General features: G+C 37.8%; 5 protein-coding genes and 1 non-coding gene across 10 annotated transcripts; 3 read left to right on the plus strand and 3 right to left on the minus strand.

Annotated features, from left to right (window-relative positions):
• Positions 1 to 356: 356 nt before the first annotated feature.
• Positions 357 to 11,611, minus strand: LOC122985859 (ras-related and estrogen-regulated growth inhibitor-like protein). Its single transcript, XM_044356835.1, has 5 exons — positions 10,742 to 11,611; positions 6,902 to 6,958; positions 6,194 to 6,267; positions 3,537 to 3,685; positions 357 to 2,211 (listed from the first exon to the last, which is right to left on the minus strand). The coding sequence occupies exons 1-5, from the start codon at positions 10,791 to 10,793 to the stop codon at positions 1,926 to 1,928; spliced, it is 618 nt and encodes a 205-aa protein (XP_044212770.1). The 5' UTR covers positions 10,794 to 11,611; the 3' UTR covers positions 357 to 1,925.
• Positions 11,612 to 20,401: 8,790 nt separating this feature from the next.
• Positions 20,402 to 31,417, minus strand: LOC122986128 (E3 ubiquitin-protein ligase TRIM33-like). Of its 2 annotated transcripts, none has more exons than XM_044357240.1 (11): positions 31,229 to 31,417; positions 30,869 to 31,072; positions 30,375 to 30,560; positions 30,117 to 30,253; positions 29,032 to 29,212; positions 28,443 to 28,709; positions 27,734 to 28,341; positions 26,105 to 26,228; positions 24,876 to 24,950; positions 23,614 to 23,766; positions 20,402 to 22,606 (listed from the first exon to the last, which is right to left on the minus strand). In XM_044357240.1, exons 3-11 carry the CDS (start codon positions 30,540 to 30,542, stop codon positions 22,403 to 22,405), a joined length of 1,917 nt encoding a protein of 638 aa, XP_044213175.1. In that variant the 5' UTR covers positions 30,543 to 30,560; positions 30,869 to 31,072; positions 31,229 to 31,417; the 3' UTR covers positions 20,402 to 22,402. The 2 variants fall into 2 exon arrangements, with proteins under 2 accessions (XP_044213175.1, XP_044213174.1); XM_044357239.1 differs by having other exon boundaries at positions 28,443 to 28,739.
• Positions 31,418 to 32,944: 1,527 nt separating this feature from the next.
• Positions 32,945 to 37,787, plus strand: rpl27a (ribosomal protein L27a). Of its 2 annotated transcripts, none has more exons than XM_044357241.1 (5): positions 32,945 to 32,987; positions 33,616 to 33,679; positions 33,772 to 33,847; positions 36,099 to 36,273; positions 37,613 to 37,787. In XM_044357241.1, exons 1-5 carry the CDS (start codon positions 32,985 to 32,987, stop codon positions 37,739 to 37,741), a joined length of 447 nt encoding a protein of 148 aa, XP_044213176.1. In that variant the 5' UTR covers positions 32,945 to 32,984; the 3' UTR covers positions 37,742 to 37,787. The 2 variants fall into 2 exon arrangements, with proteins under 2 accessions (XP_044213176.1, XP_044213177.1); XM_044357242.1 differs by lacking the exon at positions 32,945 to 32,987 and adding an exon at positions 33,384 to 33,406.
• Positions 35,228 to 35,357, plus strand: LOC122986579. Its single transcript, XR_006404338.1, has one exon. It is a non-coding gene; the product is annotated as a small nucleolar RNA SNORA3/SNORA45 family (small nucleolar RNA).
• A 1,304-nt stretch (positions 37,788 to 39,091) lies between the features above and the next one.
• Positions 39,092 to 42,958, plus strand: akip1 (A kinase (PRKA) interacting protein 1). 3 transcript variants are annotated; one of them, XM_044357866.1, is made up of 5 exons: positions 39,092 to 39,212; positions 40,567 to 40,755; positions 40,878 to 40,952; positions 41,035 to 41,151; positions 42,496 to 42,958. In XM_044357866.1, the coding sequence occupies exons 2-5, from the start codon at positions 40,597 to 40,599 to the stop codon at positions 42,643 to 42,645; spliced, it is 501 nt and encodes a 166-aa protein (XP_044213801.1). In that variant the 5' UTR covers positions 39,092 to 39,212; positions 40,567 to 40,596; the 3' UTR covers positions 42,646 to 42,958. The 3 variants fall into 3 exon arrangements, with proteins under 3 accessions (XP_044213801.1, XP_044213803.1, XP_044213802.1); XM_044357868.1 differs by lacking the exon at positions 39,092 to 39,212 and adding an exon at positions 39,216 to 39,295; XM_044357867.1 differs by lacking the exon at positions 39,092 to 39,212 and adding an exon at positions 39,364 to 39,453.
• A 67-nt stretch (positions 42,959 to 43,025) lies between these two features.
• Positions 43,026 to 45,281, minus strand: c7h11orf16 (chromosome 7 C11orf16 homolog). The gene is made up of 3 exons (XM_044357864.1): positions 44,939 to 45,281; positions 43,824 to 44,336; positions 43,026 to 43,249 (listed from the first exon to the last, which is right to left on the minus strand). The coding sequence occupies exons 1-3, from the start codon at positions 45,081 to 45,083 to the stop codon at positions 43,026 to 43,028; spliced, it is 882 nt and encodes a 293-aa protein (XP_044213799.1). The 5' UTR covers positions 45,084 to 45,281.
• Between the last annotated feature and the right edge of the window lie 5,457 nt (positions 45,282 to 50,738).

Genomic DNA, 50,738 nt, shown 5'->3' on the forward strand with positions numbered 1-50,738 from the left:
TGTTTAATAGATTAGACCCTCTCAGCAGGAAATCATTAACTGCAGAAAGGGAAACAAAAGAGCAGCCTATCAATTGAAGTCAAGTGGTAAGATCTTTAGATAATGTGCTGCCATCTAGTGGGAACATTGGTAACATGACTCTGTTTTGGAGGCTAAAAAATCTAGTATAACAATGGCCAGTTTCTCACTTTTCCTGCGCAACTGCCTCCAAACCTACTATTTTTAGCAGTTACACACAGGAAATTCCTCTTTCCTGGAGGCTTTAGAGAAATGCCTTCTCTCACGATCATCTAATTAAAGTTAAGCTGAGAGCGAAACGGCAGCCGCTCTCAAGAACTAAAACAGGCATCTTATTAAGCAATGTTTAACTTTAATTTCCTCTGCAGCAGCCAGTGTTTTTACAGTATTTACAAAAAGGAACATTCATCTAAAAAAACACACTGCATGCATGAACTTAATTTTCATGATGTGTGGTACATTCTTTCTTGACAGCATCATGGTGATATAACTGGATATAAGAAGAAGAAGAACAGCACGGAAATCAAATGAGTTCATGCCCGTAATTGGTATGATAGTTTTATAGAGTTTGAAAGTCTTGAGTTCACACTGTCTCTCAATTCCTCTGATTATAAGAAAAATGAAATAAACACCAAAATGAATTAGCCAATAAATATATACAGTACACAACTGTACCAGATGACATGATTACATACATTTCTGCGCTTGTGAATGATGATAAATGATGCCTTTAGTCATGGCTACCTTATATATATGAGATATTACAATCCATATTATATGTCCTTCAACTATTAACAAACACAATGGCTTCCAAAGAGTAGCATTACAGTGAAAAAATAGAAATATGTCTATAAAAAGTTCATTAAAGTGGCAGTAAAATGCATCAAAACTGGCTTTTTTCACCTTGTGTAAGACATTACACTTTCTGCTGAGAAGCATGCTGCACAACAGTGAACTGAAGGGACGTTTTTCCTCACATTACTATGCAGACATTTACACATTTTCAACAGTGATGGTACTGTACAATAGACTGAACCAATCACAGTGCACAACTGCAATGAGATGCTTGAAGTACGGCTTGAATGTGGCATCTTCAAAGATCATATATAATGTTGATATTTTCACTCAGCATGCCGCATATCAGTAGGGATTGTTAGTAAATCTAAGTTCACACTGTGAGCACATCGATGAGGGAGTTTCAGGGGGAACTATGTGAGTGTTCAACACGTGTGTTGATTTAAGAAAGTTGGCTTGAGTTTCAGTGTCACTGGCTAATCGACAGCTAATCAGACTGACATGCCTCTGTGTTGAGTCTTGGAGTTTCTGTCTGAATAGTGCAAGACGGAGGAGAAGCAAATCAAAGCTTCCCAGTTTTATACAGTTTGTAAATGAAAAAAGCAACAAACCTGCAAGAAATTATGTTCAGAAAGCAGCTGCATTTATTCTTGGTGTCATCAGTAGGTTTTGCTATTTTACTTCAATACTTTGTGAATTCCTGCTGCTGTACCAAAAACATGAAGTAATGAAGTCTTATTTTCTTACTGTTTAATCACATATTTTCTGATTTGAATCATAATTTTGATCATTTTAGGCCATATTAATGCTATGACTCACTGATGAAAACACTGAACACTAATGCATTTGAGAAGTTTGGCGTATTTTGCTGAATAACTCATCAAAGCAATTTAACATATGAAGTCAATGTTAAAAGCAGCAAAACTATGAAAAACTAAACTTTCTTCTGTACATTTTGTAGTTGCAGCCTTAGAGACACAACCCCATCCTTTCACATAATTATCCATGTTGCTCACAGTGTGAACACAGCCTTGACGCAGCATGTGACCTCTCGGCCAGTTCCCTTTAATATGGGTCCATTTACACAACCTCCAGTCCCTCTATTGGAACCATCACACTGACTTCCTCCTCTTGCCAAACACATTGTTAATGAGCTTGGCCATAGACTTAGACCCGCTGTAGCGGCGTCGGTCGGCACGATACTTCAGGTGGTCCATGACCTGCCGGATGAGCTGGGTGAAGAGGCCGGCGATGTCCTGGTAGCTCTCGGCTGCTGAGACCTCCTGGAAGTGACAGTGGTTCTCCTGTGCGAGGCAGCGGCCTTCGTCCTCTCGCACCTGCCGGGCGTGACACAGGTCCTGCTTGTTACCCACCAGACAGACAGGAACCCCCACCTCCCTGAAACAGAGACATACTCTTCTGATTAATGTGGACTGCTGAAAAAAACCTAGAATCAACCTGATGTGTGTCTTTCTGTGATGATATACAGTATATTCAATTTTACAGAGAAAAAAACTCTCTGGTACCAAGAAGTTTAAGTATTTTGTTCAGTTTATTTTGGTCACTTTCAACTTATACAACTCAAAAATACACATGTAAATAAATTATAAATAATAATCAGTCATTACTTTTGAAGCAATGACAAACCAAAGCAAGTTTATACTGATTGAAAAGGTGTTAGCTGAAGACTATGATTATTACACCTTTTTACATTCATTATTTTGTACAGATCCCTTTATATTTATACACTGAAAATGAAAGAAAGAAGAGATTATATCGCACTTACATAGAGAGGTAAATAGCACTTCTACTGGACCGTATCTGTTTTAAAAACTTGCTATAAACTTTTTTTTTAATTTTTGCAAATCTGTAATTTTATGCTTCATACTTTAAATGCTCAGACTGTATATTATCCTAGCCTTACTTTACATCTCTCATGTATTCTTCAAGAATAATTATTTTCATTATCAATGAATCTGTCAATTATTTTATCAATTAATCAATTAATTGTTTGGTCTATAAAATGAAAGAAAATTATGAAAAATGTTACTGATTCCTAAAGCCCAGAGTGATTTTCTATACTGTCTTCTTTTGTCCTGACTAGTAACCCACAACCAAAGATGTTCAGTTTAAAGGATCAGTGTGTAAGATTTAGTGCCATCTAGTGGTGAGGTTGCAGATTGCAACCAACTGGACACCCCCCCTTCCCCCTCCCCCTCCTCTTCCAAGCATGTAGGAGAGTCTATGGCGGTCACGAAACACATGAAAGGCCCTCTCACAGCCAGTGTTTGGTTTGTCCGTTTTGGACTACTGTAGAACATGGCGGTGCAACATGGCGGACTCCATGGAAGAGGACCTGCTCCCTATGTAGATATAAAGGGCTCATTCTAAGGTGACAAAAACATAATGATTCTTATTTTCAGTTGATTATACACTGATAAAAACATACTTATGAATATTATATTCCATTTCTGCCAAGTTCATTCCTCTAGAACGCTAGAACATACTGCACCTTTAAGACTAAAGAAACCAGGAAATATGAACTTTTGAAAATTTTATATAAAAATATCACCAGAAACTGACAAAACAGGATCTCTGATTCTCTAATCCACCAATTCTCCACTTTCTAAGACCCAGCAGTGACTTGTAGGATAGCAAGGCTCCCCTCTGTCTACACTCTCATTCACATCGTAATAAAATACCCTCACTGTGATGCTTCTGACCCTTTGCAGTTGTCCGTGCGTGCCTCTCGAATCTGCTGCAGGATGTTCTTGGCGTTGATGAAGGAAGTGCGGTCGCTGATATTGTAGACCACCACAAAACCGTCTGCCCAGTCCACTGGCTCCTCCAGTATACACCTGGCCTCTGAGCTCTGCCAAGGACAACACATGAATTTACTCCTGAATATATTCTGTACAGCTTGTTTTGTTCTTTTAGAAGTTATTAACTAATCAACAAGAGGTTTAGATCGGCTACTTGGCAGTTTGGTACTTTTGGTCACCGTCAGCTTTGGGAATCAAATATATAAATGCTAAATAGGGGGACTTGAACCAGCATTAAAGGACGGGTTGCATTTAAATGTGTGTTTAAAAGTTTATTTTAGGCTAATATAAAGCTCCAGCTGTCCAAATGAGTCAAATCAAGTAGATATCTTTCAGGATTTCAGTCTCTTTAGTGCCAGAGTCCTTCTTTTTGTTACTATACTTCCACCGCAGCTCAACAGGGAAACACTGTCTGAGGAAACACAAAAAGGGTTTACAGTTTACAGTCTTTTTGATGCTAAAAAAACGTGGCAGATGTGGCAGATATCCACTAGATGTGACTAACTCAGACTGCTGAAGCCTCATATAAGCTTCAGATAAACTTTTAAATGTATTTTTTTAAACACAAAATGACTGTGTGAACACACTGTGGATTTTGGCCCTCGTCACTTACATTGAAAGCACATTTCAAGGGGATCTTTTAACAGCCGGTATGAACAGGAGGAATGATTACAGCGACGAAAACCTCTTTCAGTGTTCATATGGGGACCTGTCTGTTGTTTTAAGACAGAATTGAAAAATTGTGAACCTATCCTTTAAGTGGCAAAGCATACGCTGAGAATGATTTTAACTAATATAAGGACAAATTTTAAAATTAACAACACAAAGATTTTTTTTTATTTCCTAAAATATGTGACAATGTGAAATAAATTACTTCTTATTGGCAGGCAGAATACATCATATGGTCGTATGGCCCCCATACAGAGTTTAACCACTCTTCTAAATCAGCGTGGGACATATATTAAACTGCCGGTAACCATAGCAACATTACTTCTGCTTGTTGCTATGTTACCAGATTATTCCAGCTGCTGAAGCGGACTTAACCATGAGTTTAACTGACCACAAACAAACTTTTAAAGATGGCAGTCGTTACAAAACATACCATTTTTTTTTCTTGATGGTCTATATTATAATGCACAGCAACGCGTTCTGATACAGAAAATAACGGACTTGGTCAACAACTAGTGCATTATTTTCTCATGTAGGACACTTTGTTGTGTTCTTTATCTCACTAATCTGCCCGAGCAACATTTCTTATAGTTAATTCTGTTCAAAAAGGTGATTCAGCTTTAATTTATGACATATCAGGAATATATTCAAGCTAGAACCTCACAGTATTCACTACATTACCTTCTGTATGTACTGTGTGGTAAGTATACTGTGTATTACACTTCTTCCAGAGCTGTTTTTACTGCTGTTCTTCCCTGAACAACATGTGCAGAACAAGAATAGGACGAAGTTTTAGTGACCTTGAGGAGAGGTAAACAGTGCAGGAGGGACGAGGAGCCCGAGGACATGTCTGAGCCCTCGACACTGTAAAAACCCACTCATCCTTCTCACTTTATTGACTCCACAGTTTCTTTGTGCACCATAGGTCAGAAGAGCAGGACATCGACAGTGTTACAGTGAGTTTAACCGATAAACACAATGACCAGCTCTTGTTCTGCTGAGCCTGAGGGTATTCCAATAAAACACTAACTTTGTAGTAAAAGTCCTCTTTGGTCTTGTTAAAGGAGAAGTAGGCAGGTTGGTGTGGCTCTTTTCTTCAAAGACACAGCCATTGCCACACATCGCCTCAGGATACTCTCATAAATCCCCTTGGATTCCCGACTTTATGTGCAGGACGAATCGTACACGTGCCGACCCAAGGTAAATATCTGACCACAGTTCATTCCAGGTCATGAGCGTGAACCGCTGTTTTCCCGGCAGCCTGGAGTCGGTCCAGTGTTTTACTGTTGTTATGTGAGACCCTTGTAGCTCCAGAACCAGACATTACTATGTTTTTGCCAAAGAGTTTTATCATATTTGGTGGATTCAGAAAATTCTACCATACTTGGGCTTTAAAAAGTCTTTCAACAACAGTGGATAAACTGAAAGATAACGCTAATTATGGGAGAGCTTCACTTGGCCCTCGACTAGCTGGAGATGGCAGGCTTTTCCTCAACAGTGAGGATTTGTAGACATTTTATATTGGCAATGATGTCATCATAGGGAAAATTAATGTTAATTAATGTGGAGATCTGGCCTCTAACTGTTGACAATCATTCAAACTGTATATTAAATTTACCTTCATAAGGATTACTTTGGTGTACACTAGGTTCTTGGAAAACGTCAGTCAGATACTCGTTGGTTAAACATACTGTACTGTGTTCCTTTTTAGGGTCAACCATGCACGCAAGGCAGGAAGCACTGAGTATATTTCCACCCCCATCTGATGCAATGTAAGAGGAAACAAAGAACTCTGGGCTCTGCTTTTCCAATTAAAAACAAAATATATAGTTAACCTATCCTATAAGTTTAGATAGCTTAGCAATGTTAGGTGTGTTGTGATGTTGTACCTGAGAGCAGGGGTCAAAAACTTCCAGATTCAGCTGCCTGCCATCGATCGACAACCTTTTATGATAAAGGGAATCTGCAAAGAGGATTAGAAATGGTCAAAAATAAATAACCTTGCAATATTGATTAAAAATATTGGGTGATGTACATTAATCTAATCTAATTTTGTGTGTTTTGTACTGTTGTTTTTTGTTAATCATGTATAAATTTATAGATATGCTACATTTATGTTTTGTTTGGAATTTGTGTCAACTTGAGTTTAACTTGGCTTGACAGATACAATGTTAGAAATAGTAAAATAACAGGAGATGTATTCTGATGTATTATATAATTAACAATTTTAGTGAGATTAACAGATTAACATTAACAGAAATTAGACCAGAAATTCATCTGTGTCTTGAAGGAATAGTTTAACATTTTGGGAAACATGTTTATTTATTTTGTCAACAGTTAGATAAGAAGATTGATAACAGCCAGCCAGAGAGAGTGGTATCAATCTTCTCATCTAACTCTCAGCAAAAAAGCAATTAAGCTTAATTCCCAAAATGTCAAACTATTATCTTTAAACCCATGGATGCTCAGATAAAATGTATGCACCTCTAAGTGACTGAAGCAGCAACATCGGTGATGTCTGCTGATAAACTCTGTGCTCCGGGATCAAAACCAAATCCTCACCAAAGTTTCATTTCATCAAATCTGGAAACACTTACTGGCGTTTGAGGCATATTCGCCGATGAAGCGTCTGGTCAGGAACCGCACAAGGACAGCTGGAGGAAACAGACGAAATTGAAAACAACTAAGTGAATCATGGCATCATTACACTCATCCCTCACAGGTGGCAGCAGTGGGGAGAAAATGACTCTCATTCACTCCTGCAGGCTCAACACCGTGCCAACAGTCTCTAGGACTGGAGGGGTGAAACTGTAGCCTCACATTAAAGAGGCTGCATGGCTTTACTGGAAGGTCTGTGTGCATATTTGGCAAGAGGAATGGTTATATTTCCCCTCTGTTTCGCCTCCAGAATGCGAGCAATACATAAAACTGACTGTGTGAGCCAGTTTTGGTCCCACAGACAATCAGTTTCAATTAAAGGCTGAAGTTTCAAGTGCTGAACCCTGGAGCACTGTTGCTGATGGTGGTCATGGGCCTCTGGAGGGGTTATACTTAGGCTATAGAGACACATAAATATGGACACAGAGTAAAACAGGTGCAAGGAATTCACACACGCCTTCTTAAAAAAGCAAAGGCAATGAAACATGCAAGACATTAAGACCCATTAGCAAATATTTTTGGGACATTTCTTCATGCTAGAATTGATTTATTTGGAGAGCAGTGAGCAAAACAGCATAGCAATAGCAATAAGTAAAAGCAGCAAAAGGCAGAAAAAAACATACAGGACGCACACGTGCACACACAGCATCTCCACAGTAACAACTCTGCTTCACTGCCACGCAGCGAGACTGGGGATGTCCCATTGTTTTATGAAGCTCTTACACAGCAAGGAGCCAGTCAGTCTTAACCACCACCACAGAGATTGAATACTGATACATGCAACAAGACGCCAGGCAGTAACAAAGGTCCTATAACTTCCACCTCTGCGTGCCTCGACAGCATTTTTCACTACAAGTTTAAAAATACAACGTGGAATGTGCTTGACCTTGCAGATTTCAGGTACGGTCACATTAACTGTTGAAAGTCCTGGAAACATTTTACTTGAAGTCCCCATTTTTTGCACTTACAGTCTGTGTATAAACTGTTAATAAATGACATATAACACACTATAATGTAGTTGTAATCAGATATAAGTGTTTAATTAATTAAACATTTATTTAACTTAATTAAATTATTTGTCAGCAACTATAACTCCTCCTCTGGGCATCCATAACTTGATGCTGGTGTATAATGAATGACATTTGTAATAATATAAAATATGTCTTCATAAGAGAAGTTATAATGGTTAACACTAAGTGGTTACTTAAAAATGTCATTATATCTGTTAATGGTTACTTTATATGTTAGAGACCATTTATTAAATGTTTTTATTGCTTATAAACACTAAATATGGGGACTTAAAAGGCTGATCTATTTAGTCACAACATAAACTAAACCAGTGGTGGGGTATTTTAGATCGCCTACAGAAAAGAGTGCCGACTCTGATGGATAAAACCTTAATACATCGTAATTTCCTTTCTCCGGTCTAAATCAGCTCTGTGACAGATGAGTTTTAATTTTACAAAGGTCTTCCAAAGGCAGAGATTTCCTGCAATTTCATTATTTCAGTTAAACCTCAACGACTGAAGCCAATAAATCATTTTTTCTTGTCATGTAACATGAAACTGAAATCCATGGTGAAAAGGGAAGTTTAACTTACATGAAAACATGCAGCTAGTTAGCTTAGCTTAACATCCTCAAACTAGCTAAATCAGCCTTTAAAGATGTCTGTAAGATTTTTTAATTTTTTTATTTTTTCACTTTTTTCACTTTAGGACCAGTTTTTCTTAGACTGCTGTTTTTAAGGTCAAGAACAACCCAGAACAAAACATTGGCATTGAACATTTCTGCAAACCACGGATACGTTGAATGTCTATGTTTCAATGTTGGCCATAATAATGATGTTTTATGATGTGGCAACGCTGTGGTTAAGGTCTGGTTAGCTTTAGGCACAAAGACCACTTGGTTAGGGTTAGGGAAAAATCATGGTTTGGGTTAAAATAAAATAAAAAACAAAATAAAAACAGCTGCAAATGTCCCGACATCTTGCTACAAACACCTGGTTTTGTCGGTTGAAACAGGAAGCGGGCATTGTTTTCGAGGTGGTCTCGATCCGTGCTCTCTGCTGATTTCCAACTTTCTGCCAAGAAACTTCCTAACCATCCACCGACCCCTCCTCCTCCTAATAAGAAAGTCAGCTCATATAGATCTCATGTGAACTACGTCACTTTAGAAATGTTGATATGATACATACTGATGAAATGTTAATATGCTATGTATTACATGTGTTGAAGCGTAGATATTCAACGTTTCTGTGGTTTGCAGAAACGTACAATGCCAATGTTTTATTCTGGAGACCAGGCTGTCAAGAATGAACTTTGAACAATGAACATTGTTAACAGTTAATTAGTTGGCTATAGTAACTATATATTCGGCCACCTGAAAACACTGTAACATGTTCATCTAAGGATATATCCATAAGCCTCAGGTTTCCTTTGAGAGAATGATAGAGGAAGAAATAGAAACCTATGCCATCACTCAGATAGACCTGTACAGGTTATGATGTGTTACAGTTACTATATGAGCAGTATCAACAGGTTTTTTGACCAGAAAGTTACAAATCTCTGGAGCTTCTGGGAAAATGTGGAGCACTTTGTTTTGTCTCAAAAAACATTCACACAGATTTCCTGGATAAATTAAATCTTAAAATCACCCAGACAGAGCAGATCATGTTACATTATTATGTCATTCTGGACATTAAGTAAAACATCAAAACAACCGCAAACAGCATTAAGCACTGCACCTCACCCTTTGGTCTATCTTTAATTCAATGTCCTCAATGCTGTTCAACACACATTTGGAAAGTTTTGTCTTAAATATTTATACACACTCACTCAGACATTGAGCTCAAACTGATTTTTACTCCCTTTATTACATCTGTGGTCGACACACAGTACAGAACAGTCACTGCTTGTTGAAGGAGACTCTGATAAGACTAAATCCTCCCAAAATATGCAGGACAGGATCATACACAGATCTGTGAGATGGATTCATGTTTGCAAGTGCTCGCATCTCATATTTTCTAGCCCACCTCAGATGAGTGTGTTATTACATCTAAACAAATCACCAACCTACAGTCCCACAATTGTAATGAAACTCATTTATCTGGAGGAGAAACCAAGCGTGTTAACTCAGGTATAGCTAAAGTAATTTGTCAGTTAATTGCTTAATCGACTGGTGGAAGGTTAATCAGACAAATCTAATAATCAATTGATATCCATTTGATTTAACTTTTTTTTTTTCTTTTCTGTTTTATATTCTTGTAACAAATGAATATCTTTGAGCTCTGGACCATTGGTTGGACAAAACAACTTGTTTTTTTCACATCACCTTGAAATCTGAAAACTTTTGGAATATTTTCAGACATTTTGTTGACTAAATGACTAAGCGAGAAAATAATCTGCTAAAATCTGTTAGCTGCAGCAAAAAAAATTAGGTGTGATGCCTTTCAGCTTCCTTTCTACTTTTCAGGAAGCTCGCTACACTTATAAGCTCCCTGCACGTAATTTTTACTCAAATAAATGTAAACAAGTCTAACACTACTGTTGTTCTGTTTCAATATACAATATAAGGTAAAGGTAATACTAAAACAGCTATTTATTATGCACCAAAATAATATATTTACCTTTTGAAAGACTCTTGCACACTGTCAGCACAGATCAATAGCAGCTTACAGCATTTTTAAAATGCATCATATACAGTACAGTGATGTTGACTGATGAACCAGAGGTATTTTTTTCTTTAGCTGTTGAAAATAAAAACCACTGCTAGCCTCTCACCTGATTTCCCAGCCCCCTGGCTTCCCAGCAGGGCCAGCTTGATGTCGTTCATGCCTGTGGTCTGTCAGGTCCTCAGCTGGCTCTCTGGCTGCAGCTCTGTGTTGTGTCTGGTATCTGGGTTAGCGTCGGCACACTAAATGCTCCTAACAGTCCAGGCTGGATGGGAATACAGGACTGCCCCCCTCTCTTTTTTCTCTTCAAAGGGCTGTTTCACTTTTTAAAGCCAGAGGGAGAGGCGAGAGGGGAAAACAAGCACCCCCCCCTCCTCTTTCTCTCTCTCGCTCTCTGTCCTTGCTCTCTCTCGAACACCTCTCTTTTCTCTGTCCCTCTGTTTTCTCTCTCTCTCTATTCTGTACCCAGCATATCTCTCTCTCTACCCTCCTTTTGCCCTCAATCCATGTTTTACTTCTTTCTGTCCTTTCTTGCGCCTATATATCTGCCTTTTTCTGTCTCTTCTCCCTCCTACAGAGAGATTACTCAAAGGTCATGACTGTGTAAACCTACTGTGTGCTGTTCCTTCTCTTGTAACTATGGTCTGGATGCCATCTATGGATATGTATGCTATTCTTCATAATCTTATGGAAGCCCATTCATGCCAGGAAAAGAAAAAGTGGAACAAATGAAAGGTTAGGAATGATAAATATAAAAATACTCATGTTATGTCAAAAATATGAGAAATATGAGAGTCAAATTAATACTTAAGAGAGATGTGATGCCACCTGAATTCCAACATCATGAGGAACGTATCTGTGAAATTGCAAAATGTACAAACAAAACCTATCTGCAAAATCCAAAATGTAAGTAATGCATGATTAACATTTTTTTTGTGGTTATAATGGTACCAAAATCCTGCACATTGTATCCAGTCAAATTGAGGAGACACTACTGTAAGTTAAATTTATGACATAAAAAGTCACATTTTTGACTTACTAATTCAAAATAATGAGATTTACAAGGGCAAATTTACAGATACTGAGTAAAAATCAGAACTTTTCAAGTCAAAATTATAAGACAGTTTTGACTTACTATAATGATTTTAATATAAAACTTTAATATAATATAAAAAATAAGTATAATATAAATGTTTTGACTTATTATCTGATAACTATTACTTAGTATTTCTCTTACTATGTAATAATCTTTACTTGAAAAGTAAAAAGTTTGAATTATCTTAAAATTTATGACTTTGTGTCTCACAATTTTCAGCCCTGTCTCCCATGTACTACTAATGATATGTAATAACTGCAAATACATTTACAGAGAACATTACCATACATTTTTATCAAGACAATAAGAAAATATTTTAATGAACATACCTGCAATCTTGCAAAATATTCATACTGATCATATCTGCAAATCATCCACTGATAATGTATTTTATTTGTTTTTCCTAGTTTAGTACATGCTCTTGCAATACGAGATAAGAAGTTTTTTATGGTTATGTTTTGGCACTCAAAGCACTTTTTTAAGGGTTAAGTATTGAGGAAAATCACTGACTTGAGGTGTGAGACACTATGAGTTTATTAACATTTAACCATAACTACAATTTTTTCTTGACCTTAACCAAAGTGTTCAAATGTGGGATGCGAACCCCGGTCTCTGGTGTTAAAGTCCTTCACTTTGTACGGACTCAGTAAGTTAAAATCACTACTTGTAATATGAAAATATGACTTAATTTCCCATAATTATAACCTTATAATATAATGTTTTTATTTACTTATTTATTTATCTTTCACAACGTTTCATCTTTTTTTTTTTCTTTCTGGCAGAAATGAGCTTCCATATAATGTGGCTTCTTATTCAGTTAAAATCAAGAAAGCGGCATCTTTATTTCCTTAGGTGGCGGAGTTATTGTTGACCTCTCTGTGATAAGATCTGACAACATCCTGCTGAGTCCAGTGTTAATAAAACTCTGGCTTGAAGAAAAAGTCATTTTACTAAAATAGTTTGATGTATTTTCATGAAGGGAAGGCAGTGATATGATGGGGAAAAAATGTTGATGACTTTGGTTACAGACTTTATCATCCATACAGTCCCAGCTCACCAGACTGAAGCAATGTAGTAAAGTCAGGGCTTGGGGTATGGTGTAAAAGCAAAACCATGAGTGGGCCTGCAATAAAAACACTGATTAGAGCATCAGTCATATTCGACATCAAACTGAATAGATTCAGAGAAGCAATCCATCTCCTTCAGCTTCAGCCGCCACACAAAATGTGGCACATACAGCCAATAAATCATCTTGCAGTAGCTTCGATTTCACAGACACAAACATGAGCCAACAAAAGGAATATTCTTTAGACTAAAAACACATTTTTTGTTCCCCCCTCACCCTTCTCACGTGCTTGTTCTGGGCATTTTGGGCCCATTTCCAAACTGGCTCCATTTGATCTTGTATCTGTTTGCGTGCAAAGTCAGTGACCCTTTTCCAAAAGAAAGCCTTTATTTTTACCCTCGTCTTTAGAGAGGGATAGCATGACTTGCCTTGGTGTTAACAGCATTTCACAAAAAAAAAATTACAGCACTGTTTTAAGCCTCAATTTGGGGTTGGTTTAGTCTATTTACATAGTTTCTTTATGATTAGAATGGTTGGATTGAATACCCCAGAATTTAGGATTGTGAGGCCCAGTCCTCTCCAGCATTTCAAATGTAAACAGGTCTTCATCCACATGTTAGTCAATGCATTGAGACCCCTGTCAGTCAATTTCAGAGTGAAAAATGTTTCCAAACACCACTTTTTTGGAGTATGGGCTACTCTCTTTTTGTTGATTTTAGGATCATACATTTAAATCCCATGAAACAAAAGCCCTAACAATGAAATGAAAACAGCCTGACCATATTATGGCGTCGAAATCAATATGCACAACATGTAGACTTGATGGGCTTTTGAAATGTTTACCAAGTTATGCTCTTTTCATTCAGTGATGTTTAGATATCATATATACTCTGCAAATCAGCTTGCATGAGGCAAAGTAATTGGTACCAGATAGCTTTACATAATACTGGGAGTTCAGATAAGGACTGAAATCAGCAGCATATCACCTACATTTTTGTAATGCTTCATGAGAACGCAGGAAAATGCTGAGAAATAGAGATTAATAATGCTTATCGGAAAATATGTTTGACTGCCTCAATCAAGTCTAATTCCATACCATTCAAGTAAGAACTTTAATCAGGCCTGAATGCTGAAACACTTGAGCTTGATGACCTCAATCAGCTGCATTCGCTTCGGATCAGAAAAACTACATGATCCATTGATACAAAAATTAAAATAGAACTGCTTTTCCTCTCATGCTTCTCATCACAAAACTTCTCAATGGACATTCCTGCTGTAATCAGGAAGGATCAAATTCGTCTGTTTTATTTCCAGGTGAGCACAGAGTGGAAGGCCCAGCCATCCATAGCAGCTTTTAATCAGACAGAGAGGGAGAAAACGTTTCTCCTGAGCTGATCAACACGTGGTTGCAGAGGGGCTTTCACATGGGACGACGTCATGTGCCCACAAAGTTACACACTCCAAGAAACATGTTATTCTCACCAGCTGCATACACACACACACACGCACACATACACATACACACTCGAAACTTCAACAAATCAACATCAAAGGGCACCACAGCACATCAGCAACATCATTACATAACGTCTGTGCACCAGGAATCTGTCTGGAAAGTTTCTGTTTATTCTATAAAATGAGATTATCTGCCAAGTGTGGCATGGGGAAAGTTATGTTAGAGGGGAGATTTCTACATGGCTGTGAGCCAAACGGGAGATGTCATTTCACAACTAAAGGGTTACTGTGACTAAATGTCATTATTGGGTCGTTTACCAGAGATCCTGTAAAAATTAATCATCAGCAATTTTATTTACATAAATCTCTAAATGTGTCTTGTATAGTTTTGGTTTGCTTTGGTGTATTTTAGCTCGTTTTAGTTTAGTTTAGTTTACCTTCTGGTGGTTTATTTTATGCTTAGTTTAGTTAGTTTAGTTAGTTTAGCATTAGCTTAATTTAGTTTAACTTTACTCAGCTCAGTAACTTTGTGATGTGATAAAAACAAAATAATAAAATAAACAAAACAAATATGTAAATATGAGAAGTTAACTGGTTGAAGCTTCACTGTAGTGTAGCTTAGCCATCTTAGCTTAGCTTAGCTTAGTTGTTCAGTTTACTGTTGGTAAACCTAGCCCAATCTTCATTTAGTGACTAAATGATGTGATGAAAATTAATTAACAAAACAAATATGTAAACATGCAAAGTTAATTGGGTGAAGCTTGTTCATTGTAGTGTAGCTTAGCCATCTTAGCTTAGTTTAGTTGTTCAGTTCACTGTGAGTTAGATTAGCCCTAGTTTAACTTGACTTAGTATAGTGACAGTGATCTGTTGATCTGTAGTTTAGTTGTTCAGTTTACTTTAGGTTAGCTTAGCTCTTAACTTAGTTTAGTTGAACTTGACGGTGCCATGCCATTGGTCTGACGGCCTGTTATCGCGTAAACAAAAGCCCACTGTTCCGAAGGACCGTTGCTCCAAAAATACACACTCGCCCTTGACATGCAAGCGATCATTTTAACCCAAACGATGATCTTTCCCTAACCATAAATTATGGCAGGGTGTCATTATTGGTTATCAGACACTGATGTTTCTTACCTGACAAAACAGGTTTCACTCAGTAAAAACTCCAATTTAATAAATCAGTTATGAGAATGTGTAAACTGCGTTATTAAGGCAGACAAGCATCATCTGGGAAACATCACATTTATTCACTTTACATGGAGCTAAAACTAATATCGAATTATGTTAAATGTTTGCCAAATGAGTTAGTGTCTGTTTATGAGTTGTAAGGTATTAAAAATGATCTTTTAGAACCGGTTAGCTCGGCACTGTTAGCAACAGGCCTTCAGGGCAGTGGGTTTTTGTTTTTGTTTTCGGGATAACGGGCTGTCAGACTATGGGCAGTCCCCAACTTCACTTAGTTTAATGACATAGTTATGTGATTTTTTTTAAAAAACAAATAAATAAAGCAAATATGCAAACATGCAAAGTTAATTGGATGAAGTTTGTTTATTGTAGTGTAGTTCAGCCATTTAGTTCAGTTGTTCAGTGTGGGTTAGCTTAGCCTTAGCGTAACTTAACATTTTTCCTTAACATTTAGTGACTCAGTGATGTGATAAAAACTATATAATAAACAAACATCCAAAGTAAATTTGGTGGAGTTAATTTACAATCCTAATAGTATGTAAACACGAATACTTGGTAAGAATCTGGCTTACCTCAATTTTATGATTAAAAAGAGGCAACCTTTACCAAAAAAATCAACAAATTTTGAGACAGATGATCACAGAGAGGACAGACTTCTATCAATCTCTACATGGCATTTTACAATGTGTGCCAGAAAGTCATTTTTGGAGGTAAATACTTTATTACTTAATGGCACAAAACAGGCAGAGGTCACTGTTCTTCAAGTCCAAATTGTAAAAGCTTTCATGGTTTCCAGCAGCTGCAGATGGTGGAAGGAGTGAATACATGGTAAAATCCCAATTAGGCCTATTTATCAAACAGTAAAAACCTTTGATTTTGTGACAGGAAATGATGGGATTTATGGGAAATATGGTCTTAATTTTGAGGACTTTCTCTGGCTTGAGATGGCAGCTATCGATCATTTTGACGGAGGTCTCACTCTGTAATTGTTCCAAGGAATCACAGTCAATGTGACTTTGATGTTTAATATCACACCTTTGCATTCATCCCATGTTTAACCTTTACTGTCCCGTGCTTTTTGGTTCTGTTGTAGTCAATCATTTCCTTTCAGAAATTCACACAAACATCTTGAACATGTTACTGTACTGAACCGTCATCCTCAGAGTAACAGGCACAGGCTGGATTGATGAAGTGCAGAGGCAACGGCTGTCCAACCCCATGACATCATAACACCCCTCATTCTCGTGCTTGGCCCTTCTTCTTCTTCTTCTTCTTCTTCTTCTTCTTCTTCTTCTTCTTCTCTTCCTTTCCCTGATTTGATTCCCAAATTTGGGCATGTTTCGACATGTTTCCAGGGAACAAAATTCAGCCCTGGATTTTTGTCCAACAATTGGATGACACATGCGGCCAATACACAATATTAGCACAACAGTAATGTCCCCCTCCATGTACATACTTTGTCCTCCAGAGGTTTCCAAAAACAGAGATTCTCACGTCATGACTATCATTTTTTCTTTATTTTTTTAATAGATAACGTTGCAAACGGCTGAATGAATCTTGAATATACATCTGCATGAATAACGTTATTCTTACCACAGCAGCTGGTTCATGACCATTGCCACCTGCACAGCTGCTAGCATCAGCAGCCTCCACCAGTGGCCGGTCTGCGACATCATGTTTGATGTGTGTTGAGGTTGACACACCTATCAAATGACTTTTCTTTTATATTTAGCTGCCTCTACCTCTACCTCTGGTGTTTTTTCTCTCTTACTTTCCTTTTCGCTTGTCTTTCCATGCCGCATAGTGTCAGTGTTGCTAGTGTTACGACTGTTGTTACAGTTACAAGCCACACAAAAGTTCAACTCATACGGCACGCATACATACCACCCAATCAGAAGACACGTCGAAGTAACGAGTACTAGCCAATCACAGCACAGGAGGCTGGGACTTGGCGAAGAACCGGTGAGGAGAAAAATAACACTGGTAAGCTTCGCTTCTGTCTCACCATAACATATACGGGGCCGCCCTGCAGTCCAACAGGGCCGGCAGTAACTACATATACATATATATATATATATATATATATATATATATATATATATATATATATATATACAATAAAGAGTTAGAAGAACAGCTGACATAACAGTGAGTGAAATACAAAAATTATGTGCAACATTATCTTGTTTTTCTGTTACATCCCAGATTTTTTTAGGCCGAGATACAGTCAAAAAATAAGGTAAAATACGACTCTGCAGAGTCCTTACTCCTACCATCAACTTTGGTCATAAACTAAAAAGTGGTGAAAACTTTTCCAGAAGGCTCCAACAAACTATCAGCTCTGCTCTTAGCACTATCCAAGTAAAACATCATGCACTTATCCCACTCCCAGGCACGATAATTTAAGAAATGCATGTTTAGACAGTAAGTGAGGAAATGAGTCTTAATGACCCTAAATGACACGGAGAGCAGCAAATCTTGGTTGGCAGTGTTTTGGAATAAGTATACGTCTTAAACAGCTGCTCCAAAATGATGACGCTCCTCTGCAATGAATGAAAAATATTGTGTGTCTAATCGTAGTTAATGCATGCTCTTGAGTTTGGCCTAAACATTAGATGTAGGTCTTATCTCAATAGAAGATGTTCTCCTGTGCAGCTGGAGGAACGTCAGCCTTTTTCCTCCTTTTTGTGTATATTTGTGATTCACCGAACATCAGACCAGATCAGACAGACAGAGTGAAGGAGGGCTTTTGATGTTCTTAAATGAAACATCTGCACATCACAAAACAGAAAAAAAGAGGGAGAAACATGAAGAAAAACTAGAGAGAGAGGAAAAAGAAAGAGAGCAGACATGTGACTGAAGTTTACTGGACTGAATAAAGTGGGTTTAAAAGACACAAGAGGGGAATAAACCTCCCTTTGATAGCATCTCACGGTCAATTTCCCCTATTCTATCTTACATTAGCCACAGGGCTGCTGGTCCTTAAAAGCTCCCTCTCATCTTTCTCTGTATGTCTTCATTCAATGGCTGTACACACAGATCAAAGACAACATATAGTGTTTATGACTGGACCAGAGTGGGTTTTATCAGTGGTTGCACCAGATTCTGTCCATTGGAAAGTCTTTTTATGGGTTCACAAAGTAAGAGCACTCATGGTGCAGCTTTCTTGACAGATTATATTACAAAGAAGTGCATTTTTGAAGTTGACAAAGTGTATGAAAGTATGAGCTGTCTAGAACAAACGGGATAAACTGTCCAAAGCAGTCACTTCATGTCTGACAAATTACGCTGGACCTGGATTTTGGAAGAACAAAATGTCCTGAAACGCTTGAAAAAGAGAAATCATATTTGTATGATGAAAATTGAAATCCGCAGTCGAAAGCTGACAGCAACAACACACAGTGAGCAGACCACCAAGAACTCCTCCAAAGAAAACACAAGAGGAAACCAACATGTCCTCCTTAAGATATTAGACTGACACTCAGTTTAGATATTCTAATAGTAAAAATTATGTATTAGATTCCTGTGGCATTATTCCCACCACAAAAATCTAACCAGGGACTACAGATGAAGACTATTTTTAACTATATTTGTTGCAATAGTGTATCTTGTTAAAAGAAACATGTATGGAGCGCAAACACATAACCTCAACATCCCTGGTTTGACTCGGGCTAGGGGTCTTTGTTACATGTCATGCCACTTTTTCACGCCTTCTTTTCACTATGAACTGTCCAATAATCATGAAAATGCCCAAAAACAAAACTTGAAAAAAAACACATTTCTTGTTTTAATGACGTACCAAGTCATCTCATTAAAACAATATGTGTTTTCTTATCATAATTTGATAAATTGGTATATTCATATGACAGGAAAACTTCCAGGTAAAGGCCAGAATGTGAGCAAATGTCCAGATAAATTAATTTTGTTTGATATGTATGATTTTTGTTGGTTGGTTGGTTTATTTAACAGGGACAGTACTGATTAACACTGTTACATCTGTAAGAAGAAGCAATGCAGCAGATGAATTGTATATAAGGCGTCTAGTTGAAGCTAATTAGCAGTTTCTGTCCTTGTTAGACTTTTAAATTTAAGTTGAAACAATAAATTGCTGCAGCAGATTCAGGATAAAAACAGCCAACTAGATAAAGTACAGTGTATGTTCATGTGTCTGTCTTCCCCCCACTGACGCCTTATCATATCCCTAACAAGATATATAGTTCATGTTGACGTAAAGCATTTCATCTAAGCCATCAAAGTGTTTTAATGATATTGCTCTGGTTGATGTTGTCCAGCACTCATAGTTGGACGACATAATCATAGACAGAGACATTACTGTCCAGACAGAATGATGAAGTTAAAAGTCATCAGCTTCCATGGAAAAAAGAGTAAGAAAGTTTATTCTACTCCAGTTAGTGTCAACCTGCTTTGATGGAGAACATTACTGTCAGATTGAGTTATATTACTGTTATTTACTGTCTGTAATTTACATTTCATTTCATTTTTCAGTGTGGGCTGTAGCCCTGTGTAAATTCCTTGTTTTCATTCATTTTTAAAATCCAGATCATGTGGTGTCAGATAGAGATGAGCTGCTCTGCTGGTCAGTAGAGATGCTTCAAATGGAAAGAAAATGAATGTGAAGGTAAGTTTCTGAGGAGCCATAATTTCCCAGAAGTTATCTTCATTTCATTGCTGTTGTTGTCAGGTAGTTGGCCAGAAGCAGAGTTTCAACATTTTTCTGTAGTTTTATCTACTTTAACCTGTGTCCACAATGAGACAAACCCACCATCCAGCCTCTATCATCCAATCAAAGACCCTAAAGAGTCCAATAAGTATGCTGGCACCGAGGTGCAAAAAAACCATAAATGTAAAACCAAAACACAATAAAATAGAAAATACAACAATATTTAAGAAAACACAAAAACCTTTTACTGAACATAAAAAACCAGACAATTCAACAACTTTAATTGTTGTTGTGTTTTGCAGCTTTAGGACATCGTAAATAAGAAATCTCTAAATCCACAGACTGATATGAACACAGTCCACTCGGGCACGATGAACAACAGAGAACTGAAGCAAATTGTGGCTTCATATTTATTGTCATGGATTGTCTGTCTCTGTGGTACTTTTTTTGCCATTACAAACAAGAGTGAATGACCATCTTCTAAGAGGAGGAAAACAGATGATCCTCCAGATGTGCTGAGTGAGTTCAACTGGCAGGAAAATAAGAAAAGTGAAGTAGTAATCTAAATATGTATAGAAAAAAATGAAAGAAGACAATATTAAACATCATTTTCCTTCAAAAGTCTCACTGACTGCAAGTATTGTAACTTCAAACCTTTGACTGAATGATCCAACATCAGTGTGAAGGTTCAGATACAAGCACGCCCCCTGATGGTCATTTATATAACAATAACCATAATAACTATTTTTTAAAGCACCTTCCATACATTAGATAAAGCTCAAAGTACAAAGTATATAAAATTGCAAAAAACTGACAAATTGAAAGGTTGCAACAAACAATAAAACAAACAAACTAAAATATTTCAGTAGGATACAATAAAATAGGATATATGTATAGTAACAAAAAGAGGGAATTTGGTAATAAAAAGATAGTAACTTTGCAAGATATTAACTCGATTTGACTAATTTGGATGGCTGAAGTTTCATATTAGCTTCAGGTAAACTTATATTTTTGCACAGAAGGAGGACTGTGGATTTTGTCCCCAATCACTTACTATAAAGGCACGTTTGGAGGGGACCTTCTAACGGCCGGTATGTACAGGAAGAATGATTACAGCCAGAAAAACCTTCTTGCTCAGACTTGAAAAATTGTGAACCCGCCCTTTAAGTTTTATTGTACTAGAATTAAGACGTTTTACAGCTGAATTCATCTTGTTGAAATTCATTTAGTGGCTACCTGCTGCAGGATCATTTGTCCACCTTTATTCAACAAGAATCAGTATTTCTCAGCCTGGAAGTTACCTGTAAAAGCTGCTCTCACATCTTGTCTTCCTCCTACTCTCTGTCTGTCTTTTGCTATCATCCTTTTAAACAGGTGATCCCATTGTAGGGACATACAGCACATGTAGCTGCTGATAGACACAGATCAATTGTATTATTTCATATATTAGGTACAGCAGGTGAAGGGTTAGGGCCTGAAACACAGGTGTAAAAGGTATGCTGCTAGATGCATGATATGCACTATATTATTTAAAGAATTTGAATCTCCTTTATAATCAAACCAAAAATTTAAAAAAGCATTCAGTTTCACTACTGCTCGTGCAAATTCTGAACATAATTAAGGACCATGTATCTAGTGGCAAATCTTTTTCACCAGAAAAATTAGTCAAAGAGTCTCTGAAAGTGTGCAGGATTAAGAGAATAATTACTAGATATACTTTCACATGGGGATATTTTAGGTTTTTCTTTCTCCTTGTTCTCAATCATTCCTTATAGTAGTTTCATCATATAAACATCTAAAAACCCTGTATGTAACTGTGATTATACACACAAATACACTTTACTTTGGTTGTGAGTTTTGACGCCCAGAATGAATCTCAGTGGAGTTAACTGAAGTCAAAATTCATATTTTTCAAATGTTACCTCATTTCCAGTCAGTTAATTTCAAACATGAAAGGTTTAAATCACATTTGATGAGATGTTTATGACAGTCTACAACTCAGAAAAACAGGAATAATTCATTTATTTCTAATTTGAAAGTTTATTCTAAAACAGTAAAAAAAACAAAAAAACAATCTACCTACCAAAAATTCTGCATAAATACCTGAAATGTGAGAAAAACCCACAACCTTATTAGTTCCTGAAATGTGTTTTTTTCATGGAAGCAATCTCTTTGTATAATAGCAAATGGTCGAAATCTGCTTTTGGAATGAAGTACATCACTTCCACATGTTTGATATTGATTAAACGGCTTTAACGTACAACTCTGCAAGTGTTGTTTAAACTAGTTACACATAATATTTTTTCCCTCTAAACACGCATCTCTTCTTCCTGTAGTTTTCCTTCCTCTTCCTGTTGAACCACTGGAGGCGAGCTCTGTCCATTCTGTCCTGGCTGGCCGATGGAAACGTCCGGTCAGGAAAAATATCCTTCAGTTTGCTCAAGAAAAACACCTCCAGGTTTCGACCGGCCTGGGCCACCTCTGAGTCTGGCTGCACAGCGGAGGGAGATAGATGTACATACAGGTTTAATTCAAGGAGAGTTGACTCAGAGGACAGGTTCACAATTTTTCAAGTATGTCTTGTCCAAATGATCACTGAAAGAGGTTTTCCTCGCTGTAATCATTCCTCCTGTTCACACTGGCTATTAAAAGATCCCCTTCAAATGCGTGATGGGGACCAAAATCCACAGTCAGTTTGTGTGGAAATGCATTTAAAAGTTTATCTGAAGCTTATTTGAGGCTTCATCAGTCCAAGTTAGTCATAACAAGTGGATATCTGCCACATTTACAGTCTTTTTAGCATCAAATTCCCTCTTTGTGTTTCCCTGTTGAGCTGCAGTGGAAGTATAGTAACAAAAAGAGGGACTTTGACACTAAAAAGACTGTGACGTTGAAAGATATCTACTTGATTTGACTAATCTGGACACTGAAGCTTCATATTAGCTTCAGATAAACTTTTAAATACATTTTTGCACAGAAGGAGTCTCGTGGATTTTGGCCTCCCATCACTTACATTGTAAATGCATTATGAAGGGATTTTCTAATGGTCAGTATGAACAGCAAGAAAAACATGTTTCAATGTTAATTTGGGTACCTGACTGTTGTTTTAAACCTGAAAAATTATGAATCCATCCTTTAAAATAGGTTAGATCAACCTGATAAAGTCACTTCATTTCACATTCCTACATACTTTACATTCATCAATAAATATTTGCAGATTTTGGGACAATCAGGGGCAAAACAGTCCCTAAGAGTTTCAAAATTAGACTGTAAACCAGGTATTCGTAGAGTTTTAAATGTTAAATGTCTCTTTCTTAGTGGCAGATGGACTCAACCTGATCAGACCCCATGTAAGGAAACTATTGGCATATTATATCATGGCCTCGTTTTCTACATGTGGAACTTATTCCCGCAGGCTATATGGCGCAGAAATAATTCAATTACACCAGTAGTTAGATTAAACTGGAAAATCCACTCAGATTCTTATGACAAACTTACGTAATTGAAAGTAGCGCAGTTCTTGAACATCAGCAGGACGTCATCGACAAACTGCTCGGCGGTGAAATAGTGGAGAGTGTTGCTCTTGTCCAGTTTCCTGCGGATCACTGAAAGGTCAACGGGCCTCTTGATGATCTGGTAGTAGTTTCGGGCCTGGAGGACATTTACAGACATTAGATCACTGTAGTGGAGAATGTTGTCATACTGTATTAACATGACCGTTTGCCATGAAAGTGAAGTGGAACATTTTACATAGAGTCCACTGTTTTCTCTACTTCGGTATGTTGTTATAACGATGACATACTGCTGTCAGAGTTTTAAATGAGGCCAGCAGTTTAACTCTTCCCTTTGTTATTGCTGGATGGATGTGATGGGTGTTATTTATCAGGATAAAAAAAGAAAAGTGAATTTGTTGTTTTCGATTATCTTTCTGACTTTAGGTTTATGTGTTGAATGTTCAAAAGCAAATGTTCTTGCATATGTTGTATAAATGTTTTGAAATTTTGAATATGGACACTTGAGTCATGTGATTTGGAGTGACTTGATTTTCTACCCAAGACATTAGATCCTAAATTTTATATAATAAGTTACAGACAATTGCCCAGGTACATCTGGGATTTCAGACAAGCAGACAAACAACAGATTATTATATTCTGAGTGATTAATCAACTTATCAAATGACTGAATAGTTAATTAATTGACAGTTGATATGAATAGATTTCTTTGCCCAGAGACGACACATGGAAATTAGTTCTTAGCTATATCTGGTGCAATGAATGTATTTGTGGATTCATAATAATAATAATAATAATAATAATAATAATAATAATAATAATAATGTTTTAAATGTGATACTGATGTGATACTAAATAAGACTTGCTGTATTTTTTATGTATTTTTAATAATAATAATACATTTTATTATAGAGCACTTTTCAAGGTACTCAAAGACATTTCACACAAAAGAGGAAAAAGGAAAAAAACTAAGTATAAAACACACTGAAAGTACATTAAGTAGAAGGGGACATTAAATCAAACATTAAAGTAGCTCTAAACAGGTGAGTTTTGATTAGTTTTTGATATTTAACTAAGTGACTAATGTCTATAAGAAAAAGACTATTATCTTGTTACTGTTGCCTGTATTTGTATTGTTTGTACTGATGTGTTATTCCTTACTGCCAATGGTGATTCATCATTTGATGTGATTTCTGTAAGACACACGTGTTGCAGTAAAAATATTTAATATAAATTTGCAGGACTGACCAGAGGACTGACAGGTTCGTGGAACGGAGCGCTGAGCAGGTGACAGTACAAGAGTAGAGTCAACTTCTCACACCTCTGCAGAAAGAAACACACACACACACACAAATAAACTGACTTAAACCAGGTCAACTTCCACCACCAAACTTAGTTCTCATCATCTCATCATGAACTGACACTACGAGTCCACAACAGCTCTTGTTAGAAAGAAGCTTGTAACAAAACTGCTGCTGTAGTACAAAGCACATACTGTATAAAAGCATTTACTTCACTTTAATTTAGTGATCACAGAGGATTTCATTAACGTTTAAACCTGGTTTTCCACCTTTTTTTATATGGTAATTGTTTCTGGTGGTTCATGTAACATAAATATGTTTTAATTTTCACGGCTCTCAAAAAGACATGTACAAACATTATGTGTGATAAGAGCTGAACATCAGTACAATTAATCAACCTTTATTTGTACAGCACCTTTCATACAGGTTAGTGCAAGTCAAAGCGCAGTACAGATGACTGACAAGCCACTAATAAGTCAGAACAAATGTAAACAGTAAAACAATTTAAGACTAATGCACACAAGAAAACTATTAAAAAAATGAAAATGTAATAAAACCGATACAATATATTTAAAATCAAATAAGAACTAGATAAAATATATAAAAGACAGTGATAAATAAAACAGATCAGAGGGAATATAACATTTTAAAACATGAATACAATAAAATAAATAATTAAATTAAATAAATAATGGCCATAAGATATTCTAATTAAGTTTATGTTTAATATCAATATCTTTCAGCTGCTCTCAGATCCTCAGGCAGACTGTTTTCAACAGCTCAGAGCATAAAAACTAAATGCTGCCTCACCAAAAGTTTGTCCTGCATTTTGAAACAACTAAAAGACTCGTACCAGAGGACCTGAGAGACCGTCCTGGTTCATACATGGCAAACATGTCAGACAAGTAGGCTGCAAGGCCATGAAGTGCTTTTAATTAAAGAATCAATACAGACACTGACAACCAATGTAAGGTCTTTAAAACAGGTGTAATGTGTTCTCACCAATAAGCATTACTATAGTGTAGCCTGCTGGTAGAAAAGTGTACATTAATCTCTCTGTATCACCCAGAGAGAGAAATTACTACATTTTAGTGATATTTTTGAAATGATAAAAAGCGTATTTGGTGACAAACCCCACATGAGCTTCACCATGAGTATAGAAACCAAACTGCTCACCCTCTGGTCCTGGTTGGACAGTGTGTACGGAGCTTTGAATCCTGCGCAGGAGTGCATGTTCTCACAGTCGTAGGCCTCCGCAGGTTCATGGTCAGTTCTGCACAACGTACAAACCCAGTCGCCTCTGTAGGACATACAGTACAGAGCCTCTGTTATTCACAGCTTGGACATGAAAAAATACAGTAATTCATTACAGGGAGCACTGCATGTGAAATACATGTGTAACATTTGAGTATTTTAGAGGATAAGGCTGGAGTTGTTTTATCTTTTTATTGTAATCATTCCATAAAAAGACCAAAACCAACAATTACTTTATCCTTCTTACAAGTATCACTGTGTAGTCAAAGCCTGATGTATCTTCCACTGTTCAAAAAGTATTAAAACATGTCAAAAAGGTCAAAACTCCAGCAATACTTGTATAAAGAACAACTTTATTGTGAGACCAACTTGTTTCAGTTTGCAACCCTCATCAAGGTCATTCCTCTCAGATATTAACAAGGAACCACCAGCATGATAAGTGAGGTCAAGTCAAGTCAAGTTGTCAAAAATACTAAAAAGATGTAAGAACCCCCTTATCTTTTTAAGCTTTTATCTAAAGCTGCTCCAAGCCGGAAGGTTACGTACCACAGTCACAAAATGTGACTGCGTGATGGAGAAGTATGAAATTATTCTACAGATTTCCAGTAAATCCCAAAAAGGAAGCTTTGGTTTGTGGTGAGTTCACAAGCAAAAAACCACAGAAACAGACAAATATCAAATATTACAAATATTGCCTAAATCAGAGGATCCAAACCTGGGGGTCGGATATGTCAGGCCTACAGGAGATTATAAACTATACATATCTTCACCCTTTTGCAACACAAATTTTGTTTTTTTAATGAAATATGATTTTTCTCTTATATTCACTCTTTTGTTGCTAAATACAACTTTACATAAATGTTAATTGACTTAAAAATTACTTACTGAGATACATTTATGACTCTAAAATCATTCAAATCAAACAATCTGAGAAGTCAGTCTTGAAAAATAAGCAGTGTCACTCAGGTACGTGTACTTTACTTGAGTATTTCCATTTCAGAGGGAAATATTGTACTTTCTACGAGGAAAATGATCCAATATTTCACCAAAAATCAAAAATTAGAGAAAAAGTCCAAAAACTGAAAACAGATTTGTGTATCAGAACTGTGTTTTTTTCTTCTTTCCTCTCCCATTAATCATCTCACAACCCCTCAGATTTATCTGGTGACCCTTTGGAGGGGCCAAACCCCTAGGTTGGGAACCACTGGACTAAACTAGCTAACTGTATATAAAGTAGTTGAAACTAGCTCCACCTCCAGCAGCTACAACAGTAACATGCTGCTCTAACACTGATGTCATATATAATAATATATCAGTCAGAGGGACCAAACCACTACTTTTACTGCAATACTTTAAGTACATTTTGCTGCTAATACTTATGTATTTTTACTCAAGTGGGAGTTTTCATGGAGGACTTTTACTTGTAATGGAGTATTTTTACATTGCTGTATTGGTACTTTTACTTAAGTAAAGGATCTGAACACTTCTTCCACCACTGGACTCTACTGAAACTCTGTGACACAGGCTGCATATGTGTGTGTTCATACTTACAGTGGGAAGCTGATAAGTGGAGGTATATGACAGGCCAGGTGATAAACTTTAGGGCAGCGGTCGCAGCAGAGCAGATCTCCTCCGTTCAGACACACGGCACAGAAATCTTCACTCTCAATCTCCTCGCTCGCAGCTCCAGTTTCAGGCTTCTGGATGGATGAGTCGATCACTTCCTGGGTCGGTGAGCAGCTCTGCTCTCTTTGATCTTCACTGTTGTTCATTTGAACTACATTCGCTTCACATTTGGATTCAGACTCATCTTCTAGCTGCAGTGACTGATCCTGATCTGATTCTGGCTCTGGATCCAGTGCGATCACCATGGTCGGTTCCGGGTCTGGATCCAAATAAAGTGTTTCTGAGTCTGTTTTCCCATCCGGGTCCCATTCTTCAGATCCAGAATCAAACAGGATATAAGGCTGATCTGGATTAGAGTCACAGTCGAAGCCTGAGTCCTGCTCTGGTTCTGGAGACGAGGAGCTGTCAGGACAGTACGGCTCAGTCCAGGATGACATTGTTGTTTCTGGGAGATCAAAGGGCTCTGCTGGGTTAGACTGAGGTATCTCCTCCTCGATATCCAACATGTCTGCCTCATTGTGACTGAATCCATTCTGTGAGCAAACACAAGGAGACACAGAGGTAAGGAAAAGAGTAAAATAACCAAAAAATGATTCAAACTGATCTTTACCCTCCATGAATGAACTCTAAATACCTTGGAGTCCACGTCGACAACAGACTGGACTGGAAATGCAACACAGAGGCTGTCTACAGGAAGGGACAGAGCAGACTCCACATCTTGAGGAAGCTTAGGTCCTTCAATGTGTTCAGTAAGATGTTGCAAATCTTCTACTAGTCCGTTGTGGCAGGTGCAGTATTCTTCGCTGCTGTCTGCTGGAGCAGCAGCATCAGAGCCAGGGACACTAACAAACTCATCAGGAAGCCTGTCTCTGTGCGGAGGACTCCTCTGGATATACTGGAGCTGGTTGTTGAGAGGAGGATGCTGCAAAAACTGTTAAAAATCATGGAGAATATCTCCCATCCCCTCCATGGCCAGCTGGTCTAACAACTAATACTGTATATACCTCTTTGTTTTTGTATTTGATTTGATTTATGTCGCTACTGTGGCATTTTAATTTCCCTTTATATAATTAAAGTATCTATCTGTCTATCTATCTATCTATCTATCTGTCTGTCTATCTATCTATCTATCTATCTATCTATCTATCTATCTATCTATCTATCTATCTATCTATCTATCTATCTATCTATCTGTCTATCTATCTGTCTGTCTGTTTCTGTACCTGCTGAGGAGGATCCCAACAGCAGACATCATTGTGGAGCTCGACACATGCTGATGGCAGTCGTACCAGAGACACCACCGGCTGCAGAGATGATAAGGACACAGACTGGAAGTTCAGACGCTCCAGGCTCACTACAGCTATGGAGGAATTACCCAGAATCCTCTGGGCCTCTGGGTGAATCCTGTGGAAATAGGTAAAGACGGACTTCCTGTGAGCAGGAGAATATTTGACTATATGGCAGGCAGAGGTGCTTCAGTTTTGTTTATGACGTCCCAAATAGTCCAAATCCTAAACTATGTGTTTCAAGTAGACAAATAATTATTAATCTGTCACTTACATATATATTTTTACATAAATAATGAATGCTTTTATAAACTTTATAACATTTAAAAGTAAACTAATCAGGTGTGCCTTGTGACACATTTACAATGTATAGGATTATTTTTTAAGGTATTGGATGAATCATTTGGTCTAAAAAAAGGCCAATCATGCTTCCTCAAATCACTTGTTTTAGCAACGCAACAGTTCAAAACTCAAAGATGTTCAAATTACAATGACATAAAACTGAGACAAGCAGAAAATCCTCACATTTGAGAGGCTGGAACCATAGAATATTTGGCACTTCTTGCTTAAATATAACTTTTTTACGATTATTATCTATCAACTAATTCATTAATCAGCTCATTCATTTAAACAGTTGATCAAACAACCCAAATGTGATCATCTGAGGTGTAATTTTATCAGAAAAATTAAGAGTGAGACCTAATAGCTTAGTCAAAAGACTGAAGACCTCGTTAATCCAGGTCATTGGTGTTAAAGTCAAAGTTGAGTTGCAAATATTTTTGGATTTTGTAAAGTCTAAATTCATCAGATTCATGACTCGGGTCTGACTGGAGTCCAAGTCATGTGGCGTGAGTCCACACTTCTGACTGAAGTATGTCTTTCTTAATGATATTTTATGGTCAATAGAGAAATGTTTTACACATTTTATCATCCGACATGCATCATTTTTCATGATTAAAAACATGTTTTCTTGTTGTGTTGTCATGAGAACATGTTTCCCATGTTGTAATTTGTTTTATTACCTTATTCTCTTCAGTAAAGCTGCAACACTTTTGTCAGGATGTTGTTGTTTTTCAGATGATGGAGAAGCCGCTGTGGTTTTTCCGTTGCAACACCAGTTTGGCTCCTTCTCCGTCTCACAGAACTCAGTACTGCTGAGCTATTGAAAAATAGAATCATACCAATAATTGAATTACATTTTAATAACACTTCTCTCTCTTTTTCATCCCTTTTTTCTCTCAAGCCATTTTTCAAAAACACTGCCTATGTCTTTGTATTACGTGTTCTGTGGGGAGGCTTGGCTCCTCTGCTCTGGATGCTGGAATTGGACCAGTCTCAGATGACATGGCCTCCAGTGCCAGCTGTGGTCTACACTTGGCTTCCTGTGGCAACAGGGTGGCCCGCCTTTGGGGAAAGTTGCCATGGCGCCTGTGAGGCAAGTCCTCCATATCCAGGAGATCAGGCCTCTTGGGGTAAAAAAAAAAAACAGAAAACAGAAGAGAAAATACAGAAGAAGCTGCTGGTTTGAAATCTCATGTGTGCTGAGTGTTGATGTTAAAATAAACAAATCAAAACAAACAGAATACCATCAAAGAAGTGGTTGAATTAATTATATTTGTCTTAAGATGAGTGCTCAGATTGCTGCATTCCCTCAAGACAAAACAGTAACGCCTCAAATGTGTAATGATAATACGCACAAAGAAAAAAAGCATTGATGTACTTAACATTTAAACATTATCATCTTGCAAGAATAAAGTCTAAGTTTAAATCTTACCTGAGCGTGAATGAAAGCAATAAAAAAAAAAAACACAAGATGTCTGCTTCAGAAAGGCAGGTGAATGTGTCTCCAGGTGGGTGAGAGCCGAGGATGACGGGGACAGCACCGTTCCATGAGTCCAGTATCAAGGGGGACACGACTGATTTGATTGGTGGAGAGCTGCTGATCCAACCTCAGCCCCTTGACATTTCACCACTGTACCTGCAAGCAAATGTATCACGTTCTTTCACCCTCACCTGAGGATTTTAACTTAAAAAACAAAGCATGTAGTGAAAAAAAAACTACATGAACATATCTAAAGCTCAACGAATGTAGTACAACATCCATTAGTGAATCATTTAAGACAAATTCCCTTACAGGTTTGATGGATCCCTTCGAGGAAGTTTGTCTTTTCTTCAGCTGGAGTTTGAAGTACAGAGTTCACCTCCCGGAAATCCTGACCAATGACAAGTGCCAGGCTGTAATGTTGGTTCATGTTTTGAATAACAGACCTATGTAAATCAACTTTGTCTGATGTAGTATCACCGCAACCCGATAACCTATGCAAAAATGTCAAAGTTCATAATGTGTTTTTTTATTGTCAGTCACGCAGCCTTCTAGTTATCATATTAATTTACTTCTAGGCTTACTATACTCCATAAAATAGACCCTAAAAGTGTATTTTATTCATGTTATCATGTACACATGCCAACCTCTCTGCTCACTCTTAGCTTATCATCTCTACAAAACATGTCCCTGAAATTTCCTTTCCTCCCCTTGAATTTCTGCTGTCAACTCAACCATGTTTTTTTGGAAATAACTGCTGCCAAAGACATGAATTAATACAATGTAGAAATCCTCCCGTGAAACGTATTGCTCAGTAAATGGCTGTACTCTTTTGTTTGAGGTGGTTGTTGAATGTGTTGCGTCAGCTGTGGAAATCCTCCAGTGATGACTACACTTGATGCTTCCATCCTGTAGTAGACCAAAGGAGTGCTAAAATACGACCATAAGAAGGATTGTACAAGAAGATTTATTGACGGTCAGGGGAAGGCAGGTGAAGAAATTCTACAAAAATAATGTAAAACACTTTCAGAAGTTGTGCAAAAACAGATAATTTCCAACATGCGTATAGAAGCTGCTGAGTAATTTTCAGATATAGCTGAATGAACTCTCATGTTTTTATATTTTAATTTTCAATATGTTTTCTTTCCATCTTTTGAGAGCAATAAAAGTGTTTAGATTGATAAGATCTTTAGTTAATTGAGCACAAATTAATTCATTCAACTGATTTATTGTATGAAAATTATTCAAATTTTCATTACTGCATCGAAAGTAAAGCAACACCTCTGAGCTCTGCAGAAAAATATGTGTAAAAGGGACTTTGTATTTGTTGAATGAAATGGTTAAGTTATACACAATCCTTTAAACAAATTCTGCTGTGCAAATTTTCAGAGGTTTTTCTACAGAAATACCTTTTTAATACTGGACTGGATATCATCATCATCATTGTCGTCATTTTTGCATTTCTAAATTCTTCAGTTACAGGCTTCATGTATTGTAGTCAGATACTAATAAGGTCCAGAAAGCCTTCGGTAAAGATAAGATCTCATCAAACAAGTTCATTCCTGTTAATCTGACCAAAGATAAAACTCCGGGCTGTACTGATGATTTACAATTTCTAATTCTGTGTAAATCATCACTGACTGTCTGAGTTGGCCTTCACTCCTATAAACAGCTTAACAGTGAGGTGAAGATGCCTAGATAACCTGATGATGCAGAAAAAAGCAACACATCCAACTGGTTTTTATCACAGCTGACCTGGTTTCTACTGTATTTTCATATTTGACACAAATAAATTCTGTTTTGGTGACTGTGTAGTTACGTTTCCTCTTACATAACGCATTTGCATCGCTGCGTATGGTGTTGTTAGAATATGAATAGCCAGATTAACCACTTTTTCTCTCCTTTAAAATAATAAATACTGAGATACAGCCTAAACTAACACCCACCACTGGGCGTCGCTGTTGGTTTCTTTGGGCTTTTGGAGTCAGGAAGATAACTGATAACTGGCAAATCTCGCACAAAACCGCGTGGTTTCCAAATCCCGTTCCTCTTTCAACTAGCCTCCAAGATGGTAGGTGCTATCACGTATCCCTCCTCTGTGAAATTCAGTGATATCTATGCCCATCCTTGTTCGTTTGTACAGAAAACCACCATCCGATGGCGTTTTATAGTACAATTATCTCTCACGGTCAATGAGCGGCTGTTATTACCGTGATTTTTAAACATAGATGGATATTTTGTGAGGCTCTCCCGGGGCCTCCGGCAGCAGCAGACAGACCGGCGATTTCTGTCTAGTTTAGCATGTTTTAACCACGTATACAAGTCCTCTGCATGTTTGTCATAAATATGAGAGTGGTAGTAGCTGTTAAAATGCTAAAGTGTCTGGAAGTAACCTGTTCAGTCGTTAAAGTCTGCCGGTTGAAACGGTTGAGTTAGCATTAGCTTCCCGGGATGCTAGGCAGCATGTAAGTTAGATGGATATACTGAATGGTATGTTTAAGCTCGTTTAAGGTGGAAAACTCGCTTTTGGTGTCCGTTTTATAGAAGTTTATAGTAGATATTTATCCAAACTTCTAAGCAGAGGTTTCTTGGTTAGTGTAGTAAGCTAGCTAGCTAGCTCCATGAGTTACGATTCAGACCATGGCAGTTGAAGCTTGCTATAGATAAGATAATCTTTTTATTAAACGTTTCTTTGACAGCCTACCAAGAAGACCAAGACCAGGAAGCTCCGAGGACATGTCAGCCACGGACATGGTCGCATTGGTGAGTATAAACTTGCCTGCATATCACTTCCATGTTGATTGTAGCTGATGTGGAGTTTTGTCAGGGTTAATGAGAGCTTATTCTCCCTACAGGCAAGCACAGAAAGCATCCTGGAGGTCGTGGTAATGCTGGTGGTATGCATCACCACAGAATCAACTTCGACAAATAGTAAGTGCTGCATAACCTGTTTTCAGATGTACACATGAACTACTAGCAGCAGCAGTCTGTGCCTCATGTATCAGTAGACATTCATTGTCACAGAGGTAATCATCAGTGTCTCGTAGAGATAATTAATCTGCACAGGTGGTTGTTTAAAAACACTTAGTGTTGTTCTGAAGGTATTTCAAGAATCCCCAAAGACACTTCAAACCATCTGGATGAAAAAATATTTAACCTGCTGATTCATAAGAGTGTATTAAAACAAAGATACCTGGATAGGAAACATCACAATTTGCAAAATAAGTTAAAAATCTTCTATTGTGCAGCAGACAGTTGGGTTTTTTTTATCCAGGTGATTATGAGGTGTCTTTGGGGATACTGGAAATACTGTCAGAAAAGCAGTATGAGTTTTTAAATGATCCTCTGAGCTTCTTAAACATTGATCAGAACAGAATCAGGTTTATTGCCAAGCAATTTTACACATGCACTGAATTTGCCCTGGTGTTGTGGTGTATAACAATCAAAAAATAGAAGGTAAGAGAGAATACAAGTATCTATTCAAAGTAAGAAAATACAACTGTCTCAAATTACTGGTTAATTATCTGCTGGAGAAACCGATGGTTACCGCTGTGATCCAGATGTATGTTGATACATGAGAAGCACAAACCTACCTGTATGTGTGAGGGATGTGCTGGTATCAAATGGTCACATTACGATTATTGTAGGTGAAAAATGGTATCACGACAGTCATTGTTCTCCGAAGTCCAATTAGTGCTAAAATATAGTTAAATTACTTCACACCATGATCGCCTGGGATTTATTCACTGAGCTGTTGTTCAACACTGTAAATAAAAGTTGGTTGTTCAAAGTTTAAGACTGTTGACTGCAAATTGCTTTATATTTTGGAAATCCATGAAATTTTCCTGATTTTTATGGAGGGCAGTAACTTTTTAGTAAGTATTAATCTCCCGGTGTTAACAGTCAAATTAATTTTTAAAAGGCATTTGTAAACACATACAGAAGTTATACTGAGATCTTACAGACCACTTGTGGCTAAACAGAATCAAACTGCTAATAAAGGCAGGAACACTGCTGCATTCAGTGTCCTCTGAAAACAACAACAATCACAGAAATGATGGTAATGGTTGGTAGTATTGATACCGTCAGAATGTTTCACCACAGTCTTTACAGTAAAAAAGGTATATCGGCACATCTCTAGTAGTGTTAAGATGCTCAGGAGGGAAATGTATCTTGAATGTATTTATGTTCTTGTTCATACTTTGGTCAGTGCCGTGCAAAGTTTCAGTTTACTGTTTCTGGGGAAAGTGAGGTCCAACACCTGTGGCCTTTGGTAGTGTGTCAGTGTATCTCTGCTGTTAGGATCATGGTTTAGAGACTAGAGTCTCATCTTGACACATATCATTGTCTTGGTGTGCTTGAGTCCTCTTAGAGTAAAGACTGGTCCTATTCACCGACTGTATCTCTTGTAGGTCAGTCAACCACATGGGCAGTTATATTTATTATAGCTCGACCTATCACTGCTGTCATCGGACTCATTCTGCACTCACATCACACCAAAATCAGAGATATACAGTAGTCAAGAATGTGCTTGTAGAAATATAGAGCCCACTTTGATAAGTGACTCATGCTCTTTATACAGATGTCTGGAATAATGTGATTTATAAGACAGAATAATGGGGATGAAGCTGCAGCGATTAATGGGTTAGTTGATTGACAGAAAATTATTCAGCAGCTGTTTTCAAGTAAAAATGCCAAATATTTGCTGGTTGCAGCTTCCCAGATGAAGATTGACTCCTTTTTTTTTTATATCTGATAAACTGAATATCTTTTGGTTTTAGTCTGTACAAGCGGTTTGAATAAATCACCTTTGACTGTGGGGAAATGATAATGGATTATCTAACATTTTATTGAAATGAGTAATCAGGAAAATAATTGTCAGACTAATTGATCATAAATAATTGTCAGCTGCAGCCCTAAATGGAAATGAACTTATGGTTGGTGCAAAATTTAAAATGTGCATTCAGATTGTTAGTCTATGTGTTTGCATTTAGAAGAAGCAAAGTTTGGTTTTAGTATTCTTAGTATAAAATGAATCTATTACAATTCAAAACAAGTTTTAACTAATTTGTCAAGCACAGATTTATAATAGAGGAACACCTAAACATAATGATTGATTACCTGTCAACGTGCTAATCTTGCATTGAGTTTAATGTCTGTCCTCCCTGTGTGTCTTCTTCAGCCATCCTGGGTACTTTGGTAAGGTGGGTATGAGACATTACCACCTGAAGAGGAACACAGCCCACTGCCCCACCATCAACCTGGACAAGCTGTGGACTCTGGTGAGCGAGCAGACCAGGCTCAACTATGGCAAGAAGCCCGAAGGACCCGCCCCCATCATCGATGCCGTGCGCGCTGTAAGTTTTAGTCGATATCATCATTACTGACTTGTCTGTAGTCTTCATCACTATGAAATAAAGGGATATATGGGGCCTGTAAAACCACACTGTGCATGTATCAGGCCAAGCAACAGGAAACTAAATAAACAACACTCTAATGTTGATGTTCATGACGACTGCTGAACATTTGGCTGCACTGGTCTGGCTGCAGTGTGCATGTCGTAGCAGAGCTCAGACTGGAAACAGGTGATTTACCTTAATCTGCCAAAGGTTTAAAAATATGCCTTCAAACAACTTTAAAGCCTTTCTGTATTTTATCTTTTATAGTTGCAGATATGGAAAACAAAACTCTAGGTTTTAGGAGTGGATAGTTTGAGCCATTTCTCAATTAACAAAGCCTTATTGGATCGCTATAACTGAACAAAGCAGAGATTATTCTTGTGTGTATTTGTGACAAACTCATTAAAAAGTTAGATATGTTAAGACATTTTTGAGTTTGTTTGAGTTGTATTTTTACTTTAATGGAGATTAGTTTACCTGCCTGTTCCCAGTCTTGACCTAAACAAGGTTTAACATGTCTAAGATCCTGGATGCAGAGATGCAACTGTAACTGGTCTCTAACATCTGGCTTGTGTAGTTTTCAAATATATTTATTTTAGAATCGAGGTTTCATTTAGTTCTGCCAAGTATTTTTATTCCGAAATATTTAGCATGCATAAATCTTGACCTTTTTTCATTTTTACTTTTCACCAAACTAATTTTCTCCACATTGTCACAGAAGCTTTAATTTTGTTATGTTAACATCAGTGTAGTTTATTGTCACGCTTCACACTGACATGTGTTACAAACAAACAAGGACTGAACTGCATCAGCTGACATTGAGACATTGTTTCATACACGCTTTGTTTTGCTGTAGAATCGCTAACATGCAAATGATTAGTGGTAATTTCTGAAATACATAGATTAATTTTTTTCTAAAGAAAGTTTTGAACTTTTCCATTAATAATACAGTTAGTAGTGTGTTGGATGACCAGTGTTAAAAGGAGAATCGCTCCTAATATGTCCTTTTTTATTTGAGGATCGTCTAGTGTGTCACATACTGTATCATTGCGTCGCTTTGAATTTTGGTAACATCTCCAATGTGTCGCTGTATATGAAATATCTTGGAATTTTGTTTTGTCTTTTTACATTTGAGGTTTTCACTCTTCAGTTGTGTCCAATCAGTGTTTCAATATCTTCAGTTGTTGCCCTTTTGTTCTTGTATGTTTGAACGGTGTATTATTGTTTACTGGAGTTTGTCATGTAATACAGTGGTCTTTGCCGGTTGCATTAATGTTTTTGTTTTTTTACTTCACAGGGCTACTACAAAGTTCTTGGCAAAGGCAAACTGCCCAAGCAGCCCGTGATCGTCAAGGCCAAGTTCTTCAGCCGAAGGGCCGAGGAGAAGATCAAGGCAGTGGGAGGAGCCTGCGTGCTGATGGCATAATGCTCCTGTCAGTGTGTTTTTTCAAAAATAAACTGTATAAATGGGAGCCAAGAGTTTGTCATGTCTGATTTTTAACTGGATCTTTGAGTTTTTCTTTGAGTAAAAATGCTAGAAGGTTGTTGCATATTTTAAAATATGGTGCAAATATAAAATTGGCATGTCTCTTCAGATAGTCTTATGCTGAGATGAAATAAGATGTCATCAACCTATGTTTTAAGACAGAAAGCATTGTTAGACATTGGTTAAAATGTTAAGTTTTGCACAGTGCTGCTTTGAATCATTTGAGCTGAAGTATGAACTGCAGCTGCATGGTTACACTGTTAAAGATGTTAAAAGTATTTGTATTGGCCAAGTTCGGTCGTCAATGAGTCATCTCAAGGTCACTGCAGGTCTTGAATTTGAAAACTGATTTGAACTTCTCTCAAACACTTGATCCTGATGGTCAACTGAAGCAGGTTAAAGGATTTGGCCTCAATAATCAAAAGACTTTGGGAAGTCTTGAAAGTAGAAATTAATGGCACTTCATCCTGGTTAAGCTCTGAAACATGATAAATTATGTAAAATTTATATTTTATGCACACCATTACCTCTGTTAAGCAGTGATCATAATAGTGCAAAGAGTAGCTATTCCACTCTAATTTAATGAGCAGCTACCACAAGAGATTCAGAATCGTTTTATAAGCCAATGTAAGAATACAAAGAATGTGTCTTTGCATTTGGTTGCACAAAAGACAACATAGAAGAACAAAAATAGAACACAAGAAGGTATAGTGATGATGAAATGAACAAAGTAATATCAAAATTATTTACAGAACGAAACGGTTTTGAAATGGGATTTAAAAACCGTACAAAGGAAATATGGACAAAGAAATGAAATAAAAGAAGGTAAAGGGTAAAAAATTTAAAATGACGTGCATAAATAAATTATGTAACAGTGGAGGTTGGATGCAATGAACAATATAAAGATCAGTTTGATGAAATAAAATGACAAGTGCAGAGATTAAATGAGGGATGTCAAATGTAAAATCCAGTTCAGCTATTTCAGATAGCTGAACTGGATAGACAGATAGATAGATTTGTGATATTCATTTCTGTAAAGGAACAGAAATGGGAATAATAAATAATGAATACAATAAATAAGACTAAAAATGATATATGTGTATCTGTAGAGTATTAAATAACAGAAGAACCAGTATTTGCAAATTACACTAGAAATTAAGATAACATTTCCAGCACACGTGATTTAGTTTGATGAGCTTCACATTCAAGGAGGAGGAAGGAGAAGAGGAGAGGGAGAGGAGAAGGAGGGGAGGAGGGAAGGAGGGGAGGAGGGGAGGAGGGGAGGAGGAGGGGGGCGGGGTCTTACGTGCAGGATTTCCTGCCCTGTCATTTGAAAACCGCAGCACGGCCGCGGCTGTGTGAAACTCCTCAAACTAAACATGGAGATTATGAGAAGAACCACATTTAAAAGGTAACTATGAAGAGGTTTTGACGTCTGTTAAAGCTCGTGTTTAACTGCTCAGCTCGCGGTGCGCGCGCCGAGGTAAACAACAGGTAAATAAGCTCTTAAACCTTGTTGACTTGTTGGCGCGGCGGTGATCTCATTATGACGAAACGAACACAGAACGTGACGTGAGCAGTTTGAATGTTTTGGCGTCTCTGTGTTTGTGTTGACCAGCTGCAGTAAACGACTGTCTGTCTCAACAGAGAAAGTGAGTAGATCCAGGAAAGTGATAAGTACCTCCTTGTGTGCGCGTTAATCTTCACGCATGCGCTGTTTCACTGCATTTCACGCGTTCACTTGTAGGAGTACATGAGGTACATCTCAAGTCTCTTAACTGCATCCACGTTTCCCTCACTTGCGTCTTTTCCTCGCGTCTGTGGATACGAGGGGAGAAGAAACGAGGAAATAAGTTTTTAGAGAAATGAGACGTCCTTATTTCCTCCGAAGCGTCACGTGAAGCGACGTCCGTTTGTGATGACATCTGATCACAGCTGGATCAGCTGTCAGTCGGCTTTAACAGCTGTAGAGACTTTTGATGGAGTTTGTATCTGCACACATGTTCACTGTGCTCGCACTAATAAAAGATACACAGTTATCACTGCCAGCAGCTGTTTACTGTGTCCTGCTCAGAGGCACAGGAGCCATTTCTACTGGCAGAATGTGTTTATATTGTTTATTAATTATTTGCATCTGTATTTATTGATATTCTTATTGTGAATTCATTATTCAATAACCCACAATATGAGCAGGGTGTCTTTTGAACACTGGAAATTATTTATTCGGCTAAATGTTTCAGAGAAAATTGAAATGATGTAACTCATATCAAACCTGACGCCCAGGAATTTTCAGCCTCACATGTGACTAAATGGAAATGATGTAAAATATTAATGTGTTTAAAAAGTGTTTCTTGCTGACTGACAGACTCTCCCTGACTTTAATTTTATCCGTAATAAAAGTTAATGTGGGAAATAACAGATCATGAAAAGAAAAATATTTATAATAAAGGAAGAAAGTTGTTTATGTTTCTTTTGTTGATCAGATTAAACCTAAAGATATTCAGTTTAACATCATAGAAGACAAAGAAAACCAGCAAATATTCACATCTGAGAAGCTGGAACAACTTAATTTTTGGCATTCTTGCCTAAAAATGGCTGAAACAATCATCAAAATAGTTGCTGATTAAATTTCTGTTGATTGAATAACCGTTTCATCAAATCGTTAGAAAAGACTATTTGGAACAAAGTCTGTTGAGCTTCATAGTGAGGTTTGTGATACCAGGAAACAGGCTGATTGAGCGCATTTTGTTTCTTCCTTCGCTCAGGTGAAGGTCACCTGTGTTTAACTCGACGTCATGGCAAGCCAAGCCTGGCTGGAGTCTTCCCTGCGGCGCTCTGCCAGCCTGGGCCTGGAGGTGCTGCAGCGGGCCTCCAGGCGGAGTGTAGACTGGACGAGCACCAGTGCATCCCAGACCCCCACAACCACAGATGAAGACACACAAACACCTGTCGAGGTTCTTGCATGTCTTTTATATATATATGATCCCCACTTCCATGAATGTATTTTGAATCCTTTGCTGGGTTTTATATCTGCTCATCTTGGTCATCATGATATTTTCTTATGTTGCTTTCTCAGGGAAGACACATAGAGCTCGATGATGCCTTTGCAACCATCGCAGAGTTCATGGCGCAGACGACCTATCAGTGCAAAGTCAGTAATTGTTTTCCTGCATCCCCAAAGCTTTTAGCTACAGACTTGGAAGACTAAAATGTGACTGTTGTTTGTGCTGCAGAAGTTTTATGTGTCTTGCACTGAGCCCAGCGACAATGAGAGGAAACACGTGTCCAGGTTCCATACACGACCAGCTGCTGGGACGACAACAACATCTGCACTGCCACCGAGGAAACATGTAAGCACTTTGTACAACAAAAATACCCTGATGATCTGTAAATGTTCAGGTGTGTTAATAGCTCTGTTAAAGCTGCACTACAGGGCAGAAATGCTCTTTAACGAGCCGTGTCAGCTTTTTAAAGTTATCATGCCCGACCTGTTAGCAAACACCGAAACAGTAACATGGACGTACTGCTAGAGGTGTGTCTGTCACCATCTTATGAATGCCAGATCAATACTCACTGACATTTTTAGCTTTAGTTTGGTCCCCTAACCCCTGAACTATACAATATTTAACTCCATTCAATACACCAGGTACTTGTTTCCTTCAGTACAGCCACAGCTTTGCTCAGGACAGATGGCAAATGCTCAGTTTTTGTGAGCTTTTGTGCCTGGAGTGGCTGTGCTTGAGGGTCGTGGAAAGCTGAACCATACGACCAAACAAGCCAGCAAACTGAAACATCAAATGTTGTAGGAAGCCAGTACTGGCAGATCTTTCACATCATGGAAAAAATATTGCTTAATGCAGCTCTAAAGAAATAGGTTCTTGAAAGAACAGTGGCCAAAACTGTAGATTTGGTTAATCTAGAATGACACATTGAAAACACCACAGTTGGCTGTGATAGACTGAGACAAATCACATCAAAACATACAAACACATGCAAAAATTTCTAGTATTTCTTTTTAGGTCTCAACATCTCCTGAGAATAGTGACTCTTGAAATCAAAACACACACGAGCACATGTGCAATTAACTACTGAGTGCTCAACATCCTGTGGGGGGGAAAAAATAATTCTGTATTTCAAGAAGAGAGAGAGAGACAGAGAAGTTGGGACTTATTGAAAGGAATTCTATTGCAGATTTCTTAGAGCCAGCAACTAGTAGTCAGTAGAAAAACTTTACAGTAGCTGCTTTGTTAGCAGAAATATTACGGCGAGACATTTTGATGCCTCACTTCACCCCAAATGAGGCCTTGTTGTGTTACTCTCGTATCAGAGAGGTGTGGCTGGATACGAGGTGTGCTTTTCAATCTGCCACAGTATTTAAAAACAGAGCTGTAGACTCTGTTTAAAAGTGATCTATTCTAATAGTATAGACTTTATTGAACAAAATAACAATAATGAAAGCAGCAAGACCACAACTGTTTCATCATGATCTCATATTAAATCCATCCGTACAAATGCAACACCAGTAGATTCTCAGCAGATGTCGCTATTTTACTGAATCAAATCTCAGAAAGTTTCCCTCATCACTACCTCACATCACTTCCACATCAGCTCCACTCATCAGCTGCACTGGTTGCTGCTTAGAACCAAAAACAAAAAGAGAAAACTTCAACATTCAAATCTCGTCGTGTCTTCAGGGTCGTGTGTCGGACGCAGGTGAAGACTTCTACATCGAGGTTTCACCCGGAACTTACGCCATCACCGCCAGCATGCCTGAGTCACATCAGCAGACGCAGCTGGTGAGCATCAACGCTGGGGAGAGTGTCGACCTCACCTTTAACCTCTGACCTCTCACCTGACCAAACTCCTCAACCTTAACCTTCAATTACAAAACCGAGCATTGCTTAAGCTGTGTGTGTGTGTGTTTTATTGCTTCTTTTATACCAGTATTTGCAGTAAGAGTTTACAATTTATTTTTATATCAAAATGTTTTATTTGCTGCACATTGAGAAGCCATATTTTGCTGCATTTTACCTGAGTGTTTTATTATGTAGATTGTGTGTCGAAATTCTGCCATAGAACATCATGTACTGCACTTAATATTTGTACCTGCACTAATACTACATCACTGTATTAAAATAAAGTGTTTTTTAATTAATATTTTGGTGTTTGGTTTGTTTTTCACCAGCTTTATATGGATACATGGTCAATCATCTGTAGTCTGACATTATGTGTAAACAGCACTGGCTTTGTTGGCTGAGAAAGGCCGCAGTCCCACCGGTGGTCGAGGTTTAAACTTAGTCATTCCAAAAACATCTCTGACGTTCGCTCTTCTTCCTTTAGCAGCAGGAAGAGTCTGAAACAGAGAGCTGTGATTGGGCGAGGCGCTCATCTGTGGGGCAGGGAAGCCGAATCTTGCAGGAGGTGATGCCCTTCTTGGCACTGAACCCCCTGGAGATAAATATAGAAATATATAAATATGATCAGACTTCATGCAGATTGAATGGGAGTAAGACACCACTGTGCATTTCACACTGTGCACTGTAACAGCTTTCAGTATAGAGCTGCAACAATAAGTTGATTAATCAATTAGTTAATCACCAGAAAATTAATTGGCAAATATTCTAATCCAATAATTGTTTTGTTTCATTCTTTAAGGGAAAATGCCAAACATTTTTAGGTTGCAGCTTCTCAAATGTGAGGATTTAAACCTTTTTTTGTGTCATATATGATAGTGAACTGAATATTGTAGAAAAATGGATCAATCCCTGTGAAAATCAGCCTATTCTTTCAGTTGCTTTCCATCTATTCTTGGTCTGAGTCTCCCGTAGGAGGATGATTGGTAGTCTGGTTGTCTCATGCAGGTTGTATCAGTGTGTTTTCCTCAGAATTGAAGATAAAATCAGTCTGTTTATTTAAACTACAGCTAATATGATAATTGTGTCATTGAAATCAAGTTTGGTGGTTTTGGCTTTAAGACTTTAAGAAGAACTTTAGTCAGTGTGTGTGTGTGTTTGTTTCCCACCTGGCTGTCTGTGCTGTGGCTCTGGGCCTGTTCTCCTCCAGTACCTCCAGGGAGGACGCTGTTGTTTACTCCCCAGTTTAACTGCAGGAGGAAATGTTGCTCTGGTCTCATCCTCAGAAAGATATGAGGAGGAGGAAGACGGCGCCTCAGGGTCACTTCTCAGTACATCTGTATCTTTGAGTTCCACCTGTTTATCTCGCTCTGCCCTGTCTAATCCATCCATCCTTCCGAGGCTAGACCTGCAACTAGGTGGAACTATGCAGGACCAGGCGTTTGTGATTGAACAGCAGCAAGATGAAGATGCTGACTGACAGTAGTCGGTGCAGAACAGCTGGGGAGTGCATGAGGAGCTGCGACTGCAAAGCCAAGAACGACTGGGGGCTGATGTTGGGATCTGGAGCTCCCTGACTATTCTGTCATGGTGAGAAACTGAAATGGGCAAAACCAGGCTGTCAGGAACCAGAGACACACAGCTGTTCCACATCAGCACCCGGAGGCTCATTACATCATCAGCTGTAGGAGAGAAGAAGGAGACATGAGAGTGAATTACTGATGATCATAAATAGATATCAGTGATTTTTAACATGAACAATAGTAACTGTATCCTGTCATGGAGAACTTTTAGAAATATAAGTTCTTTACAAAGACAGAAAAACATGAAACCAACAGAAAAAGTGTTGAAAGTAAGGCGAGAAAAATGTATAAATGGTCCATTTATTGTCTTTTTCTGGTGGTTTCATCAACATTGATGAAGCTCACAACACAGCTAATATGTCAACAGATCCATCTCCATGACAACTGAATAAAATCCATCTGTGGGTGAAGACAATGTGATATGGTAGAAAACCCCAGAAAAAAAGCGGACTTTGAGTTTGTCAAACAACTATTAATCAGTACATTTCATTAAAGTTAATACATTTATGTAAACTTAAATTACTTATTATTTACAGAGGAACTGACAAGGATTATCCAAGATTTATTAAATTAAAATGTATCTACTAGAATTCATCAAAAAATACAATCTCTACAGTCATCTTGGATTTTTTACCTCAATTGACACCACTAATATCATAAAAAATCTAAAACATCAGAACCAAACACTTCTGTCACCGTACCTCTAAAACTATCTCTGTGTTCTGTGGCGGCCATCACTCTCCCCGGCCCATATCTCCTCAGGTCTGGTTCCCATGGCGACAGGACAGTATCTCCAGGTACCAGACCAGACTCACAGTGTGTGTGATCCCTGGTGTGGTTCAGCATGTCGAGGGAGCAAACAAGTTGCTGCTTAGAGGAGACGAAACCCAAACTAGCACTTCCTGGTTGGTCAAACTCGACGACCCAAACTCCTCTGCGGCCCTGAGTTTGGACACATGGGAAGAAGATGTTGACATACACAGCGATATGTGTCCTCTGCAGGTCAGTATATATATGGTGTACAGTAATCTGTAAGTATCTGGACAAAATGTTTGATGGACTGACTCAAGCACACTGGATTTGAAATTGAATATTGATCATGAGGCTGGAAGTGTTGACTTTCACCTTTAATTTGAGGATGTTTATGTCCACATCAAATGAACTGTGTAGAAATGTCGTGTGCCCGTGTGAACATTGAAACAGGTTTTTCTTGCTGTAATCATTCCCTTTGTTCATACTGACCATTAAGAGAAATCTTCATAATGCACTTTCAATGTAAATGATGGGGGGCAAAATCACAGTCCTGCTTCTATGCAAAAAAAATATTTAAAGTTTATCTGAAGCTAATATGAGGCTTCAGTCATGCAAATTAGTCAAATTTCACTAAAAAAGTACGTTTAGTCCTAAATTCCCTCTTTTTGTTATGATCCTTCCATTGCAGCTGAACAGGAAAACACTGTCCATCAAGACACAAAGAGGTAATTTTGAAACAAAAAAAGACTGTAACTGTGGTAGATATCCACTTTATCTGACTAACTCAGACGGCTGAAGCTTCATATTATCTTCAGATCAACATTTAAATACATTTTTGCACAAACTGAGGACTGTGGATTTTGTCCCCCATCAGTTATATTGAAAGTGCACAGTCAGTATGACCAGGAGGAATGATCACAGAGAGCAAAACCTATTTCAGCATTCATATGGGTACCTGACTGTTGTTTTAAGACTTTAAAATAATGAACCTATCCTTTAATATGCAGTCCCTCCATTTTAATGGGCAGAGTAAGTAATTGGACAAGTTAAATTTGTATTGTATTTTAATATTTGGTTGCAAATCAAATATCACTAGGTACAGTATCTGATGCTCTGTCAGGCCCATAATTAAGCCATTTTTTACTTCTTGCTCATTTCAGGGCTTTTTCTGCCTTCAGTCTGGTCCTCAGCAGTGAAACACATGAACAGTTGGATTGAGGTGTTTGACTTGGCCAATCAATAACATTTTTTGTTCCCCAAAATGCTTGTTGGCTGCTTTGCACTGTCCTAAAATTGGTAGACTTTGTATAAAAAGTATTGACCCAATAAATTAAACATCATTGTCCTTTTTTTAAAATTAAATTCACTGTAGTGGAGTACACCTAAAACACTAATAATGTGTTTCAGTGGTCTATCACTGTACGTATGTTATAATACACAGGCGTTATATCTTTTCACCTGCACTTGCTGTATCACAGTGCCCAGATAATAAAAGCCATCCATCTCCCTCCTGGCCAGCACTCTGCCTCCTGGTAAGAACTCTGAGCTGCTCAGAGTTCGACCAGACAGCACGCAGGAAGTAACCAGGCGGTGAAGATTACACAGACTGCACCTGAGGGACCACAGGAAGTCAAAAGACAGCTGAAGTATTACTCATATACATACAGTACAGGTATGTCAATGGGCTGATGAGTCTATCCACATCACTCTACGGCACGTTGTGTTTATGTTTGTGTTGTTAGAAATATCACACGTTCAAGACACATCAGATTATTTTAGATTATCTGCTACGAAGCTGTAATATTGTTTATACTGCATTGTTAAAGATGGTGTAGCCATGGAAACCAACCTGAGCAGAGGTGAGGATGTGTTGTGCTGCTGCGGGATCATGACAGAGGCAGACGGACAGCAACACTTGACCGGAGAGACGTTTGGCACTGATGATTGTGTGGACAGTGGAATCAGCTGACAACATGCATGGAAACACAAAGTCCCATATTTCTCTGAATTTAAACATTTTACATCACAATGAAGCCCTTTTGATGTGCTGGGGTTATGTTTATTATTATATTTATTGGTTTATTTTTAAGTTTATTATTCAGGTAAGTATTCAATATGTTTTGTCAAACTCTTTTTAAGTTTGCAAAAATGTCAGATTCTCTTCTGAGAAACTAATACCACAAAAATATTCAGACAGATAAGAAAGGTACTTTAACTCTTAAAGATCCACTGGGGAGTACAAAGCTTTTAATTTGACCTTTATGGAACAGAATAAATACCCCTTTGGTGAGTTTACATAAGTTTATTCACCCACAAACTGATGTAAAGTGGGACCAAATATCTTTATGTGTATTTTCTGGATACATTTTTCTTAATGTCTGACTCTAGATATATTGAACTCTGTGAAGTGAAGTGAGGTCAGTGTCTGTGCAAAACCTTCTGAGTGGCTGGAAGGCAAATTGGATGAGCCGAAACTAAGACTGAGACAGTTGTCTTACAGTTAATTAGGAGATTTATCTAAAAATGGTGTAACTTGGTGACTTTATTTCATAAAATGAAAGATGTAGATTCTCCTAAATGTTGCTTATGTTTAATGCATGTCAGTTATCATGGCATCTATCTTCATGACTGCAAAAAGATGCTGTTTCTCCTCTTAGTTTCAGGGGCAAAATGTTGTATTTGACCTTGTGCTTGTGTCCAATAGAGTGTTTTGATATTAATATCACAGAATAATCACAAATTCTTAACCAGTCCTGTCTGATACCAACCAAATTCACTCATATTATACCTTCTCCAGCGCTCCACTCGAATTGACTGAAATCATATAACAGCTCCCTCTTGTGGCGTGGGTCAGACACAGCAGGTAGTCTCGGGTGTTGATATCCAGCTGGCTGCCTGAGTCCTGGAGGTAGAAGATGTTCACGGGCCTCCAGGCTGCCAGGGCCGGCAGGGCTCTCAGCATGGCCTCTGGCTGGTCAGGGAGGTCTGTGGTGACCAGGTGGACGGCCTGGCAGGTAGGGTCAGTAAGGGCCAGACTCAGGGCGGCTAGGAGATCCTTGCCGGGGCTGCAGCTGACGGAGTGAATCCAGGACAGAGTCGTGTACACTGTGTCAGGAGTACAGGGAAGCATGTGGCGGGACCAGCAGTTCACCTACCACATAGGAAGAGAGAATCAATTAATTAAAGTAAAGGTCATACCTAAAATGAAATTTTATTTGGGCTGAAGTGTTGTGTTTTTTTATGTTTTTCAATCAAAGCTTGAAAATGTGGATATTTGCTCAGTTTGATTCCTTCAAATCTAAAGTTTAGAACATAATTTTCTGAAATCTACCTGCCTTGAACTTTGATACAGATATTCATGGTCCTCTATGTATTCAGATGACCTCCTGACCTTTCATCTAGCTGTAGTGACAGCTCAAAATTTCCCCTGGATTAAAACTGCTGTCCTTGGCAAAGTCCGTCTCAAAATTTACAGGCTAGATTTCCATGAGATTCATTGTAGATCTTCATGGTCCACAGAGAATAGTTCCTGAGGAGTTTTGTGACAAGATTTTCACTTTGGACAACATTTTCACATTCATACAACAAATATATAAATGTCTACTGGGCAAACTGCCATGAAATGGACTGAGTGCAGTCATGCTCGACAGTTGATGAACTATGGACACCCCATGAGTTTTCCCTTTGTAACAGCGTTAAATGTCAACTTCACACACAAGATATCTCATAATGTATTTGGAAAGTTACCATGAAATTCACTAAACAGATTCCATTACCCAAAGAAATTAAACCTTTTGATTAAACAGCCACCTTTTATCCTCAGAAAACTTTGTTTTGCAGGTATTAAATCAAGGTACTTTACCATTTAAAATTGATTAAAAAGCCAACGAATAACCAATGTCATTAGGATACATTATGTGGGAACCATGAATGTCTGTACAAAATCTATCCCTACTCCGTCATGTAGATGTTGAGAGATTTCTCACAGGATAAATGAAAACTTTGACCTGCTGGTGGTTCTATATGTAAAGTCAGGGGATCACCAACATCAGTAAGATTCAACCTCTGGAGATCATGAACATCTGTACAAATTTCATGGCAGGTCCATCCAATAGTTGTTGACATATTTCAGTCTTTACCAAAGTGATAAACATTGCTGTCCATCAAGTCACGCCGCTACTGTAGCTGAAAAACATTTTAGCCCCACTACTTGATCTCAGAATATATTAATTGTTTAATATGTTTGTTTCCTCCAATACCTTTTTATTATGGATTGTATTGAACACTTAAACCTCTAAAGAGAGATTTTCCTCATCCTCCGAGATGAAAGACCCTCTTAATGTAGCAGTATATCTGGTTGTTGGTGTTGTAATGAGTTTTTAGTCTCACCTCACCTTGCCTGAGAATGTCATGATGTTGAAGAGAGAGTCCCTGAGAGAAGCTTTAGTCAGCAGAGTCTGGATCAGCAGGCGTTTCACTGACTCCAGAGCAGCTCTCATGTTCTCTGAGCTGTCCAGGACAAAAGTGATGTTGCAGCGCCGCTTGCCCAGAAACAGTGGAATCAGTGCAGCCTCAGAGGCCGCTGTCTGCCTGGATGTCATCCTTACACTGTAATTATGTGGGCAGACAGCACTATTTTATTTGGTTTTCAATAGCTTTGGATAATTTGGTAGTTAAGTGACAGAAAAAAAAGCAAAATAGAAGAGGAAGATGACCAAGGATACTGCTACAAATAACCACCAACACTTTAAATATGTAATTGTTTTGTAAAAATAAAGATGAAAACGTATTAAGGATGTACTATACTTTTAAATAATACTTTTTTCTTTTTCTTTTTAGCCCATTATACGCAGGCTGTGTCTGCTACTATCAGATAGTCTGTAATTTTACAATACATGGGTTTGTTGTTGCCCCACACCTCCAGAGCAAACATATGAACAATATACACACAAGAGAAACAGAAATATGGACTATAACAACTCCCACGACTCCCCAACCCAGACAACAACACCACAAAACAGTAACAAAGAACATGCTCAGTCAACGCTCTGCAACAAAAACAAATGCACAAAAGGATTAATCAAGTGATCTTCTTTTCTTATATAACTAAGAATCTGACACATGTTCTTGCACACTGTTCCCTTGTGGTACATGGTTTACAAAATATCTCCATATTTGACTAAATTTCCATTCACTCCCACTCATGACTCTTTAGAAGAAGAATCCTAAATATTTCATTATGCCACATATGAACTGTAGGGGGCTCAGACTCAACCCATTTCAGTAACATTTCCTTGCAAGCAACAAAAGTTTTTCCAATTTATTTAGGTCTAATGTTATAAACACAAAGGAGGAGAATAGATTTATGAACATTTATATTTTGAAACTGAACTAATTTCCACTGAGTTACTATGGGACAAGACCAAAAACAATGTAGAAGATGCTCAAAAGTTCATAAGAAATACTGTAAGTTAACCATTTAAGTAATTTTAATAAAAATGGTCATATGTAATCTAAAGTTCATGTTTTTGTTTTATTCTGTTGCTTCCTTAAAATTGTTTTTCATAAAGTGGTTTAATAATATATTAATGTTTAATAAAACATTTAACTGCCTTTGTGAAGTTTTCAAATTATTCAAACACTTTTCTTTCTCTTAGAGTTCATCCCCCAGGACGACTTAAAATATGTATCCTCTAAATAAAACATTTCGTCCTCCTTAAACAGACAATAGCACAACTATTATGTTTC

The sequence above is a fragment of the Thunnus albacares genome, chromosome 7 (genome assembly GCF_914725855.1).
Source record: "Thunnus albacares chromosome 7, fThuAlb1.1, whole genome shotgun sequence".
Taxonomy (NCBI): Eukaryota; Metazoa; Chordata; class Actinopteri; order Scombriformes; family Scombridae; genus Thunnus; species Thunnus albacares.

Excerpts from the sequence above, each read along its gene's own strand:
- c7h11orf16 (XM_044357864.1), bottom strand. The coding sequence starts at position 45,083 with ATGCTGAACCACACCAGGGATCACACACACTGTGAGTCTGGTCTGGTA. Across the intron at positions 44,337-44,938 it reads ACACAGAGATAGTTTTAGAG|CTGATGATGTAATGAGCCTC; the intron begins GTACGGTGACAG and ends TCTCTCCTACAG. Across the intron at positions 43,250-43,823 it reads GCCACAGCACAGACAGCCAG|GGGGTTCAGTGCCAAGAAGG; the intron begins GTGGGAAACAAA and ends ATTTATCTCCAG.
- rpl27a (XM_044357241.1), top strand. Across the intron at positions 33,680-33,771 it reads CCACGGACATGGTCGCATTG|GCAAGCACAGAAAGCATCCT; the intron begins GTGAGTATAAAC and ends TTCTCCCTACAG. Across the intron at positions 36,274-37,612 it reads TCATCGATGCCGTGCGCGCT|GGCTACTACAAAGTTCTTGG; the intron begins GTAAGTTTTAGT and ends TTTACTTCACAG.
- akip1 (XM_044357866.1), top strand. The coding sequence starts at position 40,597 with ATGGCAAGCCAAGCCTGGCTGGAGTCTTCCCTGCGGCGCTCTGCCAGC. Across the intron at positions 40,756-40,877 it reads ACACACAAACACCTGTCGAG|GGAAGACACATAGAGCTCGA; the intron begins GTTCTTGCATGT and ends TTGCTTTCTCAG. Across the intron at positions 41,152-42,495 it reads CACTGCCACCGAGGAAACAT|GGTCGTGTGTCGGACGCAGG; the intron begins GTAAGCACTTTG and ends TCGTGTCTTCAG.
- LOC122985859 (XM_044356835.1), bottom strand. The coding sequence starts at position 10,793 with ATGAACGACATCAAGCTGGCCCTGCTGGGAAGCCAGGGGGCTGGGAAA. Across the intron at positions 6,959-10,741 it reads CCAGGGGGCTGGGAAATCAG|CTGTCCTTGTGCGGTTCCTG; the intron begins GTGAGAGGCTAG and ends TGTTTCCTCCAG. Across the intron at positions 3,686-6,193 it reads TTTTTGACCCCTGCTCTCAG|AGCTCAGAGGCCAGGTGTAT; the intron begins GTACAACATCAC and ends TGTCCTTGGCAG.
- LOC122986128 (XM_044357239.1), bottom strand. The coding sequence starts at position 30,542 with ATGGAGGACTTGCCTCACAGGCGCCATGGCAACTTTCCCCAAAGGCGG. Across the intron at positions 26,229-27,733 it reads CCACTTATCAGCTTCCCACT|AGGCGACTGGGTTTGTACGT; the intron begins GTAAGTATGAAC and ends TATGTCCTACAG. Across the intron at positions 23,767-24,875 it reads ACGAACCTGTCAGTCCTCTG|GCCCGAAACTACTACCAGAT; the intron begins GTCAGTCCTGCA and ends AATGTCCTCCAG.